This window comes from Microcebus murinus, chromosome 19, assembly GCF_040939455.1.
Source record: "Microcebus murinus isolate Inina chromosome 19, M.murinus_Inina_mat1.0, whole genome shotgun sequence".
Lineage (NCBI taxonomy): Eukaryota > Metazoa > Chordata > Mammalia > Primates > Cheirogaleidae > Microcebus > Microcebus murinus.
Window position 1 is genome coordinate 9079989 of NC_134122.1, and position 70787 is coordinate 9150775.

The following is a 70787-nucleotide window of genomic DNA, read 5'->3' on the forward strand; positions in this document are numbered from 1 at the left end:
GGTTGGACGGCCTCAGTCTACCAGAGTCTGCCAAGGAGGGGGCCACACCTCCTGCCTCACTTCTTATCTGCACAGTTCCTGGCTCAAAACCCGTTAAGCAGCTTTGATGGGACTGGGACTCAAGGACATGCGAAAGTCAGACCCTCCCAGACCAGCCACCTGCCACAGACCCAGCGTCCCACCTCCTCTCCCGCCACCAGGACTAAGGAAGTCCCGAGTCCCCTTGGAGAGGGCCTGTGGGACCTGGTTTCCCAGCGACTGGGGACGAGGCTTCCGGTCCACGCGAACTAAGCCGGAGGATGAGTTAAGGCCCGTCACACTCGGGTCTCGGAGTTACCAGAGTTAAGAAGGCTTTTTGGCCGGGCGAGGTGGCTCACGCCTGTAATCCTAGCACTCTGGGAGGCCCAGGCAGGCGGATTGCTCAAGGTCAGGAGTTCAAAACCAGCCTGAGCAAGAGCAAGACCCTGTCTCTACTATAAATAGAAAGAAATTAATTGGCCAACTGATATATATATAAAAAATTAGCCGGGCATGGTGGTGCATGCCTGTAGTCCCAGCTACTCGGGAGGCTGAGGTGGGAGGATTGCTTGAGCCCAGGAGTTGGAGGTTGCTGTGAGCTAGGCTGACGCCACGGCACTCACTCTAGCCTGGGCGACAGAGTGAGACTCTGTCTCAAAAAAAAGAAGGCTTTTTATTTTTTAAGACTGTTTTTTTAGAGCAACTTCAGGTTCACAACAAAAATAAGAGGAAGGTACAGAGATCCCCCATCTACCTCCTGCCCCCCCCCACATAGGCACAAACAACCTCCTCGTCAACACCCCTGCCAGAGTGGTGCCGGGTTACCGTGGATGAACCTACACTGACGCATCACGGCCACCCCAGGTCTACATTAGGGTTCACCCTTGGTGTCACACATTCTACAGGTTCCGACAAATGTGTGGTGACGCATCTCCACCGTGACTGTCACTCACAGCAGCTTCACAGCCTTACAAATCCCCTGTGCCCTGCCTGGTCCTCCCTCCCTCCCTCCCTCCCTCCCTCCCACAGCCCCTGGCAACCACGGCCCTTCTTCCTCTCTCCATGGTTTTGCCTTTTCCAGAATGCCATAGAGGTGGGACCACACAGCATGTAGCCTCTTCAGACTGGAGGAGCTTTCTTTTTAAACCACCAAAAGACAGTGCTATTTTGCAGAGCTAAGACAAAGCGTGAAGGTCAGACAGACCCGGGTAGAGAGAAGATGCAACCGGCAGGGGGCGCAGTGTGTTTTCCTGCCTGAGTAGAAGATTTCACTTAAGGTTTTGGCCTTGATGAATGCCAACTGCAGCATCTCTTATCTTTGAGATAAAGATCATAAGAGAAACCTGCTCCCTGGTGATTATTAGTAAGGTTGGAAAAGCCAGGAGCATGGGGGAAAGGGGTGGAGGGGGGTGATGGCTCAACCCTTTGCTTATCTGTTAAATTACTGTGTGACCTTAGAAAAGTTACTTAACTTCTCTGGTCTTGTTTACTCATTGACAAAATGAAGGGATCAGAAATGACTGAAGTGTCTCCCAGCTCCACATTGTGTTCAAGTGGAGAATGGAGGGGCCAACAAGGAAACAATTACATAGGAGTTTTCGCATAAAGATAGCATTGCGTGGAGTTGGGGAGAAAGATTATTTCTGGGTGCAGTGGCTCACTCCTGTGACCCCAGCACTCTAGGAGGTCAAGATGGGAGGATCACTTGAGGCCAGGAGATTGAGACCAGTCTGGGCAACATAGGGAGACTTCATCTCTACAGAAAAATATTTAAAAATTAGCCAGGCATGGTGGTACGTGCCTGTAGTCCCAGCTACTCAGGAAGCTAAGGTGGGAGGATCACTTGGGCCTAGGAATTTGGGGTCACACTGAGCTCCAATCAGGCCATGGCGCTCCAGTCTGGGTGACAGAGCAAAACCTTATCTCAAAAAAAAAAAAAAAAATTTATGGACAAAGTATTTGAGAACACCCTGTCCACAGGGAAGGACACATAAACACATTTTCATCATACTCTGAGGCTCAACCTCAGGCATAAAAGAAAGGTAAATTAAAAGTAGCAACTGTAGCTTTAAAGTTAAACAACACACACCTACCCTTTGACCTGGCTACTCTGCTCTGAGACACTCAGCCAAGAACAGAAAGCGTATGACCACACAGGCTTGCCATGAATATTCACTGCAGCTTTGTTTGTAATAGCTCAAAACTGGGGAAAAAAAACAAAAAAAACAAAAAACAAATGTCCACTGATAGGTGAATGGACAAATTGTGCTACATCCACACGGCGGAATACTACTCGGCAATAAAGAACAAACCATTGCTGCTCACAACACGATGAGCCTCAGAATAGTTCTGAGTGAAAGACATCAGGAAAAAAAGAATACCTTCTGCATGACCCCATTTATATGAAATCCTGGAAAATGCAAGCTAATCTACAGTGACAGCAGATCGGGGGTTGCGTGGGGAGGTAGGAAAGGCAGGATCCCAAGGAGGAAGGCTTTTGAAATAATACATGCTCACTCTCCTAATTGTGGTGACAGTTTCATGGGTATAAACACACGTCAAACTTTATCAGATTCTATACTTCAAATATGTACAGTTCATTGTATATCAATTGTACTCCGATAAGATTATTTTCACAAACTACCAGGAGACATTCTGTTCATCTACCCACTGATAAAGATAAAACACTGTGACAAAACAGGATTTGGGCTGACGTAGGGAAATACGCATGTACATCTGCTATTATGGGGGCAGAAACAGGCACAACTGTTTGAGGAAGAAATCCAGCAACTGCTGAAACATAACGTGCACTTACGTTTGACCCGCTCCTAGAAGACATACCACTTTTAGAAATTTACCTGTATTAATTTTTTTTATTGCTGCCATAATACATTACCAGAATGCATAGGTGCTGCTTTAAGCTGATAAATTTAGCCATTTAAAGCAACATTTATGATGTTACAGTTCCATAGGTCAGAAGTCAAGGTACTGCCGGCTGAGTGCCTTCCTTGCTTACAGTCTCACAAAGCCAAGATCAACCCACGGCAGATGCTCTTCCAAGCTCGTCGAGGCTGCTGGCTGGATTCAGTTCCTTCCCGGCTTCCAGCCGAGCTTTGGTCTGTACTGCCTGCATTCCTTCTCATTATTTCCACCTGCCCACTCCAGCAACCAGGTGTCGGGTCCCTGGGGTCCCTCTCACGTCTTGAATATCCCCTTCTATCACTTCTTTCTGCCCCCAAGCAGACCAGAGAAAGTTCTCTGCTTTTGAGACAAATTGGGTGTATTCGTTTCCTGGAGCTGCCGTACTGAGTTAGCACAAGCTCGGTGACTTACGACACCCCAAACCTGTTCTCGTGGCGTTCTGGACGTCAGAAGTCCAGCCCAGGTATCACTGGGCCAACGCCAACGTGTTTGGCAGGGCCGGTTCCTTCTGCAGGGTCCGAGGAGAGAATGTGTTTCCCTGCTGTTTCCAGATTCTAGAAGCTTCCCGCACTCATGGGCTCATGGCTCCTTCCCCCATCTTAAAGTGACCACTCCACGGTCTGATCATCATGTCATCTTCTCCTCTGACCCTCCTGTGTCCCTCTTTTAGGGACCTTTGTGCTCACAGGGGACCCATCCGGACAACCCAGGATCATCTCCCCCTTCTCAAAGTCCTTGAGATAATCCCGTCTGCAAAGTCCAGTCCCTTTTGCCACATACGGTGACACTCGCAGGTTCTGGGACCAGATTGTAAACGTACTCGGGGAACTATTCCTCAGTCTGCCATACGCAGGCAGTCCAGGGTAATCTCACTGTTCTGAGATCCGTAACTGCAATCACACCTGCAACGTCCCTTTTGGCCGTGGACCTCTCTGGGGGCCCTTTTGCAGATGGCATCAGCCTATGTCTGTACATGGACAAGCCACTCAGCCAACAAGATCATCCAGGACAGCACTGCCCGTGACGGCCACCTCTGCGCCCTTCAGCACAAGGACGACCTCTCGGCAGAGCGGTGCGCGGCTGAACGAAAAAAAAGTGTCAGCTCCACCATCCGTTGTCAAATGGAAAAACCACGATGCAGGGCATGTTTTATATGCCACCGTTTTATGTTAAAAGACAGAAGAGAAAATCCACGTATTTTTTCTTGTGAATGTGTGGAACTTTCTGGAAGGATCCCCCGGAACTGGGAGCAGGGGTTTTGTCTGGGGGCGGGGGGAACTGGGTGAAGGGCCAGAGGTGTGAGGGAGAGCCCGCTGTCACGGCACCCTTTGCATTTTATTCTAGAGTATAGGATGCTTATTCAAAAATAAATTGTTTTTAAGTAAAGAAAAGCCAAGAAGCCTGGATGAAATACTGGCAACTAGTGGAGAGCGAGGACTCGGGCTATCAGGGGAAAGGGGGAAACTGTGTGTTTTGCAGGTGAGGGGGAAGACGGAGAGCTCCACCTTCGGAGTGTGTGAGACTCTTGCAAACAGCGTAACATTTTCCAGGGCGAAGACCACCTTCCCGCTTGCATCCCTCCCTCGAGCCACCTTCATGCTGTGGCCACGAGGAAGAGGCACGTTCTCACGTTTTTGTCCCAGAAATTCTGCTTCAAGAAATCAACCCTGCAGGTAGTCACACGCAGGGAGGTGCTCAAAAACACTCGGTGCTTGTTAAACGAAGGAGACCTATTAGGAGCCAACACGCAGGGGAGCGGGAGAGCGCAAAGCAGAGAGATACAAACTCGGCGCACAAAGATCGCGTACTCATCCTCGCATTGCTTTTTAGCAGAATATTCTGGGGACAAAGTTAAAATTCTCGTCACTCTGGTGTAAGGTCCTGGGAGGTCTCTGGTGAGCGATGCTGTCCTGGAATCGCTCATTTCCCTTCAGGCAAAAGAAGAGCCTGGATGAGCCTGCAGGCCCTCTGCATCACCCATCAGGCTACCTGGGGCCCCTGCCCCCGGGGTTAAGGCTCCAGCCACGCGGACCACAGGCCATGAAGCCCAGAGACGCCTCACATAGGCCGGGCTCCACGGAGCTCCGAGAGCCTGAGGTACCGACAGAGCAGCCAGGATTTCGGGGCAAGGGGGGCGGACCCCAGATCTGCCTACCTGTTCCCCCACCCCATGGCTGCCACCGCCTGAGACTCTAACAGTGGAAGGGACACACCCAGCATGGGGCCTCCCAGGCCCGTGTCCCAGCCCCACAGCCACTAGTGAGACACCTGTTAGCAGCAGGTGATCCACCTGGGCCTGCCTTCTGAGTCCCAGCCTCACCCGGTGGGCAGCTGGGAGGGGAGTTATTTGCTGACCCGTCCCCATTTCTCTTAATGCAGTACCGCCACGCCCTTGGGACGTCCTGTCTGACAAGCAGGTCAGTGTCTGTTTACCCAGGGCGTGGGCCGAGCCAGCTGGCCTTGCTCACAGTGTGATTTCTGGTGGCTGCTTGGCCCAGGCGGCGGCGTGATGTGTGGAGGGGCCGGAGGCCAAGGCCAGCCATGCAGGCAACTGGCCACCACCAGTCGCCAAGAGAAGCCCCGGGCACCTGGACACCAAGGCTCCGGCAGGCTTCCGTGGCCGGCAGTGCCCTGTACGTGTTGCCACACGCCGTTGCGGGTGAAGCAAGTGCCGTCCACACGGGCCACCGGGACAGGGTAACTGCAGGCTCGTGCCTGGTTTCGCTCGGACTCTGCCCTGTGTGTCTTTTTTTATTATTTTTATATTTTTGGAGACAGAGTCTCACTCTTGTTGCCCAGGCTAGAGTGAGTGCCGTGGCGTCAGCCTAGCTCACAGCAACCTCAATCTCCTGGGCTCAAGCGATCCTCCTGCCTCAGCCTCCCGAGTAGCTGGGACTACAGGCATGCGCCACCACACCCGGCTAATTTTTTCTATGTATTTTTAGTTGGCCAATTAATTTCTTTCTATTTTTAGTAGAGATGGGGTCTCACTCTTGCTCAGGCTGGTCTCGAACCCCTGAGCTCAAACGATCCACCCACCTCGGCCTCGCAGAGTGCTGGGATTACAGGCGTGAGCCCCCGCGCCCGGCCTGCCCTACACGTCTTTGCCTTCTGCAGATTTTACTTTGTCTTTCCCTGGAATAAACCATACCCATGAGGAGAGGGGCTCTTCCCGGTTCTGTGAGTCCTTCCAGACGGTGGTCTTAGGGACCCCCGGAAACAGCAAGCGCCTACTGTGTGCCAGGCACTGCTCTAGGCATGAGAGACACAGCACTGACAGGCAAGACAGACGAAAGCCAACTTTCTGGTGCAGGAAGACGAAGGAGACACGAGTCAGACGAGCTTATCTTTCAGCGGGGGATTATGGGCAGCCTGGGGCTCGGGCTGGCAGCTCCGAGCAAGTGTCAGGACGCGGCAGCCTTCGGCTTCCACAGCTGGAGCAGAACGAGCCAGGCAGGTGAGACGCGGTTTCGCAAGAGCCGGCTACCTGTGTCCCCTCCCACCGTCTGCTGCCAGGCGCGGGCGTCCGCAGCGGCACACCTGGGTCGGCGTGAGGATGGCGCTCGTGGCCACCTCCGCAGGTCACTCGAAAGCCCCCCTGCCCCTTCCTTTCACCAGTGGGCCGCGGGGGCTGCCTCCCTCCCAGAAGACAAGGAGAACGCACCGTCCCTGAGTGCCAAGAGAAGAGAGCTCACGCGCAAAAGGGACAGGAAAGGTTGGGTCTGGGCGGGCTGACCCTGTAGCTGAGTCCCAGCTTAGAACTTGGCACCAGTGACTCAACCTCTGAGAATTTCGGTTTCTTCCTCTATTAAAGAGAGAGGGGACACTCACCTTACAGAGTCATTGCGAAACGAAACGACAGAGCACGCCCTGCCCACGGCAGGCATCGACATGTTGCTCACAGTCGCCCTGTGACAGGGCGCTGGGGTGACCTATTGGTGATTCTGCTCCCGGCGTCTGCAAACCCGCTCACTACCCACTAATTGCCCTTCACTCCTTACGGGTCCGCTTCATCTCGCAATCAGAGATGGAATACCCGGGAGCCCATCCAGGCACCACGCCAGGCCCGGGAAGAGTTAAGACCCCAGTCACTCACCGCAGCGGAGCAGCAAGACGCCCCCACTGGAGAAAGCGCGGCCACCTCCCCCAGCTTCCCCGGGGAGCTGGGCGGCCCCCGGGGGTCAGGAGCACCACCCGGATGTGGGGTCCTGCTGAGCAAGAGGCTCCTGGCAGTCTCACGGACTGGGGGTGGCGGAGGAGGGGGCTGGAAGTGGAAAAGTACCGGGTCCTGAGTCGGAGTGGGGGAAATGACTTCCAGGTTCTCCTCCTTCCCCGCATGGAAAAGGCCTCACCTGAGGCACCTGAAGAGGACCCTGCCGGAGGCTTCCCATGCAGAGATTCAGGGATGACGGCCCAGAAATGCAGGCGTCAGAGCTGCAGCGGTGACCGGCCGCGGTGCACCGCCATGCCCCCGTCGTGCGGTGCGGGGACGGCAGCCCCGAGCCTGCCGGGTAAATCCTCCGCCATCGCCTGCAATCAGGCCTGAAAGCAACCACACGCAGGCTTTCCACCAGGGCAGACCCTCAGCGGGACGAGGCGGGGCATCGCTCTCACCTGGCCCCAGGAGCGGCGCCCACACCTCGCACGTGCCGGACAGCCCAGTTCTGTCCCGGCACCGGCACTGATGGCCACCTTTTCACAGCCCACGCTTCCTGCCCAGGCTCACCACCATGATCACTTTTAAAAGAATATGGAAGAAAACTGTTTAAGTCTGGCCGGGCGCGGTGGCTCATGCCTGTAATCCCAGCACTCTGGGAGGCCGAGGCAGATGGATTGCTCCAGGTCAGGAGTTCAAAACCAGCCTGAGCAAGAGCGAGACCCCGTCTCTACCATAAATAGAAAGAAATTAATTGGCCAACCAATATATATAGAAAAAGTTACCCGGGCATGGTGGCGCATGCCTGTAGTCCCAGCTACTCGGGAGGCTGAGGCAGGAGGATCGCTCGAGCCCAGGAGTTGGAGGTTGCTGTGAGCTAGGCTGACGCCACGGCACTCACTCTAGCCTGGGCAACAGAGTGAGACTCTGTCTCAAAAAAAAGAAAACTGTTTAAGTAATTTTACTGGCAAATCGCATCGGGTGTGTGTGTGTGTGTGTGTGTGTTTTTCAACAGCCAATACAATGAGTAGCAGCCATAGAATCATCAACTGTTTAACCATCGACAGATGAACAGAAAAACAAAATGCAGGGTGTCCACGCAACAGCACTCTACCGGGTCATGGCATGGGTTTCATGCCACAACACGGATGCACCTTGAAAACGTTCTTCGACATGAAAGAAGCCCCCGTATGTTCTACGACTCCATTTACGCGGACAGTCCGGAAAGCATGTCAGTGGCTGGCAGGGCGGGGCTGGGGGGGGCAGCGACGGGGCATGGGGCTTCTCTTTGAGAGGTGGGAATGCTCCAAAGCCGACTGTGGTGGCGGGCGCACAGCTCTGTGAGTATATCAATGCTAAAAAACTGAGAATTAATTGCACGCTTCACGCGGGCGAATTGTGTGGCGCGTGAATGGCACGGCGATGAGGCCGCCACCTAAACACCCAGAACGCGCCTCCCTAGAGGCGGGCGTGAGGGGCCGCGGACGGAGGAGCGCCCACGGTGGAGCCCAGATGCTTCTCCCTGCGTTAGGAGGCCCGCCCTGCCAGCACCTGCCCCCATTTCTCGGCTAATCAGAGACCCACGAGCCGCCCCACCTGGGCTCAGCTCTGTGATTGGCCCCCACTTCCACCTGCCGGCATCCCGCTCCCCCCGCTGCTGTCCCCCGGCAACGACCCTCATGAGAGGATGTGACACCCTGGTTCCTGCTCCCGGGAATATTTACACACAAGACTTCCTTATCGTGCCGGGCGCGGTGGCTCACGCCTGTGATCCCAGCACTCTGGGAGGCCGAGGCGGGCGGATTGCTCCAGGTCAGGAGTTAGAAACCAGCCTGAGTGAGACACCATCTCTACTAAAAATAGAAAGAAATTAATTGGCCAACTAAAAATATATATAGAAAAAATTAGCCAGGCATGGTGGCGCATGCCTGAAGTCCCAGCTACTCGGGAGGCTGAGGCAGGAGGATCGCTTGAGCCCAGGAGTCTGAGGTTGCTGTGAGCTAGGCTGACGCCATGGCACTCACTCTAGCCTGGGCAACAGAGTGAGACTCTGTCTCAAAAAAAAAAAGACTGCCTCACCGTAACGTGCAGAGCCATCCCGAAATGATGTTCTTGTTTAGCTTTCCCGAGAGCACGCAGCCTGGCTCTCCCCCTGCCACCATGTCGGGGGACACGTCACACACCCAGCAGCACCCACCGAATGAACCTCGGCGCTGCGGACGCCCAGGCCCATGACGGAGCCCTGCACACTGACACCAGACTGGGCCGGCGACCTGGGGCCACGCTGGAGCCACCGCCGGTCAGGGCCGTCTTGTCACTTCCGTGGGCCTCTTCCTCCATAAAAACATATTACAAAGTACATTTTATGACTGTGTCGGTATTAATATAATATAAAGGGGACATACAATCCAGGCTGGATTTATTATTATTATAGTCAGGCTTTTTCCCTTCTGATTAAAAAAATAATAACATTAAAGCCCTTCTGTGAGCCCCAGGCACGGCAGTTCCCGGGGGACAGGCCGACTGACCTGGGGTGTGGCCTGAGCAGGAAGGTCTTAAATGCTCCCCAGGGGGTGGCCCTGGCCCCGTGGCAGAGGTGTCCCTGAGAGCCTGTCCCAACCGGATTCACCCACCTGTAGCCTAACCAGTAAGTGACAGGGTCAGAGAGGCCAGGTGTGGTCCACTCCGCCCTGTAGGACAATGCAAGGAATAATCCTTCATGCCCTCTCGTCCCTGAGATCAGTGAGGTGACAGTCATTCATCTTCCCACAGGTGGGGCCCAAAGTCCTTAGAGGGCTCCCAAGCTGGGGACACACACAGGGACACACACACAAACACAAAGGGCCAGACACAGCTACAGAGACACCCGAGCGCACCCTGAACGCACCCCACACGCACCCCACGGACACCCAGACCCTCTCCAGCGAGCACCCACCGACGCCCCCACGCCACACTCACGCGCACCACCTGGTCACTGGGAAAGGCCTGAACTGCCTGAAGACTCGAAGACAGGGGGCAGGCTGGACGCAAAACAAGGAGGAAGACACACAGTTATAACAGAAGAACAACCACGCCGGGAAGGATAAACCAACACAACTACGAAGAAAAGCGCTCCGCGGAAATGTGGGCGAAGTGTCCCCACATAGTAGTTACTCTGGTGTCGCTGCGGCAGATCAGATGCAGGCTGCCACGCCCGGGGATGTCGCTGTGATCAGAAGTCCCGCCGGACCCGGTTCTCGGGGGCTTGTTCTTCGCTGCTGCTGGGGCTCGGGTTGGAGCCGTGCACAGGGCTGAGACCCCAGCCCCCCGGGCGGCCTCTCCACGAGGCATATGATGGGTTTTTTTCCTACCGCTTTACTTTCAGACAAAAGCAAGAAATGCAAATTATACTTAGAAAACTACCCTAGGAGCTGTTTGCATTCATGCCATACACCCTCTTCCCTACTCCCTCTAGAATCTGCAAACAGATCAACCCTGCAAACAGATCCTGCAAACAGATCAACAGAAGCGTCCGCCCTTCACATTGAAAAAGATGGTCCACTGTTAACCACTTTCTCTTTTTCCAAAATGTCCCTACCGGGAATGGTGAAGGCTGCTCTGCTCGGAGGAGCCCGGGTGGAGAGGGGGGCTCCACCCTGCGGGCAAACACCCGGGACACCCTGTGGGCAGATCTGCTATTTTCTCCTGGCCGGGCAGGTACACGGAGCCGGAGCCGGGATCCACCGGCTGGGATCCACTGGGATCCACCACTGCCTGGAGCAGAGTCTCTCTCCCTGCTTCTCAGCAGGACGTGGGGACGCAGCCAGCAGGAGTGTCTCCAGGGGCTGCCACTCTCCAGAAGGATATGGGAGAAACCCAGCGATTCCACCCGGAGAGGGACAGGCGGCAAGTTACACGACACGACACGGGTTTTCCTGATGAGGCGTCAGACCTGTCTGGCCGAGACCTGATGCCGTCTCCTCACGGGAGAACGACGCAAGTGTCGAGGGGGACGTGACACCCCGTTCTCCTTCACTCCCCCCACCCCAGTTCGCAGTGTTGGGTTTCACTCATGCGATGTCTCCCTCTCCCCCTTGTCACCAGTTCCACAAAGGAGGGGACAGTGGCTGCCCTGTCACCGCCGTTTCCTAAGCGGGGCCTACGGGGCCTACCTGAGCTCACCTGAGGACTCCCGAGAATGTACCGGAGTCCACCGCACCGTCTCAGAGGGCGGACGCTGAGGTGCGCACGCGGCCCTCCGCAGCTTCAGGCTCCCAGCCCGCCCGGAAGGAGCACGGGGAGCTCGCCGGCCCGGGAGTCGGGAGTCGGGGTGCAGGTCTTCCCGCTCCCAGTACCCCCGCCCTGCTGCCCCCAGTAGCTCCCGCTTCAGAAGATGGGAGAGCTCTCCACGCCAGGGTGGTGGCACGGGGGGCGGGGCCTTGCTAGATGTGGTCTTGCAGTCAGCACACACTTCATTAAGAGGCCACCAGGTTAAACAGAATCACGATCTAACCCAGCGATTCTATCGAAAACACGTGACCACACAGCCACCTGCGAACCAACAACCAACGTTCACAGGAGCGTTACTCCCAACAGCCAGAGGGAGAAATAACCCAACGTCCACCGAAGGATGAACGGAGAAACAAACTGTGCCCTGTCCATAAAATGGAATGTTATTCAGCCACAAAAAGGAACGAAGCGCTGATACACATTACAACCCGGATGAACCTCACTTATGCTGAGGGCAAGGGCCCAGACACAAGGACTACGCACTGTGGGACTCCATTTACATGAAATGCCTGGTAGAGGCTAAGTCTGGCCAGATTGGGGATTGCCAGGGGCAGGGGAGAGGAGGAGGGAAGGGGCAGGGACTGCTAATGGGTGTGGGGTTTTATTTGGTGCCCATGAAAATGTTTTGGAACTAAGTAGGTGATGGTTAAAAAACATTGCAAATGCACTAAAAGCCACTGAATTGTATACTTTAATATCTGGTGGATTTTTGATAGGAAGAGAGGAAAGAAAAAGAAGGAATTAAAGAAAGGGAGGGAGGAAAGAGAAAAGAAAAGAGAAAGAAAGAAAGAGGAAGAGAAAGAGGAAGGGAGGGAGGGAAAGGGGAAGAGAGAAGGCAGAAAGAAGCCACCGGAAGTGCTGGCAGGGCAGTGCTAAGCCCACTGTTCCCTCTCCCGGGCAGGGTCGTGTTTTCTACCCTGATTGTACAATGCCTCAAATCCAGCAGGAGTCAAGCAAAGAGAAACAACGTGAAGCCCACAGATGTATCAACCAGAGGCTTCCAAATCTCACCCCGACACACTTGGCACTGTGACCCACAACACATACACATCTCCACGTCCAAGTTTCATAAGCAATGCTCAGCTCCACTGCCGGTGATACGTTGTGATTTTGGACACATCCGTTGAGTTGATTTTGCTCATCTGGGCAACTGTGGACAAAATCGTTCAGCATACACTGCAGGACTCGGAGCTTTGAGAGTGCGTCCCTGCGTGCTCACACACATCCAGACACCGGAACACGACCTAGCACTGAAAACACACTGTCCAGCCACGAACAGACATGGAGGAACCGCAAATGCACGTCACTAAGTCAAAGAAGCCAATCTGAAAAGGCTACGTACTGTGGGATTCCGACTATACAATATTCTGGAAAAGGCAAAACCGTGGAGAGTAAAGAGTAAGTGGTTGCCAGGGGTTGGGGGTGGGACAGGAGGGATGGACAGGCAGAGATCGGGGTTTTGGGGGGGGTGTGAAACCATTGTGTGTGATACCGTAATAGTGGCTATATGTCATATACCCTTGTCCAAACCCATAGAATGTGCAACCCATAGAGCGAACCCTAATGAAAACAATGAATGAAAACCATAATGAAACCCTAATGGAACCATGGATTTTGGGTAGTAATGATGTGTCAATGTAGGCGCATGAATTGTAATCAATGTGCAACTCTGGTGGGGGGGTGATGATAGTGCATGCATGAGGCAGGGGGTACGTAGGAAATAATCTTATGTAAAAGGAAAAAAAAGTATTTAAATGGGAGAACATATTCCTAATGCTGCAGAGAGCAGCGCGAGGTGGTTAAATGCACTAAACCGTACACTTGCCTGTGAACTGTTGTCTTGTTTTTCATTTTAACCTCTCTGAGCCTCAGAATCTTGTTTCTTTGACATTCTTAAATTAAAAAGAGAAAAACAACCCCAAACTACTCCTGGTCTCTCTTTCCTGCCCTTGCTACTTCCGATTCACTCCTGTGCCTGTTAAAACCAGACAAATTGTAAACATTTGAGGCACAAAGCCAAGAGATAACTTTAATAAGGATCCAAAATGCAAATCTGGCCGGGCGCGGTGGCTCACGCCCGTAATCCTAGCACTCTGGGAGGCCGAGGCGGGGGATTGCTCGAGGTCGGGAGTTAAAAACCAGCCTGAGCAAGAGCGAGACCCCGTCTCTACTATAAATAGAAAGAAATTAATTGGCCAACTAATATATATAGAAAAAATTAGCCGGGCATGGTGGCGCATGCCTGTAGTCCCAGCTACTTGGGAGGCTGAGGCAGGAGGATTGCTTGAGCCCAGGAGTGTGAGGTTGCTGTGAGCTAGGCTGATGCCACAGCACTCACTGTAGCTTGGGCAACAAAGAGAGACTGTCTCAAAAAAAAAAAAAAAATGCAAATCAGAATTCAGGAAAACTCCAATGTCTAGATTCGCTCCTTACAGAAATCTTGAGCCCAGCAGTCAGAGAGGCATTTTAACACCCCAAACAGGACAGGCTCTCACTGGGGAAACAACCAAGGCCAAGTTGTGTGAGTAGATGAAGCTACGTTTACAAACAGTTCGGTACCCAGCACAAGTGGTCTCCGTGGCGATTGGGAAGCCGGTTGTCCCAGAGCGAACAATTTCACGGGTAATGCTTTAAATAGATGCGATGGCTGAACACTTTTTGTTAATGACACACAAACCAACACTTATTACAAGTCCTAGACGGATGTAACAGTATATAAGATATACAGCCACTGCTGGTTTGAAACTGGTAAAACTCTTCTTTGAGGTCCAAGGAGGCAGGTACAAAGCCCTTGCATTCACCGAATGGGATCCCGTGTTTACAACAGACTAGACTCCAAAGTCCCCAACAAACAGTGGCAGAACAAAACAGCCTTTTAATTTGCAAAAATATATGAAATTAAGTCCAATACTTTGAACAAAAAGGAATGTCCAATGAATGAATGCTTCATACTCCACACGTGACATTAGAATTCTGCATAATGTGTGTTTTTTGGTCCTTGAAATGGGGCTCTTGTTTCGAAGACGCCGCACATGTAATTAATAACAGCTTGAGACTGTTTCTATACCACCGTCTGAGCAACACTGCTAAATATGCATGGTCTTGAGTTTTGTCAAGTGAAAGAAAAACCGTACCATCAGGAATCTGGGGAGCAGCAATTTTTTTAAGACCATAATTTGGGGGTTAAATGACAACGTAAGCCACACCAAGATGACATTATTTCCCTGCACCTTCCAAAATGAAGCTGCATCACCAGGTAGGAAGGGGGGGAGGGGCTGAGGGGGTGGCAGCCGAATTCCTAGCATGTTACAATACCCGCCTTTTAGCATCCCACAAAGCATGTTTTGTTCAGAGAATGAATGAGGACAGCTTTCCTCTGTGCATTTTATTAAAACTTGAAAGCTGTGGCTTGCTGCCACCGATGACGCCTGTTGGGTTCCAATAGCCTCATGCTCAAATCCAACTTGTTAGCAATCCGCCCGACTCGACATCGGTCATCTTGACATTGCAGGACACTCGGCCAGTCTGAAGTTTTTGCCGGGAAGGATTTTTCTGCTGTTATGGAGCAGATAAAGGTTCTTTGTAGCAACGGCTGGAAACACAACATGACACCTTTCTTCACACCGTTAAGGATTTGATAAATAGTTCATCAAGTGAACCAAAGACTTTATTTCTTAAAAACAGATAACACCAAAGTACTATGTGGTATCCATATTCATTACAAAAAAATAATTACTGGAATTTTCAAAACATCAAACAGATAAGGCAAATCAATGGTTAATCATTTTCAACCAATATACAGATTTTTCGTTCGAGGTCTAAGTTTTCTTTCTACATAATATTATTCACAGGAGATCCCTGTGCCAATTTATCATCAAAACGGGGGCTCCCGAAAGTCAAGCCCGGCTTTGTCCTGATTTCCAAGACGAGGCAGCCGCCAGCCTAGGCCTCTGGCTTGCTGCTTGTCCTGGAAGTCATGGCTTCCAAGGTCAGGCGACAAACTACGTCTCTGGAACACAAGGTCAGACTTTAGATTCCTTTGAAACAGTTCCGGTTTCCAAGCGTTCCAGCACCACGGCTGTAGGACGTGCTCAACCACACCTTCCCTCCTCTTTCTAAAGCCGCCACTGGCAACCCAAACACGACTCGGCTTTGACGGTTCCTTTTCGCAGAGGTTTTTAAGAACCACATGGACCCCAAGTAAAGGGAGTGAATGAAATTATCCACTTCTTTTTTTTTTTTTTGAGACAGAGTCTCATTCTGTTGCCCAGGCTAGAGTGAGTGCTATGGCATCAGCCTAGCTCACAGCAACCTCACACTCCTGGGCTCAAGCAATCCTCCTGCCTCAGCCTCCCGAGTAGCTGGGACTACAGGCATGTGCCACCATGCCCGGCTCATTTTTTATATATATATTAGTTGGCCAATTAATTTCTTTTCTATTGATAGTAGAGACGGGGTCTCGCTCTTGCTCAGGCTGGTTTCGAACTCCTGACCTGGAGCAATCCGCCCGCCTCGGCCTCCCAGAGTGCTAGGATTACAGGCGTGAGCCACCGCGCCCGGCCCAACTTCTTTTACTGTTAACAACAAAAAAGTGAGAGTGCATTGGCAAGTGGGAAAACAATACCGATCGTATGGTCACAGAAGATGGTTTTATAAAGCCCTCCTTTCAAAATTATGTTTGAAGGCGTTTAATACTCAAAGGAGGGCATAAAAACTGTTACTACAATAAATCTACAGGGGAAAAAAGTCCCTTCATGTAAAGTGGTGCTAAGGGTCTGGCACAAGAACAGGGGAGGCAGACCGGTGATAAAACCCAGCCGGATTTTTCTAGCATGTGCTGATGACCTCACAGATATGTGTCTAGTGGGTGTGTTAATAGCCTCCCCTTGTACTCAAAAAAAAAAAAAAAATTAAAAAAGTGAGTATGTGTGCTAATGAAGTCTGCAATTACAGAATCTAAGAGCCAAGCCCATGAAGTCTATAAGGCAAGAGTCTGTCATCAGGGGTGGGGACAGGTGGATGGGTGGTAGGCACTACAGGCTGGTTTGGCCGCGTTCGGGGCGGAACGGCCTTACACATAAGGCAACCTGTGGCTTCCCCAGCGTGAGCCCACCAGAAAGGCCCACTGAGGCCGGAGAAGGAGCCAACCGACGGCAAACCGCAGGAAGGTATTCAGGTGGGGCAACGACCACAGTTAGATGGGGTGACTCGGGGTCACGGGTAGGCAGGAGACCCCCGAACCAGCACTCGGGGAACGTCTTTCTTTGCATGTCCTGTACACGCCTCCAAGCAGCAATTTCTGGGGTTTGGAGGTTTGTTAGTTTTGTGACATTTTTCCCCCCAAAAAAAGACACGAGGGTGGGTGGCCCCCCTGGAGAGGCGAGAATGGCCTAGCAGAACCGCTAGCAGGGGCGGGGCTGGACGAGAGCCGGAAGGGACTTCCTGCGGCACCAGCTCCCCGCACGTCCGGCTGAGTCCTACAAGCGCTTGTAGGTGCCCAGGAGAGCTTTGCAGTTGGGACAGTAGTGGTCCACGTCCTGCAGGGCGTCCACGCAGAAGGGGATGAAGCAACAGCCCGCCACGCACCTGGGAAGACAGAGTCACATGTAGAGCGTGTTACTGACTGCGGCAGGATGCACGGTGGCCACCAAAAACATACGGCCACGTCCTGACCCCAGGAACCTACGAATGTGAGCTTTTTTTTTTTTTTAGACAGAGTCTCGCTCTGTTGCCCAGGCTAGAGTGAGTGCCGTGGCGTCAGCCTAGCTCACAGCAACCTCAGACTCCTGGGCTCAAGCGATCCTCCTGCCTCAGCCTCCCAAGTAGCTGGGACAACAGGCATGCGCCACCATGCCCGGCTAATTTTTTTGTATATATATTTTTAGTTGGTCAATTAATTTCTTTCTATTTTTCGTAGAGACGGGGTCTCGCTCTTGCTCAGGCTGGTTTTGAACTCCTGACTTGGAGCAATACGCCTGCCTCGGCCTCCCAGAGTGCTAGGATTACAGGCGTGAGCCACCACGCCCGGCGCGAATGTGACCTTATTTGCAAAAATAAAGACACACTTAAGGATCTCAATATGGAATCACTCTGGATTGCCCGGGGGACCCCCTACACCCCGAGACTGGTACCCTAGGAGCAGCGGAAGGGACATGCAGAGGCACAGCGGGGAAGAAGGCCACGTGGAAACGGAGGCGGAGACCGCAGTGACGCCTCAAGACGCCAAGGAGGGCTCTCCCTAGAGCCTTTGGAGGGAGCGTGGCCCCGCCCACGTTCCCATTTTGGACGTCTGGCCTCCAGAACGGTGACAGAATAGATTTCCGCTGTCCTCAGCCACCAGGTTCGTGGTCATCTCTTACGGCAGCCCCAGGAAGGGAACACACCGACCCGATGCCACGGTCACCCCACAGACGCACTGTCCGGGGCGTGTTTTCAAATCCTGGGTCATCGGGAGTTTTTCAAAGTCTTAGACTGGGGTGGGTGAAGGGTCAGACAATACCCACGTTAGCGGGGACAGGCATGGGGTCTCTGTCGCAACTGCGCCCACTCCGCCTGCGTGGTGAGAAAACGATCGCAGAGAGTCCGTAAACACATGGACGTGACCCTGTCCCATAACACCCCAAACCGGGGTGTGTTTAGATCTGGCCCCAGCGCCCCCCCCGTCTTGCTGATCTCTCTGCCATGCGGAAAGGCTGAGGCTGCTTCTCACGGCAACCAGAGTCCCCAGCTGCCACCAACGCCCCAGCCTACACACTCGGGCCCGCACACACACAGGCGGGAATGCGCACGGCCTCACAGCTCGCGCCCGCCAAAAGCCTACTTAAGATTCAGCGTCTTACGGGAAGGCGCTGATTTGCATCGAGTGGCATCTGGAGATATTCTGATGGGGAAACTATCTCTCGAAAGAAAAATTTCCTCTTAGTGCCTAAGCTGCCCGGGGTTCACACGGGGGCAGCCCGTCCATCGAGTGACGGTCCCCAACCGCAGCTCACAGCTGGTGTGGGCACAGCTCCAGGTGGCACCGCACACAGACCGATCTTATCCTCGGCAACCCTCTAAAGTGGGTGTTACCGCCCCCAGTGTATGCCTGGGGAGACCGAAGCACAGAGACGTGAGGTCACGTGCACAGGGTCACACAGCAAGTGAGAGAGGCAGGGTTTGAGCCGGCTCTACTACGTTTAAGGAAGGGACGAAAGAGGAACAGGAACAGAGAGTTTGCCAGAGAAGCAAACAGGCAACGTGGGTTTCTACTCTGCCTTTCCCTTGATTTCAAAGATAAAAATTAGTTTTAACACAAACGTCCAGAGACAACGAACTGTCATTTTCTGCCTGGACAGTGAGAACGGCCGAGAGCGGCAGCCCTGCGGACAAGACAGGAGTTGGGGGCCAAGAAAAGGGGTCCATCCCCGCCCCCACTTAACGGGCAACCTTAAGAAGTTAACTGAGGTCTCTGGGGCTTTGAGCCTCTCTCTGAAGTTAGGAAGAGAAATACTGCTCCTTCCCGACCTCAGCTCGCTGGCAAAGGAAACTCACAAATATCGTTTCCTTCAAAGAAAAAAAAAAAATGGGATGTTTCAGGGTTTTCTGAGTCACTCGCCTGGCCAGGAATAAGGACGCTACTTTTACCTGCCTGGGGAAAAAAAAAATTCAATTGCTTTTTTCTCCTAAAACAGAAACTATTCTCTCTTTAAATGCAACACCCATGGTGCAGACACAAATATTTACATCACTGCCCCACGTCGGTGAGGGCAAGGATCCTTGGGGTCGTAAAAGGGCACGCTGTCTGGGAGAGACAACCGTGAAGACTTTTAATGTACAGATTGTTTTAAAGCTTCTCCCAGAGTCAGGCACACCTTGTTATTTCGGCCATGAAATTCTAGAAGGAAAAGGCATCCCTGGGGGTACCGCCCTGCACGGATGTACGCGGCTGGCACACCTGTCCCTGCAAGTTCTCCACTGGGGACGGGGTTTGCCCTACAGAGGCCGTTTTTGGTGACAAAACTGGGGAGAGGGGTGTTCCCGGATCATGTGGGCGGGGGCCAGGGACGCTGCTCAACGCCCTGCCATGCACAGGACCGTCCCCCACGACAGAGCGGCACCTGACCCCAACGTCCGTCACGGTGCAGTTGAGGAACCCCGCCCCCCACTTAACCCCCCACCCCGCACCCCCCTTCCCATCCCATCCCCGGAGAGAGGGGCAGGCGGGCGCGGAGCCAGGCGGGCGGCAGACTCACCCCAGCAGGCACAGGCTCCCGCAGGACAGCCAGGTCAGGGCGCCGGCGTTGTAGGACAGCTGGGTGACGATCATCTTGTTGCAGGAAGGACAGCACATCTGGACAGGGTGGTCGAAAAACGAGACGGGCTGCTGCACGTAGACCGTCTGCACGGCGACTGTCGGAAGGAAAGGGTTGGGCAGACGGCATTCATGAAACGGCAAAGAAGACGGGAATGCGACACCTGCCACAGCAGGGGGGAAATCTGAGGACGTGGTGTGGACTAAGCCAGTGCCAGAAGGGCACACACTGCAGGCCTCCTTTGCTGTGAGGTCCCCAGAGCAGTCAAATTCGGAGGCGGGAAGTAGAACCACGGGTGCCAGGGACTGGGGCAGGGGGAGGGGAGCTAGTGTTGAACGGGTCCAGACTTTCAGTTTGGGAGGATGGAAAAGGTTCTGGAGATGGATGGTGGTGCTGATGGCGGCACACAGTGTGAATGTACTTAATGCCACCAAACTGCACTTAAAGATAGCTGAAAGGGTGGAGTTTATGCCAGGCACGGTGGCTCACGCCTGTAATCCCAGCATTTTGGGAGGCCAGGGCGGGAGGGTCACTTGAAGCCGGGAGTTTGAGACCAGTCTGGGCAACATTGCGAGACCCCTGTCTCCACAAAAAATTAAAAAAATAGCCAGGCGTGGTGGCACATGCCTATAGTCCCAGCTACTTGAGAAACTGAGGCAGGAGGATCGCCTGGGCCCAGGAATTTGAGGTTGCAGTGAGCTATGATTGTGCTACTGTACTCTAGGTGACAGAGCAAGACCCTGTCTCTTTAAAAAAAAAAAAAAGGAGACTTTATTAGTATGTGTATTCTGCCACAGTAAAAAACAAAAAGAAAAATGACAAAAAGAGAGGAGGAAACAGCGGCAGACTTCCAGAATCATCACTTGAGAGGCTCTCGGCTACACCAGGCGTTCACACTCCACCACCCATAGAATCATGTGGAGAGCTTATTGAGAATGCAGATTCCTGGGCCTAAGCCCCAAGAGTCCAATTCAGCAGGCCTGGGGCAGGGTCCCCAAGTGGCTCTGCTAAGGAGGTCCCCAGATGGCAATTAGAGAGCCAGCGGTGTAACCGGGCTAGCCTCCACATTCCTCACCCACAGACTGGTGGAGGCCAGGCCTAGGGGGAGGGGGAGCGGCGTGACCGCTAATGGACACAGGGATGCTGTCAGGGGCGATGGAATGTTCTGGAATTAGATAGTGTGGACGGTTACACAACTCTATCAATATGCTAAACACCTCTGAATTATAGAGTTTAAAACAGTGAACTTTAAGAATGTGAATTGTATCTCAATCGAGCTGTTATTTACAAAATGGAAGTAACGGAGTACTTAAAAGGATTAAATGAGACAAGGATTATAATGAGTCTCTATGCCTGGAAACTCTTTTTTTTTTTTTTGGAGACAGAGTCTCCCTCTGTCAACCAGGCCGGAGTGCAGTGGCATCATCAGAGCTCACTCCAACCTCAAACTCCTGGGCTCAAGCAATCCTCCTGCCTCAGCCTCCTGAGTAGCTGGGACTACAGGCATGCGCCACCGTGCGCAGCTAATTTCTTTCTATTTTAGTAGAGACGGTCTCGCTCTTGCTCAGGCTGGTCTCAAACTCCTGAGATGGAAGCGATCCTCCCACCTCGCCTCCCAGAGTGCTGGGATGACAGGCGCTTGCCACCCCGTCCGGCCCTAGAAATCTTGATAAACAATCCACTCTTCACCAGGGTTGCTGGACTCCCACACCCAATGATAAGGGGAGAGTTTACCCAACCAGGAAATGCGGACCCAGTTTTTTAAGATGACAAGTTGGTGAACTGTGTTGACACAAGAAATGAGTATAAGAACTAATGCTACGAAGAGAAAACTGTGAAAACATGTATAGACATTCACCATCATCAGAAGAGAACCCAGAGTGATGGGAATCATTAAGTACTTCAGTCCTCAGGCTCATATTTCTGTCAAAGCCACTTCTTTCTGTTCCTTTTTACACTGTTAGAATGCCGTTTACAGGCCGGGCACGGTGGCTCACGCCTGTAATCCTAGCACTCTGGGAGGCCGAGGCGGGAGGATCGCTCAAGGCCAGGAGTTCGAGACCAGCCTGAGCAAGAGTGAGACCCTGTCTCTACTATAAATAGATAGAAATTAATTGGCCAACTAATATATACAGAAAAAATTAGCCGGGCATGGTGGCACATGCCTGTAGTACCAGCTACTCAGGAGGCTGAGGCAGAAGGATTGCTTGAGCCCAGGAGTTTGAGGTTGCTGTGAGGTAGGCTGATGCCAGGGCACTAACTCTAGCCTGGGCAACAGAGTGAGACTCTGTCTCAAAAAAAAAAAAAAAAAGAATTCCATTTACATAAACCTAGGTATCAGGGGTAAATTAACAGACTGCCCAGAGTTAACCGAACTTAATAACACTCACAGAAAGATCTTCCTTCCAGAAAAGCAGTAATGATGCATACATTAGCACTTACATGTGAATTTTGTTAAGTACTGTTTTTGGTTCAAGAATAAGTTATTCCTGAAGTCATTATCTCATCCTCTTCCAACTCAAGGGGTCAAAAATCCTTGAGCACAGTAAGTATTCACTTTCATCAAGCGATTACTCTGTGCTTGGCACGTAGAACTTTATTTCATCTTAACAACCCATCGATATAGATAGGTACTTGGGTCCTATTTTACAGATGAGGAAACTGAGGCACGAGGTTAAATGAACGCAGGCAGTCTGATCTGCGGGCCCACTCTTGGAGCTAAAGATTTCTTCCTGAACCGCTTGTGACGCTGAATCAGCTACGTGCCCGGGTGCGCCGAACCAAAGGGACCATGAAGGCGCTGAAAGGCAGAGGAACGGCCTGCACCAATGGGGAGCTGGTGTGACAACACAGCCACCCGCTTGTCACTCGGGGCTGCCTCTTCTCCCCGTTCCTGCCCAGCCCTGGCCTCAGGGCGGAGGTTCCCCCTGGAACCTCACCAGGAAGAGTGGGAACCGCTAAAACACAAACCCCCCTTCCCAGGCTTCTCTGGGACAGTGGGATGTGCCAAAGGATGAATGTGTGGTGACCCTGGGAAAGACCCCAAACTGTATCTTATCATGGTAGAGCCTCGAGCCTCCCCAACACGGACCCTAAGGGCCCGAACGTGGCACGGTCTCAGGGCAGGTGGCACGGTCTCAGGGCAGGTGGCACGGTCTCAGGGCAGGCGGGGGAAGCCGGCCGGGCCGGAACTCCGCGCGGCCGCTCTCCCGATCCTCAGGGGGCCGAGGCCGGGGTGGCGGGCCGAGGGGCGTCACAGGGGGACCCGGGAAGCCGCACGTACTTGCGTTGGCGTTGGGGACGGGCACCGGCTGGGTGTAATAGGAAGGAGGATTCATGCCCTTCCCATCCGGGCCCGTCATGAGCCCCGTGGCTGGCCCGGGCATGGGCGCGGGGGGCGCGGGGTAGTAGCCGTTGACGGCCACCGTCTCTTCATAGGACGGGGGTGCGGTCGGCACCGAGGAAGGCCCGGCGGCTGCCTGGTAAGGTCCTGGAACTGACATGTTACCTGGAGCAAAGACAGAGCACACTGGATAAGAGATTCAGTTCATCTCTCCCCCCTCTCTCTTTTCCTCCCAACCTTTAAATTTTCTACACTGGCAAACAGAAAAATCTCAGGAAATGACTTGTGTCCAGCCTTGTCCAAAAGCCAGAAAGGAAGTTAACATTCCTTCAAGGCCCCAGAATTATTACCCTAACAAAGGATTCCCTGCGTCAATATAAAAAGTAAATCATTACCACCAAAAAAAAAAAAAAATCACCAAAACCTAGAAAATCCCAAGAGAGCAACATTTACCCAATTTGAGCAGTTTCTTTTTAATGACTCAAACCATTACCTGACAATGACCTATCTTCTATATCTGGTGTTTCTTTCTTTCTTTCTTTCTTTTTTTAACCACTGTGGTTTTCACCGACTGTTCCACGTCATGGAAAAGACAGCGGCATTTGCAAACCGACCACAAAGTATTGCAAATAGAGCCCTGAGCACAAGAAGGCAGACACCAGAAACAAAGCGCACGCTGTGGGACGCCACTCACACGGAGTTCAGAAACAGGCAGGGGGAACCCACAGGGCTAGGCGTCAGGAAGGCGGTTATGCGTGGGAGGAGGAGGAGCATCTGGAGGGGGCTCGGGGTCATGTTCTCTGTCCTTCACCTGGGAGCCGGTTACGCGAGCACACAAGTTCTCTAAGTGACAATTCGAGCTGTATAATTAAGATACGCGCACATTTTTTGCATGTCACAGTTTCTTTAAAAAAGGAAACACACATACACACCAGCTCGCACTTTGGAAAACGAGGCCCAGGGCAAGCAGACACACACGTCCTTTTGTGAAGGCAAAGAAAGGACCACTCCCTGCCCCCCAGCAGAGCTGTCTCCCTCCTAGAATTACACCCCGTGCCCAGGGCGTGTTCCGGCCTGCCGGGCCAGCTGGAGGCAGACACAGCGCTGTCCTTTGTCCACCCGGGCAGGGCTCAGGCTGCGTAACCAGGGGGCAGCGACCGCAGGCCTGCGCCTCTCCCCACGCGCCCTGCCCGCCTTCCAGGGCTCGTGGGAAGCAGCGGCAGGGACCAGGGGAGAATCGTCTCGGAGCTGTGCCTGGAGACCCGGCCCGAAGGAGATTTCTCTGGAGCAATCCAAGGACAGCTCCCAGGGAAGCAGCGGGTGGCAGGGGCACGTGAGCGCGGTTACACAAAATCAATAAAGATGGACGGGTTCCAGAAAACTCTGAAAGTCGCTCGGAGGTGTTCACACTCTATTCCATCGGACAGTGCTGTCCAACAGAATCTTCTGTGACAACGGAAATGTGACGTATCTACAAACTCCCTACAGCAGCCACCTGCCGCACGGAGCCGCCGGGCACTTGAAATGTGGCTAGTGCGAGTGAGGAACTGAAATTTTTTTTTTTGAGACAGAGTCTCACTCTGTTGCCTGGGCTAGAGTGAGTGTTGTGGCGTCGGCCTAGCTCACGGCAACCTCAATCTCCTGGGCTCAAGCGATCCTCCTGCCTCAGCCTCCCGAGTAGCTGGCATGCGCCATCATGCCCGGCTAATTTTTTCTATTGTTAGTGGAGACAGGGTCTCACTCTTGCTCAGGCTGGTTTTGAACTCCTGACCTTGAGTGATTCTCCCTCCTCAGACTCCCAGAGTGCTAGCATGACAGGTGTGAGTCATGGTGCCCAGCCTGTGTAAGGGCCTGGTTGCGGCCCAAAGCTGCTGAGCCCGGATAACAGAAAATTGGCCCAAGGGAGGAGTAATCGGCTTCTGGAAATTGCTAGCTTGGGGCCCAAAGGTGGAGCTATCGGCTAAACGCATATTTCTGCTTCTGAGAATCGCTTGCTTGCAGCTAGACCGGTGCCAGATAAGGGAGAAAGGCCCCCTTGCCTCCGGCGGGCTACCAGTCCACCAATCATTTTAAAGACTAACCCACGCAATCAGCTTGTGCAGCGCGGGTGTTCGAGAGGGAGGGGGGATAAAAGGGCAGCCCCAGCTTTGGTCACGGTCCTTGCCTGTAAGAGCGACCACTGCGCTGGCACTCTAGGGCCTGGACCCTGGCTAGCCAGAAAATAAAGCTCCTCTTGAGTGATTGCATCCTTGGTGTCTTTGTTCGTCTGCCTGGCGGGGTGCAGGAAGCCGGTCCCTAACACCTGGAACTGAATTTTTAATTGTATTTATGTATTTAATTGTATTAAATTTAAAAATCAGTACCTAATTCAATTCTTGGAAAGACTGTATATAAGCCTGGGACAACTTGGGTGTGTGAATCTACTTTTTCAACAGTAAATTTTACCAACTCTGAATACAGATCAGAATGTTTTTGATAAAAATGTAGCATCCAATTTGGACAGGATGTCACTGTAAAATACACCCTGGATTTCAAAAAAAATTTAGTAGGAAAAACTGAATGTAAAATATCTCATCAAAATGATTTTTATAATGATTATAGGTTGAAAGGATCACAGGTTGGATATATGGAGTTAGGTAAAATGTATTGTTACAGTTAATTTCACCTTGTTCTTTGTGCTTTTTACATGTGGCTTGCTAAAATAATCTAAAATTCCCCATGAAGCTCACTCTCTGGTTCTAACGCACAGCGAAGCTGTGAGCCACAGAAGGTTATAGAGAAGAGGAAGGGTCCAACTCCAGAGAAGGCAGACGAAACAGAAAGGTCTGCAAGAGGAAAAAAAGAGGAAAACTGCAGAAGGACCCCGTGTGGCGGAGGGGAGGCGGGGAGGGTTAAGCGGGTGGGCAGACAGGCGTTTGTGAAACAGCGTCAGGTTTAAAAGCGAAACCAACAGTCAACACTGGTTTGAGGCACGTTGCCAGCTTCCTCCGACATACGGGAACAGAAATGCAGAAGAGGGCCCCGAGTGACAGCCCCAGAGTCAGCTGATGCCCCCTCCCCATGGCCCCCCAGGACACCCACGCATCTCGACTGGGCCTGTGGAAACTTCCAGCAAAAGGAACAACACGACCGCCCCGGTGCTCTGGAGAAACTCACATCCGCGTCGAACATCTAGAACTCACTGTCCCTTCCTGTTTCGGGGGAAGAGACAGACCCGGACCTGCCTACGCGACTTATAACGAAGAGTGACTCGTATAAATAATTACGAGTCCAGAAAACGCCGGAGTGTACAGAAACCCTGAAACAGCACTGCCGGCCCACATGGCGGACGGGACGTGCTTGGGGAGGGGGGGGGTCCCGGGCACCCTGAGCTGTGCAAGCAACTCGGCGCAAAGCTCCGAGAGGCGACCACTCACCCCGGTAGTGGCATTCCTCTACTTCAGACACCGCTGCGTCTCCTCCAAAACTGAGAAAGTTTCACTTTTTAAAGAGATGGGGGAGGGGAGCCTTCTCCCTGTGACCTTAAAAGAGCCAAAGGGCCCGAGTTTCTCCTGGAAACTGAGGCCTTGCCCGCAGCCAGCCCCCGTTTATGGACTGAGGATCATCCTTCTAGACCCTCCGAGAGCTGTCTCTGTAGAGCCCCACTCGCTTTCGGAACAAACAGCCACATAAACACATTTATAATTCTGAAAAGAACAAGAGCCACTGGCCAGAACAGTAACAAACTCATAACCTGCTGGCTTGAACGGATTTCTAAATAAATTCCCCGGCCTTCCTTCCCTCAGAGCCCAAGGCCAGGAAATGCCACTCCATTGAGTCCCATTTCTTTTAACCCCACGCCCATTTCTCTTTAAACTGGCTTTCCCCAGCATGGGAGGCCCACCCCCCACCCACCCACTCCCCCGCCATTCCAGGCAGGGTCTACGCAGCCCTCCTCATCACCCCCCTGAACTAAAATAAAACCTTAGTGCTCCCCCCACTGGCTGACCTGACCGAATGGACCCCTCTTGGCCAAGGGATACCCTGACACTGAGTTGCCAGCCCCGAGGAGGGAGGTCAGACGTGCCTGGTCACGCCCCCTCCCTTCCTGGAGACACCCTCTGTAGCCATTGACAGGCCTGAGGCTGCAAGACACACCTGCAGGTCCTCAGTTTACACAACAAACATGTGGCCCGTAGCTTGTCTCAGATTAGCAGACTTCCTTATCTTGACTTAAAGCATTCCAAACCTTTAGCATAGTTTCCTGTCTTTAGCCAGTTGCAAGTCATAGAGTCTTCAAACCCCCTATAACCTGCAAGCTCCCTCCCCCCTTTTGAGATGGCCCACTTTTTCGGGCCGAACCGATGCAGACCTTCCAAGTAAGGATTTATGACTTTGCCTGCAATTCCTGTCTCCCTGAAATGTATGAAACCAAACTGTGACCCAGCCACAGGGAGTCCACTTGCTCAAGGCTACTTGGGCGTGGCTCCGGGCTATGGTCCTCAAGCATGGCTCAGAATAAACCTCTTTATTTTACAGAGTTGGGTTTCTTGACCATTGAACTCCCCTACTAATAAACTCTTAAGTGTAGCAATGAGTCCCTCTCACCCCAACACGCACACGCACATACACACACTCTCTCCATGCTGTCTCTATAGATGCTTCATCACCCAGGTTCAGGCCACCTGGCCGCTGACCCCCTAACAATTAGGTCTGATACTTGCCCCTTTTCTGGAACAAACTGGAAACCATAGGAAAGCATTTCAGAGTTTATCAGCCAAGCTACAGTTTTGCCACATTAAAGTACAGCCTCAGAAAATCCCTTTGGTAGCCCTGGGTGGTTGGGCAGGCCTCCTTCCTCCCTCCCCAGCTGTTTAACTTTGTCATTAGGCCCCTGAGGGTGGCATTCGACTGTCCATTTAAAAGAATGGGTTGAAGGAGGTGACACCCCCAATGTCCACACTTCCCAAAGTCCATCAAGAAAATGCAAAGGGTTGGAAATTTCTGTTTCCAGCATCTCAGAATATCTCTCATTAGCTATTTCCAAATCCAGAGACAGGCATTCCAAATCCATCTTCCGAATAGGGAAAACGTGACCAGGGCTGGCTTCATGGGTCAGTGACCCAAGTTAGCTTCATGGGCTCCCTTGGTTTCATGCTCTGCTGTTGCCATCTTGAAATTCTCCATACTTGTTGTGCAAGGGGCCCTGCATTTCCAGGCTGCACTGGAGGGCCCAGAAATTAACCAGTCCAATGTGACCGCTGGGAACAGGAAAGGACCAGGAGGCACGTCTGACCTGATGGACAATGTGGGCCTGGACTCAGAAAGCCGTCCAGCATGCAGCGTGATCCCGGCCTGCACCCTCTCATCTGCAAACACGCCGTTTGGGATTCCGGGGTCTCTTCTAGCTGAAAATCTCCCTCGCTCCCAGTGTCAACGGGCTCTCTAAAATGGGGGTGCACTGATATTGATCACAGCCCCCCTACAGGAACGCGGCTGGGAGCAGCTCACCCGTGGAGCTCCGGCACAGAGCAGCATTCCTCAGTCTTGTTTTCATTACGGCCGCCCGTTCCAAGGGCAAAAATTCAATTATATTTAAATTTGATTAATTAATTTAAATATAATCGAATTTCTGCATAACAAGAGAAATCAAATACTAAGAAATAAGATTTTGTTGGGCAGGGTTTGAGCTTCGGAGGGCCGCGAACAAGCACTGTAATATCTAAGTTGGTTTTTTTTGTTTTGTTTAGTTTTGCTCTAATCGTCACCAATCCTCACGCCCTTGGGTGCTGCTCTGTGGAGAACACCTGGTGTGCAGAACGGAGTGTGGGGGGCAAATGAGTTTCCCAAGTCACCAACATTTATTCACTTCACATTTCTAACAGGCGCCTCCTCTTTGCTTGCTGTCATGAATTTGCCCAAGTCCTGGCGTCCCTTATAGCTGTGTTTTCTGCCCAGGGCAGGCACTGCTCCTGGGCATGAGTCAACCTCCTGAGCCTGTCACAGCGGCCCAGGCCTGAAAAAGAGCAAAAATGTTTTCCGACCTGTCTCTTTAAAACCCCCTCACCCTACCTGAGAACGAAAAACCTGCATCCCTGCCCGAGGCCAGTAATCAGAAGGGCAGAGGAGTATTCTTTGGGTTTTTCTGTACCCCAGGAGATGGTTCAACAGAATTGTCCGGGCAGAAGAGGTCACAGATTGTGCAGAGGTCATGACAATCTGGAGATGGAGATGGGGCTGATCGGAGCCATCGGCTACAGGTAAACAGCCCGAGGCTGAAACCCCGCTTTAAAGGCTCTGTAATCCTGTTTATAGTGAGGACAATGGTGAGGACAACAACAATAGTGAGGACAACTTTAAGAGGAGAGTCTGCCATCCTCTTCATTCGCTGGCAAAAATAATACATTTCTCTTTCCTTTTCCTCAAACCCCTTGTCCTCGTTCTGCTAAAGTAACCTCAGGACCCAGTGCTGAACTTTCGGGAACACGCCCACCACCCAGGGCAGGGTGAGGCCGGCAGCCTGGTGGACCCTGCCCCCTGGTGTTCGGGGGGCCAAGCAGGCTGGGCTGGCTGCTGTCCACTTCTTCCTTACCACGGGTCACTCCTTGGTGTCCCCCTCGAGGAGCCCATTCTCCAAACCGGTGTCCAGGGCTTCCGGCATTGAAGATGTCCCCAGCCCGGGAAGAAGTGAAGAGTGCTGCAAGGCACCAGGTCACCAGGCTTCCTTAAACCTTAATTGTGCATCTGTTTGGAGTCCGGAGGTTTCGGCCTGAGCAAAGTCTGCTACCCGTCTCCTTCTCGATGACCCCGCCCGACCCCGAGCCCCAGCTGCATCAAGATGAACCTTACTGGGCTCTGTCGGTCACCCCCGTACACACATCACCACCCCCACGTAACTCGCACGGGTGAGACAGAAATTATCATTATCGTCCCAATGTACAGACGAAAACATGGGGCCCCGACAGGTTAAGCTGCCTGTCCAAATTCACACAGCTAGAAAGTGGCGGGGCTGGGGTTGGAGCCCACGCTGCCCAGCAGACTCCGGAGCTCTTTAGGCCTCCCCAAAACACCTCTGGGCTCGGGGTCCAGCCGCAATCGGCGGCCTCGTTTCGCACGGCTCACCCCTCCAGCAACACGTGAACAAAGCCAGACCCTCGGTGGCAGCAGCACATGGGAACTGGCGAGGGGACACCTATCTCTCTGCCTCTCCGCCACCCACACGCGCGCCGCACGCTTTAATCCGCACGCTCGAGACACGATGAAAAAAAACACCTGCCAACTATGGGTGCCCACTCATTTTGTCACTGAGCGCTTTGCAGGTCACACTGACCTGCTTCTTAGTAAACGGGGCCAAGCGTGGCTGTTCACAGGCGCTCCCCTTTCACCGTGGGGAGACCAGCGAGGGAAGGAGGAGAGCTCAGAATCCCTGAGATGCTAGGAGCATCCAAAGCTGCATTTTTAAAGCAACCTGCCCGGTGCTGGGATATCGCAGCCGCCTGCTCTAACCCTGGCAACAGGAAAGGCCCGGGGCAGTGGGGGCCCTTGCCAACTGAGAGCAACTCCGTTTCAGTTTTTTACTGTCCCTGCAGAGGAGCTGCCAGACCCAGCCACCTCCAGCAGCCTGAAGTGACATGATCCTGAGACTCCAGGGGCTAGGAACAAACGCCAGGAGGGACTTTGCTTTCCGCGACAGACTTGCTCCCAAACAGCCCCAGACTGCTCTGGACTGGACTGGACCGGCGCAAGCTGCAGGCGCTCACCACGCGCTCCTTATAGACGCCTCCCGTGCCCGCAGCAGGGCATGATTCGGTGTTTGCCAAACCCGGCCGGTCGGAGGTTTGCTCTTCTGCCTCCAATCCCCAATCCAAAGGAAAGGATCCCAGTCCAGGATGCCTGGAGACGGCCGGACCGCCAGCTTTCTCGCGGACCATTCGGGCTCCAGGCATGGCTGGGATGAACCTCTGAAACCCAGAAGGCTACTTATGGAACGGCTCCATCCGTGTGAAACTCACAGAATGAGAAAGCAAGTCAGTGGTGGCCAGGGACGCAGGAGGACACGGAGTGACAGCGAATGCTGGGGGTCTCTGGGGGGTGATGAAGATGTGCTAGAACTAGATAAGGGGGTGGCCGCACAACACTGCGAATGTGCTAAATGCTACTGAATCGTTTAAAATGGTTAATTTTATGTTACGTGAATTCCACTTCAATAAACAGAAAAAGACGTGACTGGAAATCTCTGACCTCCCTAGCCCACGCCAGGGCCTTGAATTCGAGCCTCCGAGTTGGCCGCTGACCTTAGCTCAGACCGTCGAGTCGAGCGGCCCCTGTTTGCTTAAAATCCAGTCCGCACAGGTCTTTCTGACGCTCCTTATCATGCTCTGGACAAGCGTGACCAACGGTCCCCGTTCTGGGGGACAGAGGGGACTCCCAAGACAGACTGGTGCCCTACTGCCCACACAGTCTCTCACGTCATCTCCCGCCAGATGTCCCCAAACATGTCCGGGGGTGCTCTTTCCTCTGTGCCCCCCATCTGCCTCCTTCCTAATGGGTCTGGCAAACTCTTCATCACCTATCACATCCCAGCTTGCCCGTCACCTCCTCCAGGAAGCCCTCTCTGGCCTTCCCCGGGGAGAATTCATTCCTCCTCCAGCCTCTCTACAGGGTACAGAGGTTGAGAGTGTAGGGACTAAGGCCAGACCTCCTGGGTTCACATCCGGGCGCCCCTAAGCCATGAGGCATGACTTTAGTGCCTCAGTTTTCCCATCTGTAAAATGGGCACACCAACAGTTTCTTCCTCCTAAGGTTCTTGGGAGGATTAAATGAATCCACCCGCAGGAAGTATTCAGAGTGATGTGGGACACACGCTTGTTAGCTGTTACATGCCACAGGGCACTTTTGTCTGTCTTCCTGGCGGGTCTGTGGGCCCCATGAAGGCAGGAATTAAAATTGAAATCTGCATCCCCAGCACCTCGAATCAGGCCCGAAACATCATGGTTGCTTCACAGAGTGACCCACCACCCCAGTTTCCCTGGGACAGAGGGGCTTCCCTGGATGTGGGACTTTTGGTGCCAAATCCGGGAAAAGTCCCACACAAACCAGGACAAGCTGGGCGCTTCAACAAGTGTTTGTAGACGACGACACCTAGGTGTGAAAAGGACACCAAGACCCGCCTTGCACGGCATCAAGATTTGGGAGCAGAAATGAATGACAGCAGCTCACCCCCACGGCCCCGACCTGCAGTCCGAGAAAAGCAGGCTTTTCCAGGAAGACGTTTATGGAACGAGAAGTCCAGCACAGACGCCCTCGCAGCGCAGCTCAAGGTACCGTGAGCACCTGCAGCCCACGCGCCCCAAATATGCTGCAGGACTGGAACCCCGACCTGAGTCCGGAACCCTCCGCCTCCTCCCGGAGCCCTGCCTGTTTCTCAGCCGGCACCCCGGATGCCCCGGCGGGAGAGCCAGCCGAGACGTGGGCAGAGGGGCAGGCGCGGAGGCGTGCGCACACGAGCGAGACAAAACCAGACAGAAGAAAGGCCGCGATCTGGGAACCCGGCCCAGTTCTTTGTTTTCCTCCTTGACCCGAGTATGCGGCGCCCCGGCACCCCCGCCTGCGGGAGGCGCCACCCTGGGCCGGCACCCGTTCCGGGTCTGCGTCCAGCGACAGACGGTGGCAAAGGGGGGCGGTCGCTTCAACCCTGTCATCATTCACACCCCAAGTCACCAGCGGGCTCCCTGCGGGCACCCAGCAACTCAAAACCACCTGTCACTCCGCGCTCTGTACCTGCTCCTCGGTGCGGGGTCTAAAGTCACCTGTGCGGGTCTAAAGCCACCTGCCCATCCGTCCCCAGAAGCAGCACCGTCCCTTCCCATGGGCGCCACGCACATTCTGAGGCTCTAACTTGCGTGTACCCCAAGATGCCACAAACGCCAACAACACCTGCCGGCAGGTGTGGAGGGGAGGGGCACAGTCCACACGCAGCGAGCGGTCCCACCCTCGTGCTGGCCACACCCTCGGCAGAGGAGGAGGGACTTAAGGGTCAGGGGCCTTTTTCCTCCCGGACCCCCTCTCTTTCTGCTGAAACGGCCGACAGGCAGGCAGGGCCCAAAGGGAAGGAGGAGGAGGACAGACAAACGGACAGTGCCCAAGGCTGGGAACCCCCTCGCATGACCAACAGGACACGGAGAGCGTCACAGCAGAACGCCATCAGGAACCGGCCTGGTGGGGAAACCGAGGCCACTGGGCCCAGAGACAACACAGGCTGAACGTCCCTGCCTGGTGCCCAAGATAACGTAGCTCTTGGGATTTCCAGAAACGCCTGCCTGCGTCTCCCTGCTACTCGAGTCACCCGGGACTCGGGGACGGCAGGAATGGCGTGGAAGAATGGGGGCAGGGTGGCACCAGGAGGAGAATGCAAAGGGTCAAAAGAAAAGTCAAGACGATGGAATTTAAGCAGGTCCAATCTTTAAGAGCAGACACTCCAGGATCAAGGCTCCTCGGTTCAAATCCCAACTGTGCCACTTCCAGGCTAGTGAACTGGGGTGTGTCGCCAAATCTCTCTGAGCCTCAGGCTTCCTCATCTGGGAAATGGGTGAACAACAGTGCTTACATCGCCGAGGCTGCTGTGATAACAGTGTGAGGGGACATGCCCAGGACGCGGGCAATGCAGGTTACTATAAAAGCAAAGCTGTAAAATAGCTGTGATTACTCCCAGAGAAGCAGAGGAAACCCCAGGGAGGGGGTGACTCCAGGGACAGGGGGTGACTCGCCAGGCACGGGCTCCTGTCCCACGGCTGCCACCCCCCAGCTTCACAGGTAGACGGCCCCACGTTTGGCTAAATCCCCTGCGGTCTGAGTCTCCCAGCCCCACCCCGGGTGCAGGCAGAGTAACACCCCCCTAAAGTGGTCCCCAGCCTAACCCCTGGGACCTGTGAGCACGTGACCTTAAATGGTAAAAGGGACTTTGCACCTGTGGCCAAGTTACGGCTCTGGAGATGGGGGTTAGCCTGGATGAGCCGGGCGGTGTGACCACAGGGTCTCTGTGGGGGCGGGGGCCTAGAGGAGGCCGGGCGCCTGGCTCTGAAGGGGAGGGAGGGGCCCTGAGCCGAGGGGCACAGGCGGCCTCGGAGGCCGGAAAAGGCCAGGACGGGGGTTCCCCGCTGAAGCCCCAGAAGCAGCGCGGCACTGTGGCCGTCTGGCCTGTGGGATCATGAATTTGTGTCATTTAAGCCACTGAGGTGGTGATAACGTGTGATGGTGGCCGCAGGAAATACACCTAGGCTGCCGGGATGCCCGCCGGCCCTGCGGAGCCTCGGGGGGACTCTCCCCTCCACACTGGGGGTCCCTGGTGTCCCCAGCAGAGATCGGACCCCCTCAACCTCCCACCCCAACCGTCTGTCCCCTCCCCAGAAGCAGCCCTCCCCCGGCTCAGGCACGCTTCAAGCCCCGGAGTGTGGCAGTCCCCACGTGTGAGCAGGCCCTACAGTCTCCAGAGGACAACGTCCCCCTCTTGCCAATCCCGCACTGTCACCTGGCTCCTCTCCTGAGACCCCCACCCCAAACAGTTCAGATCTTTGCCCGTGAAAACGTAAAAGCGCAACTCCCCTCTACCGCAGCCCGGTCCCGCCAGTGCCCTGCCTCTCCTCCGGGTCCACCTGACACACCTGCACCACGGCCACCCCTCCCTCAGCCACCCCCTCCCAGGTACTCCCTGTCCAGCCCTCCCCCCAGGAACCCCCCCCAAGCCCACCAAGCCAACAGGGCGCTCCCCCAGATACCACCCTGCGTCCTCCCGGCTGAGGGGGCTCGCCCCTCCCAAGAGCAGGGACACACAGCCAACCCCCACGGGACAGTCGGGCCCACTAGTGTGGGTGGGAAGCCGCACGGACACCACGCACCTGCCCACGTGCCACCTCTGTGGTCCTCCGCCCCCAGGCCCCCGGCAAATCCTGACAGAACTTGCCACAGGGGACCGGGCCGGCACTCCTCAAAACCGTCGAGGTCACGGAACACAAGGAGAGCCTGAGAGACTGCCACAGACCAGAGGAGCACCAGAGAGGAGCCCTGGCGGAGGACAGCGTGGGGTCCCGGCACAGAGAGGACACTGAGGGAAAACTGGTGACATCCAAATAGTCACGCGCCAATGTCACGTTCTTAGTTGTAGTAAACGTCCCCTTGTGAGATGAGATGCTGGGTGAGGGCACATGGGAGCTCTCTGAACTGACTATGCAACTTTTCTGTGCATTTTTAAAATTCAATTTTTGTTTTTTAAGAGACAGTGTCTTACCCTGTCACCCAGGCTGGAGTGCAGTGGCATGATCATAGCTCTGAACTCCTAGGCTCAAGGGATCTTCTGGCCTCGGCCTCCAGAATAGCTGGGACTGCAGGTGTGTGCCACCACACCTGGCTAAGTTTTTAAAAAAATTTTTTTGTTGTTGAGATGGGGTCTTGCTAAGTTGTCCAGGCTGGTCTCTAACTCCCAGGCCTCAAGCAATCCTCCCGCCTCAAGTCCCCAAACTGCTGGGATTACAGGCGTGAGCCACCATGCCTAGCAACTTTTCTGTACATTTAAAATCATCCTCAATGGCCAGGCACGGTGGCTCACGCCTGTAATCCTAGCACTCTGGGAGGCCAAGGAGGGCGGATTGCTCGAGGTCAGGAGTTCGAAACCAGCCTGAGCAAAAGCAAGACCCCCGTCTCTACTATAAATAGAAAGAAACTAATATATATAGAAAAAAATCAGCCGGGCATGGTGGTACATGCCATATTCCCAGCTACTCGGGAGGCTGAGGCAGGAGGATCGCTTGAGCCCAGGAGTCTGAGGTTGCTGTGAGCTAGGCTGATGCCACGGCACTCACTCTAGCCTGGGCAACAAAGTGAGACTCTGTCTCAAAAAAAAAAAATCCACAAGAAACCAACCATTCTCAAATAGATTAAGAAAAAAAGAACCACAACTGATGCCACGATATCACTCTTCGCCCATCCACCTTGCAAACAGCAAAACGTTTGGTAGCACAGAGAGCTGGCCCTGGGTATCGATAAACCAAGCCTCACGCAATGGAAACATCGCCAAAATGAAACGTGCACAAGTCCTTTGGCCAGCAATTCTTCCTCTAGCGATGCGTGTTGGCGGTCACCCCGCACACGGATGAAATGACAGAACGGCGAGCACACGGGGTGCCCACCGCAGCTCTGCTGGTAACGGCAAAAGCCTGCCCGTCTGCAGGACACTGGGTAGATCCGCGAGCGCCCAGCCCCACAAGGGAATGGCAAGCGGCCACCAAAGCAGAACAGGAAGAGTTTTGTGTTGGAAACGCGATCATCTCCAAGACACAGCGTCAGGAGAGAAAGGGCAGAACAGCGCGGATCGCACGCCGCCACGTGTGCGTGAGGGAGGGGGGTGCACGCACGTCTGTATGTAGCATGCACAAACGTCTCCAGGAGGACATGCAAGACACAGGACGCCGGGGCCTACGGGGAGGGAAGGAAGTGGCTGGGGGTGCAGTGGGACAGACACTTCTCACTTTTACATTCTTGCTGGTCTTCCGTATGTTGAGCTACAGCAATAGTTCATATTCACCAAATAAATTCTTTTTTTTGAGACAGAGTCTCACTCTGTTGTCCAGGCTAGAGTGAGTGCCGTGGCGTCAGCCTAGCTCACAGCAACCTCAAATTCCTGGGCTCAAGCCATCCTCCTGCCTCAGCCTCCCAAGTAGCTGGGACTTCAGGCATGCGCCACCATGCCCAGCTAATTTTTTCTATATATTTTTAGTTAGCCAATTAATTTCTATTTTTGGTAGAGACAGGGTCTCACTCTTGCTCAGGCTGGTCTCTAACTCCTGGCCTTAAGCGATCCTCCCGCCTCGGCCTTCCAGAGTGCTAGGATTATAGGCGTGAGCCACCACACCCGGCCTTTTTTTTAATTAAAAAAAGTCTCCTCTGCTAGCCTGTCTGGGCCGTCCCCCGGCCTCCCTCCCATGTCCTTCCCACTTCTGGGTGAAAGTGACATCATCATCACAGCCCTTTGTCCCATGACTGTATCTCTGCCCCTGCCCTGCACCTGGCCCTGGGTCCCTCCCTCTTTGCGGAGTGATTAAAGCTGCTAACTACTTCCATTTGCTGAGAAGATTCTCACTCCACCCCTCCTGCTACATCATCCCACAAATTTGTACTAACAACATCCCATTTGTCAACATAAAGTTCTTTTTTTCCACATTCTGTGCTGTGATCTCTCTCTCATCTGGGAGGTTCTGAAGGCCAGGGGTGGGCGAGGGACTGGGGAGACAGGGCCCCCCCTTGCTGGCCTCCAGGAACCAGGTCGGGAGGCAAAGTTAGCCCACAGGCGGAGACACAGCAGAAGATACAAAGGGGAAACTGAGCACAGTCCCTGAGGGCAAGAGGACAATCTGGGGCCAGGGCAGAGCAGCAGGTGGGCAGCAGCACACCTGTGTCCCATGGGGCAGGTGAGCAGTGGTTGGCCCGGAGGGTGGGGGCGTGTCACAGGAGCCTGCACACCACCACGTGGGGGGCACCAGCCTGGGTTTTGGGGGGACCCCACACAAGGATTGTTTCAACAACCAGCAGCCCAAGACTGACTTGAAAACCCCCCAGAAGTATTCAACTCCTGCCAAGAAGGAGAGTCCAGATTCTAAAAATAAGCTTCAAAACCTAGAATACCAGGGGAAACCACCCACGGCAGCAGCCACCCAACCACCCCGGTCTGCGTAAACACACATCAAAGGGCTAACGGCCCACGGCCAAGGGTGTCTTCTCTGGAGATCACAGAAACCCATGCCTAAACACAACAAAAGCCCAGGCTCCACCACTTCTGTGTTGGCTCACTCTTGACCCACAGCCCTCTTACACATCCCACATCCCAAAAAGGATCTTAACCTTTTTCTGAAATTGATCCCATATTCCCCTCTGCTTTCTTAAAGTCTGGAGAGAGGGAAAAAAAAAAAAAGAGCAAACCATAAGAAAATGCTTGTGTCTGCATTCTGTGGTTTGGTACCACCCCAGGCTGCCGACAGCCCCAACCCAGCACTCCAATTAGCAGGTCCTAAGCCTCCGAGGGAGCACCTAAGAACTCTACAGGGAGCACCTAAGAACTCTCCGTAAAGTAAGAGTTAATACTTTCCTCGGGTGCCTCTTATGAGTAAGGAAAACAAGCTTGGGCATCTGCTTTGATGATAAATATCTGTGTTCCTTGGGAGTCGTGGGTTTGCTTACTTCCTGGGGTCTGGCGACAGTCCAGATGACTGCAGGTAGTCTAACTGTCCCATCTTTGAAATTTACAGAAAACAACACGCTTGCCCCCAGCAAGACTTAGGGATAACGTGAGAGCAGGGTGGTGGCAAAGGTTACTAGTCACGTTCTTTTAAGTCCTGTTCCGCCTCCCCTGGCCTACCCCACACAGCCCAGCGCTTCACCTCTGTGATTTCCCCCAAAACCCACAATCCCAGGGTAATCGTGAGAAAAAGATCAGACAAAACTGATTTCCAGGGAAATTCTTCAGAATCACTGATGGGTACGCTTCGAAAGTGTCAGGGTCATGAAACACAAGGAGAGACTGAGAAACTGTCACAGCCAAGCAGGTGGGGAGATGAGATGACTAAATGCAATCTGCTACCCTGGGTAGGACCCTGGCCCAGAAAATAGGACATCAGTAGAAAAACTGGTGAGCTTCTAGTCAAGTCTGGAGTTTGGTGAATAATACTACATCCACATCAGTTTCTCAGTTTGGCAAACAGACCATGGTGATGTAAGATGTTATAAATGGGAAGAAAAGGTGCCAAGCACAGTGGCTCATGCCTGTAATTCCACCACTCTGGGAGGCTGAGGCAAGAAGATTCCTTGAGGTCGGGAGTTTGAGACCAGCCTGAGCAAGAGCAAGATCCCATCTCCACTAAAAATAGAAAAAATTAGCAGGCCATGGTGGTGCATGTCTGTAGTCCTAGCTACTGGGGAGGCTGAGGCAGAAGGATCACTCCAGCCCAGGAGTTTGAGGCTGTAGTGAGCTATGGTGACGCTGCTACACTCTAGCCCAGGGGACAGAGCAAGACTCTGTCTCAAAAAAAAAAAAAAAAAAATCAGCCGGGCGCGGTGGCTCACGCCTGTAATCCTAGCACTCTGGGAGGCCGAGGCGGGCGGATTGCTCGAGGTCAGGAGTTCGAAACCAGCCTGAGCCTGAGCGAGACCCCGTCTCTACTATAAATAGAAAGAAATTAATTGGCCAACTAATATATATATAGAAAAAATTAGCCGGGCATGGTGGCGTATGCCTGTAGTCCCAGCTACTCGGGAGGCTGAGGCAGGAGGATTGCTTGAGCCCAGGAGTTTGAGGTTGCTGTGAGCTAGGCTGATGCCACGGCACTCACTCTAGCCTGGGCAACAAAAGCGAGACTCTGTCTCAAAAAAAAAAAAAATCAACAAAAGGAAGAAAGGGGAACTGAGTGACAAACTCCCTATCCTAACTGCACAACTTTTTTGCAAAGAGAAAAGTATTCTAAAATTACAAGTTTACTTAAATGCCTCCAGGGAATCATATTCATAAATGAATCAAATAGGTGTCGGGGTGCAGGACACACCACCCCAAAATAATGACTGCAGGAGAACAGATATGCCAACCTAAGGACATATTTCTTTGGGATATTTCGAGCCAGTTATTCTGAGAAACTGCGGGCGCAGAAGTAGCTCTGAAAAGCTGTCCCTTTGTAAAACAAATTTAAATCTACAGGTTGAGCATCTCACATCCGAAAATCCAAAATCTGAAATTTTTTGAACACAGACATGTATACTCAAAGGAAATGCTCACGGGAGGATTTGTGCGGTTTTGGATGTGGGATGCTCCACCAGTAAGTATAATGCAGATATTCCCGAATCCGAAAAAATCCAAAATCTGGAACACCTCTGGTCCCAGGCATTTCTGATCAAGGATGCTCAGTCTGTATAAAAGAAAATAATTGTCACAGGAATCTCAGGAGCCAGGGAAGAGACTGTCACAGGAGGCCGTCACCTGTTTAGAAGGCTACTGTACCAGACGACTTCTTCTTATCAGAGGGACTTTATCTGCATAACAAGACAACCTTTGTTCACCAGACATTTCCTCCCCCACCGTACCTTAACCTACTGCCACTCCCTCTGGAGTCCCCAAGCCCTACTCCTTTCGGAAGCTCAGCCGCGTCATATAAACTCCAATCACCTGGCCTTTCTTTGAGTCTCGCATTTTGTGCGACTCCCGTGAGTATAAAAGGAATAAATTTGTATGGCTTTTCTCCTGTGAATCCGGCCACTGTCGGTTTTTTCATAGTCTCCATTACTGAACCTCAAAAGGGTAGACAGTCTTCCCGCGCCCCTACACGGGCCAAGTGTAAGGAAGGGGGACTGTGAGGTGAAGGGGGACCGGCAGAAGAGCTCACTCCAAAGCACTCAAGTTCATTTTTTTAAAAAATTATTATTTTTTTTATTTTTTGAGACAGAGTCTCACTTTGTTGCCCAGGCTAGAGTGAGTGCCGTGTGGCATCAGCCCAGCTCACAGCAACCTCAAACTCCTGGGCTCAAGCCATCCTCCTGCCTCAGCCTCCCGAGTAGCTGGGACTACAGGCATGCACCACCATGCCCGGCTAATTTTTTCTATATATTTTTAGTTGGCCAATTAATTTCTTTCTATTTATAGTAGAGACGGAGTCTTCGGGCTGGTTTCGAACTCCTGACCTCGAGCGATCCTCCTTGCCTCGGCCTCCCAGAGTGCTAGGATTACAGGCCCAGCCAAAAAAAAAATTTTTTTTGAAATTTATTTTTTAAAAATACATTTTGGTTAAATACTGAAGATAAAGTGGGAGGGCAAGAGGAAGAGTTTCTAGTACTTCTGACTGGGGAGGTTAAAAGAAGAAAGAAAAAGATACCCCAGAATTTCAGCAAAAGAACAGGTTTTGGGGGAATTTCCAAAACTCCCAGGTGAATATTTTCATATTTATGACTGTGCACAAATCCACACTCCCCGCTCTTTAAGATGTAGATTTCAAAAACTTCCACTAAGGAACAAAACAAAACAAAAAGAAAGATATGAGCTCATAGAAGCAGAGGGCAGAACTGTGGACAGTAGAGGCTGGGGGAGGGGAGGAGAGAGAGGTTGGTTCATGGGGACAAAATTGCAGCTGGGTGGGAGGAATCCGTCCTAGCGTCTGTAGAACTTGCAGGGTGAGTGTGGTTAACAGTAAGATAGTGTAAATTTTCAAAAAGCTAGAGGAAAGGATTTTGAATGTTCACAGCACAAAGAAAGGGCTGGAGTGGATGGATACAACTGATTTGATCACGACATATTGTATACATGCATAAAAACATTACTGTATCCCACAAATACATACAATGATTACATGTCAACTAAAAATAAAAAGTGGCCAATGACTTTTTTAAGAGTTTGAAAATAAGAGCAAAATATGTTTATTGCTACCAAAAAAAAAAAAAAAACAAACAACAAAAAAACAAAAAAAACCAAAACCCTCCCACAAAGTAGTTCAAACCACATGTGGGTGGTAAACTCTCCTAAAAATATACCCTCATGGCGTGTGTAGTTCTAGATTTAGGTATCAGATCAACACATAAAAGGGCAAGGCCTTCAGAAAAATAAAGCAGCCTTTTAACCACCAACTTAATCCTCTAAGATCAATTCTTCCAGGAAGAAAAAGGAGAATTATTCAATTCTGCTGGTGCCCCCACCCCCAGCCCTAGAAAAGGAACTCTAAGGCAGGCACCATGAATATGTATGTCGCAGAAATGACCCCAGGGAAAAAGAGATTCCTTAGGCAAAAGAAGGGCACTCACATGCAAATTTTCAGGTTCCCCCAAGAAAATAGCCTAGTTTGTAAACAAGCTAGAGAACCAACCGCGAGGGTCAAAAAGGGCTGTCTTTTAGGATTTAACACTTTTCTGGAGGAAAATGTTCTTTACAAAGATGGGAGCCTAGTGACTCCCGGCAACAACATACCCTAAGATCTATTCAAACTCTACATTTATTAAATCGATACTGCTTAAAATTCCTAAATGAAGGCCCGTTGGCTGGCAATTCTTAAAATATAAAGATTGTGCAGCACGTTTTTGTTGTAAATGGGATTTAAACGTGCATGTGGTTCCTGAAAACGTCCCAGGGGAATGACGCTTCTTAAACCCTAAATGAGGAGGAAGGATTTAGACAAAAGGGGGAGCTGGGGCCTCTAGCTGTCTTTGGGAAAGGAACGGAGAAATTGTTATTTAATCCCAAACAAATTCAAATTTGGGATTCTTCAGTAAAAACACAGAAACTCGTGGGGAACTATTTCAGAGAAATGTTTTCAAATTCCATCTTCTGAATTTCGTCTGTTTCTGCGGGGTGCATAATGTCACCACCATCTTAAAGCAGGGTTCCAATATGGCATAGCTACAAATCACAGCGATCTGTGGAACGCAAAACGCTGCCACGGGGGAGCTGGGCCGTCCCCCACCGTCAGAGCGGGCAATTCCCTCTGGATTCTTCCCGAAACCACATCCCCACTTCCCACAAGAACGATGGTTTTTGATGAAACGGCGTGATGAGATCATTAATAAGTCTGCATTAGGATGCAAAATTGCATGAACCCTGATTACAATGTCGTAGAAAACAAGCACAATAACAAAAAGACAGAAGCCGCCCAGGAAGGAAAAACTGGTGCTAGCTGTTTTCATTCCCATGGTGAGATTATGCCGGATTTTCTTCTTTATCTTCCACACTTTCTGTGATACTGTTATTTTTTTTAAATATCCATTTTAGAAATATCAGTGCATCATCTATGAATAACCTCACAGGATTCAAGGTTAAGACGAGTCAACGTTAAGCTCTTAACCTTATCCAAGGCGCACTGTCAATTCTAAAGCTCCCCCCAGCTAACTAGCTTCAATTCTCCATCACCGTTTTCTCTGAAGCCTCTGGTGATCGTAAATTAGCTGTGCACCTACTACCTACTAAGATGCGAGCAGAGAATTGCCACCATACAAACACCTTCCATAATACTTCCTTTCTTCTGCCCATGCCTTAAGCCCTATGAAATCAGACACAAATTCTTCTACCCAAATAACCTGAGGCTAAGGGACAACTTCATTAGCTACAACGGTGTGGTGGCCTCTGTCCAGACTGTCAACACAGGCTGAAACAACAAGACAAAATTATGAGGACCCAGGAAAGTACGACTTGACCTCAAATAACAATTCAAAGGCAAGTAAACGCCAATCCGGGTCAGAACGGGCCAAGGGTGGCACCAGAGTCACCAAAGCACGTGTGCGCTACAGAAACACAGAATTAAGGCCCCCTGTTTACCTGACAGACCCCTCGCCCACTGAGCTGTTGTCATAACAGTGAAGGCAAAAACCAGTCGCAGTGCCAAGAGTCCAGGATTTCCTCCTGGGGTTCTTCTTCCACCCTCACTGGAGCTTTGGGGAGATTCTTCTTCAGTGGGAGAAGTTTAAGTCCCTGGGGGGCACCAGCCCATTCTCAAAGTAACATTAGACGCCCCTCTGATTATCGGGGGTGGCGAATGGCAACAAAACAGGCACTGTTTCTCCTCCTTAAAATTAACCCAGGCTGCCAGTGCCTTCCAGCTCCTGCCTCTCGGTGGGGTTTCCGTTGGCTGCCCTCAACCCTGGGGGTGTCTGTACCTTCCCCGCAGCCTTGCTGAGACCCTTTTGCTCACCGGAGCCCTGCCCAACGTCCCTTCTGCCACATGTGCTCAGGCCTCGGCTTTTCCACGAGCTCTCCTTGACTAACCTAGCTCGCTCTTCCCCACCCGGCTCAAGAGCTATTAATACAAGGGAATTAGCAAGCACTGGCTTTTTCACCTGCGAGTGTTTCTACCTTCCACCCTCTGCGTAAATCCCTCAGGACCCGGAGCCATTTCTTGTGTCCTTCGCAGGACAAGGGTAGCTAGCGCTTTATTTCTCCACAGCCAGCCCATAAAAGGGAACGCAGGAACAAGGGGAACTGCAGCCAGCCACCGAAGGCAGCGGATCACATCAATCTAGTATTTCAGAGACTTAAGAGATTCATCCTACAGCTCAGATCAATCACCAAGTCACTTAATCCATGAAAACATTACAACAAGGATGCTTTCTTGTGTGTGAATAAAGGCATCTATTATTAACGCCCTAAATTAGCAGGAAGAGGGAAGATGGGCCTCTGGCATAGCAGATCTACAATAAGTGTTTCTTAGAAGCCTGGCCCCGTGGCCCGCGCCTGTACTCCTAGCACGCTGGGAGGCTGAGGTAGGAGGATGGCTTGAGGTCAGGAGTTTGAAACCAGCCTGAGCAAGAACGAGACCCAGTCTCTACTAAAAATAGAAAAAATTAGCAGGGCGTGATGGCCAGCACCTGTAGTCCCAGCTACTCGGGAGGCTGAGCCAGGAGGATCCCTTGAGCCAGGGGTTTGAGGTTGCTGTGAGCTAGGCTGACGCCACCGCACTTGCCCAGGCAACAGTGTGAGACTCTTGTCTTAAAAAAAAAAAGTTTCTTAGAGAGTTTGGTGCAGAGTCAGATCCCAGAGCGAGGGCGTGCTGAGCGGAAAGCCCAGTGCACCCTGGGTGCCATTCCGGGCCAGGCCCTCTGGGTCCTGATGCAACCGATACAGCCCGACGCGGTGGAATTCCAGATACCAGCTTGCGCCTCTCCCCGCGGGCATCCGGGTCAGTCCTGTTTACAAAGCCTCTGAGAAGGCTGGCGGTGGGGGTAGGGGCAGGCGACGCGGTCACACTGCCACCGACACAAATCACGGCTTTCCAGAGAAGGACCCCAGCCCGGGTTCCAGGCAGCGCCCGAACCAGCACGGGGCCACGGGGAGGGACGGGTGTCCCCCCCTGGCTTCCGGAATCCGCTCACGTCGCACTGACCACAGCTCAGCCCAGCAGCCAGCGACAACAGCTCCACTATCTGGGAGCACGAAAGCGACCAGCGGGCCGGCGAGGGTCCTCGGGCCCGACCCCTTGCGCGCGGCCCGCCGGAACACACCCGTCCGCGCCGCCTCCTCCACCTGAGCCTGACGGGGCGCGGGCACAACAGCCGCCGCCCGCGCCCCCCCATGCCCGCCGACCTGGGACCCGAGGGGCAGCTGGGCCGGCCGGGCGGGGAGGCGACGTCCCCTCGGCCTGTCCCCGGCCTGTCCCACCGCACCTGCCCCGCCGGCCAGCGCTGCGGACAATGGGGGAGCTCGGGTGCCCGCCCACCTCGCGCGCGCGGGGCAGGGTCTGGCCGGCCCGAGAGCCGAGCTCCGGCCCCGGCCCCGGGGGTGCGTCCCGGGTGTCGCGCGGCACCCGCAGGCACAGGGGCGGCGGCGCGGCCACCCCGCGCCGGGAGGCCGAGCTGGGGCCCGCGGCCTTGGGAAACTCGCTGGGGTTGTGCTTGCCTGTTTCGCTTTGGTTTCAGGGTCCCCGGGTGAGAGTCCGGGAAAGCTCGGCTTTCGGGGCCCGCGGCCGGGAGAGCGAGTCGCGCCTGCTCCGGACAAGCCCCGGGGTGCCGGCCGGGGGCCGCAGGCGGGGCGCGTTCGGCCCGGCCCGCCCCGGCTCGTGCCCCCCGCCAGGTCCCCGGTCCCCGCCGCCGCGCGCCGTCCCGCCTGGGGAGCCCGCGCTCCCGGCAGGTGCTGGCGCCACGCGGCCGCCCCCGCCCTGCCCCGCCGCCCCGCACTCACCGCGCCCGTCGAGCCCGAGGTCTGAGCGGCCGCGCGGCGGGCGGCCGGAGGAGGCGGCGGCGGGGCGGGGGCTGGGCGCGGGGCGGAGCGCGGCCGGCCCGGGCTTCCGGCTCGTCCCGCCTCCGCGCGCCGCGGGACCGGCGCCCGCACCCCCGGTCGTCCGCTGCCCTCGGGACGCCCCAGGTCACCCCGGGCCCCGCTCCAGCCCGGAGGCCCCCGATTGCACCCAGGCCCCCGCGCGGACCGGGGATGCCCCCTCTCCCATCCTGCTCCTGCCCGTGCGTGTGGGCCCCGCGCCCGGACACCCGGACCCTCCGCTCGCGATTTCCCGCCCTGCTCTCCCCGCGCGGCGGGTCCCACCTGCAGGCCCCGCGACCGCCAGCCTCGACCCCAGACCCCGCGCGGAGGCGCTCCGGGCCCTCTGGAGGGACCTTCTCGCAACACTGCAGCGCCCAGACAGCCCTAGACACCCCCGTGCCTCCGGGCTAGTTCCCACCCTCTCTGGGCTCGGTTCCCGGTCCGTGCAATGGGCGTGATGGCCATGCCCTCTCGTAGGGTCTCCTGAGAATTAGCCGGGATCCTGGGGCTTCGCACAGAGTTGGGTGTTAAAACTTAACGACTGCCACTTTGTGTGCACCCGGGGTGGCCGGTGGCCCCAGGCAGGCCTTTCCCACTGCAAGGCCGGGAAATCAGTAACTCCTGCAGCCACAGCTGCCCCTAAACGGGCGCCACCCAATGGGTTCCCTGTCTGCTGGGAACTTGTCTGCCTGCCACGGTGACAATGTCACAACCCGGAGCCAGCAGGGCTCTCTGGGACGTCATTACAGGAAATTAAGGTGCATGCCCTACTTGGAGTGTACACAGAGCCCTGGAGATGGGCCGGACCCTGACGTGGCCATGGGAGACAAATGCCATTTGGGCAGGGTGCCTCCGCGCCGTGGTGGATTCAGAAATCTGCATCTTAGAACCCCTATGTCGGTCAAATCCTGTGCCTTTACACCCAGGCCCTAAAGACGTGAGACCCCGACAGGGTGAGTGGCTCAGCTCGTCCACAGGTCTCCTAGCAAACAGTCCCCTCTGTCCCAGCCCAAAGCTCTCTCCACCTTTCACCATGTCGCCGACATAGTTACCATCAACAGTGGACATATTATTAATACTAAGTTGGAGGAGAGGGATTTCAAAATCCTCCCAAGCATGGGAACTTGCCAAGTAGATGTTACTAGTGAAGGCAGCCTTTTATTGTTTTTAAAATAAAAAAAAGGAAATTGGATCATGCCCAACCTCTACCATTTTCCACTCTCAGGGTGCCGCCAAGGCTTGCAAAATAAGCGATTCTCCTGACATTAAAAACACTATCACATCCTTTCTTCCCTCCCTCCCTTCCTTCCTCTCTCCCTTCCTCCCTTCCTCAAAAAAAAAAAAAAAAAAAAAAGACTATCACAGACCCTTGCTAGGGGAGGGATGAGGGGGAGCTTGCCCGGACAGTTCCCTGAAAGATCAACTCACAATTAAGGCAGATTAATAAGAGAGGGTCATTTCCCATGTGCACGGGGAGAATCTCAGAGTGATCACCCGATATCTCAATGAAGTTCAGATATTTGTATACCTGTCTTTTTGGAGGGGAGGAGGAAGGTGGAATCCATCTAATTCTGTTTAGGGGTGACACGTGGAGCCAGAGAGGACGAAAGGATGGGGAGACAGCTTGACTTGTAAATGAATCTCTTTGCAAATTAAGTTAACCTGAGAGACAGCTATTATGTTTTTAAAAATGTGGGCCAGGGCCCCTTGCATTCTGGATCTTCTTTCCTGCAATACCTAGAAACGACTGGGAGTGGAAGGGAAGTCATTTGCCCCCACTGACCTTTTGATCTGCTCAGTCCGGTTTATGCAGATGGAGGGAAAGCCCCTTCCACTGCTTTTTGATCAGGAATGGCCTTTAATTCAAAATATTCTTTTTGTACCATGGAGTCATATTTTGGGGTGAAATTTCCTGAGCTCCTTCACTAGACAGCTACGAGCCGTACAGAAAATGTCTCAAAGCAAAATGTCCAAGAAACGTCCCTGAGTGAATGCTTTTCTTCCCATCTCTCTGTCTCCTTTCTGCCCTCCCTCCCTCCCTCCTTCCTTCCTTCAAAGGGGAAACGCTGCAGTAAACCTGAATTTTCTTCTGCCTTTTACTGAATACTACCATATCTTCATTTGTTTTTCTCCCCCCAACTGCCCAGCCACACAGGAGCTGGTTTTATTTTTTCCTCTGTCCTAAACACTTCACAGGGCTGCGAGCTTGCAGTTACTTTCGGGGAGAACGATAAAGCTATAACTCTTTTTTTAATCCCCTCCAAAACCACAGAGATTGAATTTCCCACCCAAGGCTTGGAAGCAGGGAATAAAAGTAAACTGATCCACATGGTCATCTCAATCGACACACAAAAAGGTTTTGACCAACTCCAACGTGAAAAAAATCCAATATGCTTCCATGATAAAAATACTCAGCAAACTGGAAATAGAATGGACTTCCTCAACCTAATAAAGAACCTCTATGAAAACCCCACAGCCAACATCACACTTGATGGTAAAAGATTTGTTTCCCCCTAAGGTCAGGAATGAGCCAGGGTGCCTGCTCTCATTATTTCTGAAAGTTCTATTGGTTCTGGAGGTCCTAGCCATGGCAATGGGCAGGTTTTAACCACGGCAATTAGGCAAGAAAAAGAAATAAAAAGCATTCAGGTTGGAAAGGATAAAGTAAAGCTATCTCCATTCACAGACGATACAATCCTGTATGTAAAAAACCCTAAACAACGCACAAAACACCTATTAGAGATAATGAACCAATTGAGAAGGTTGTACAAGATTCAAGATCAATATATAAAACTCAGTTGCATTTCTATACGTTAGCAATGAGCAACCCCAAAATGAAATTAAGAAAACAATTCCATTTACAATAGCATCCAAAAGAATAGAATACTTACAACAATGAAGTTAGCTAAGGAAGTTCTAGACCTATACACTGACAACTACAAGACATTGCTGAAAGAAAACCTAAATAAATGGAAAAACATTCACAAATTGGAAGGCTTACTGTTAAGGTGGCGGATCCCTCACAGTCCTGTGAGAGGCAGGGCGCGGTGGCTCACACCTGTAATCCTAGCACTCTGGGAAGCTGAGGTGGGCAGATCGTTTGAGCTCAGGAGTTCCAGACCAGCCTAAGCAAGAGCAAGACTTTGTGTCTACCCGAAAAAACAGAAAAATATTAGCCGGGCATGGTGGTGCATGCCTGTAGTCCCAGCTACTTGGGAGGCTGAGGCAGGAGGACTGCTTGAGTCCAGGAGTTTGAGGTTGCTGTGAGCTAGGCTGACATCATGGAACTCTAGCCCAGGGCTACAGACTGAGGCTCTGTCTCAAAAAAAAAAAAAAAAAATCCTATCAGAGAAACAGAAACAGAGGAGATATATATAGATATAGATATAGATATAGATATAGATATAGATATAGATATAGATATAGATATAGATATTTCTGCTTCTCTGATAGGACTCTCTATACACATAATCAGACAGTTCCTGACTTTAAGATGGTTTGATTATGAGTTTTTGACTTTATGAAAGGGATCCACATTCAGTAGAAACCGCACTTTGAGAACTCATACAACCATTCTGTCTTTCACTTCAGTACACAGTATTCAATATGTGGCATGAGATATTCAATACTTTATTATAAAATGGGCTTTGTGTTAGATGATTTCGCCCAACTGGAGGCTAATATAAGTGTTCCGAGCATGTTTAACATAGGCTGGCTAAGTGATAATGTTCAGTAGGTTAGGTGTATTAAACATATTGTCCACGTGTGATATTTTCAACTTATGATGGGTTCATTGGGATATAACCCCATTGTAAATTGAGGGACATCTAGAGAGAGAAAGACAGAGACAGAGAAACAGAGAGAGATTTTAAGGGATTGGTTTACATAACTGTGGGGGCTGGCAAGACCAGACCCTACAGGGCAGGCAGCAGACTGGAAACTCTTGGCAGGAGATAAAACCACAGGTGGAATTCTTTCTCTGGGACACCTCAGTTTTGCTCTTAAGGATTCTCAACCAATTGATAAGGACCCCCCCCCAGATTACCAAGAATCATTTATTTTACTTAAAATCAACTAAAATGAACTGCATCTACGTATAGATAAGACCACACCTACATATACTTAAAAATACCTCTACAGCAACACCTGGATTAGAGTTTAATTGAATAACTGGGTACTATAATCCAGCCAAGTTGACACATAAAACTAATCATCACAAATGGCAATACTTCCCACACTGATACACACATCTAATATAATCTCTATCAAAATTCTAACTGCCTCTTTGGCAGAAATAGACAAGCCGATCCTAAAATTCATATGGAATTGCAAAGGACTCTGAATAGCCAAAACAATCTTGAAAAAGCATCAAGTCTGGGGGGAAAGGGCATTTATTGAAACCTTAAAATTTATACACCCATAATATGCCGAAATAAAAAAAAAAAAGCATCAAGTTGGAGGACCCACACCTTCTGATTTCAAAACTTACTATAAAGCTACAGTAATCAAAGCATGTGGTTCTGGCATAAGGATAGTCATATAAGTCAATGAAATGAAACTGAAAGTCTAGATATAAACCCATACATCTATGGTCAATGGATCAGTCAATGAGAAAAGAGTCTTTTCAACAAGTGACACTGGAACAACTGGATATCCATATGTGAAAGAATGAAGTTGGATCCCTACCTCACACCATATACAAGAATTAACTCAAAAATCGAATTAAATTAAATTAAAATGGGCAAAGGATTTGAATAGTTGTTTCCCCGAAGAAGATATACACATGACATAAAAGCACATGAAAAGATGTTCAACATCACTAGTTGAACTAGTCATCAGGGAAATGCAAATCAAAACCACAATGAGATACCACTTCCTACCCAGTATGATGGCTAAAAAAAATTTTTTTTAATGGAAAATAAATGGGGGGGGGCAGGCGTGTGAAGAAACTGCTGGTGAGAATGTAAAATAAAACAGCTGCTATTCCACTCCTAGGTATAAACCCAAAAGAATTGAAAACAAGTGTTCAAATAAAAACTTGTGCATGAATGTTCATAGCAGCATTATTCACAATAGTCAAAGGGTAGAAATAACTCAAATGTTCATCAGTGGAGGACAGGATAGGCAAAATGTGGCATATCCATTCCACGGGGTGTTATCGGGCCATTAAAATGAATGAAGAGGCCGGGCGCGGTGGCTCACGCCTGTAATCCTAGCACTGGGAGGCCGAGGTGGGCGGATTGCTCCAGGTCAGGAGTTTGAAACCAGCCTGAGCAAGAGCAAGACTCCGTTTCTACTATAAATAGAAAGAAATTAATTGGCCAACTAATATATACAGAAAAAATTAGCCGGGCATGGTGGCGCATGCCTGTAGTCCCAGCTACTCGGGAGGCTGAGGCAGCAGGATTGCTTGAGCCCAGGAGTCTGAGGTTGCTGTGAGCTAGGCTGACGCCACAGCACTCACTCTAGCCTGGGCAACAAAATAAGACTCTGTCTCAAAAAAAAAAAAAAATTAATGAAGAGGCCGGGCTGGTGGTTCACGCCTGTAATCCCAGCACTCTGGGAGGCCGAAGCAGGCGGATTGCTCGAAGTCAGGAGTTCGAAACCAGTCTGAGCAAGAGCGAGACCCCGTCTCTACTATAAATAGAAAGAAATTAAATGGCCAACTAATATATATAGAAAAAATTAGCCAGGCATGGTTGCACATGTCTGTAGTCCCAGCTACTCGGGAGGCTGAGGCAGGAGGATCACTTGAGCCCAGGAGTCTGAGGTTGCTGTGAGCTAGGCTGACGCCACAGCACTCACTGAAGCCTGGGCAACAAAGCGAGACTCTGTCTCAAAAAATAAATAAAATAAAATAAAATAAAATAAAATAAAATAAAATAAAATGAATGAAGAACTGATCAACATGGCAGAACCTCAAATGCTTTATGTGAAGCGGAAGAAACCAGACACAAAAGGCCACATATGACATGATTCCGCCTGCATGAAATGTCCAGAATTGGCAAATCCAAAGAGAGAGAAAGTGGATTGGTGGCTGCCTGGAACCGAAAGGATGGTGGGGGAGGGGAGGATGACTGCTGGAGGGTATAAGGTTTCTTTTTAGGGTGACAAAAATGTTCTGGAACTACATAATGGTGATAGTTGTACAACACTACGTGCCACAGAATCATGCGGTTTAAAATAGTTCAGCTTTATGTGATGAGAATTTTATCTCCATTTAAAAAATAAAAAAAGTACACCAGGCATCTGACGCATGCTCTGGTAGGGCAGAGCAGGAGGGGCCGGGCAGGCCACAGTTTCACACGACATCCGCCGATAGCCCCGGGAAAACACGGGCCAGAAAAGGAGATCACTTTTCCCCTGGGTGTACTCTGAAACTTCAGAAATGACAGAGGAGAAAAACTGGTTCCCTAAAAGAATGCAGAATATGATCTCATTTTTTTTTCTAAAAAGAAAAAAAAATGCACATACACCTGGAAAAAAAGTTTTTAAACTTTCTCAAGGATAAAGAATGCTATAAATAGTTGTGTCTGAGTGATGGAATTAGAGAATTTTTTTTCACCTCTGCTACTCTCCACGTTCTGATGTTTCAAGAACAAACACAAGTTGCTTGTTTAAAAAAACCTAGTTTTCCAAAAAAGGAACCCGGTCACCAGAAATAGCCCCCACTGACTGGTCTGTGTTACCCATTAACGGCAAATTCTGGTCACTAATGTTTCCATAGCACCTTTCCATTTCCAAAACATGCTTCCTACACACATCACGTGCTTCATCCTCGAGAAAACCCCTTGCGGCAGGGATTCCCACAGCTGCGTTATGCAGATGGGGAAACTGAGGCCAGGAGCTCGCACCCCCACCCTGTGCCCCGGCCCTGGCATTGGCCGTACCTTTTATTTCTGCTGCTGCCAAGATGGAGCTGAAATGGAGTGAGTTCAGGGGCAGAGGGAGGCCCAGGGCAGGGCTGCCGGATAAAAATACAGGCTGCCTAGGAAAATGTGAACTGCAGACACACAGTGAGAGACTGTGTAGTACGAGTATGCCCCAAATGCTGCAGACTTGTAATATGTCCCTAATATTGCACGAGACACACCTAAACTAAAAAAAAAACACAACACTGACTATCCAAAGTTCACAGCTAAGAGGGCATCCCGTAATCTACCTGGCAATGCTACCTTCGAGGTCCGCTCCTGGACAGGGCAGGAAGTCCGAGTCAGCAGGCAGTCCCTGGTCACCGTCTGTGAGCAATGGCACCTGTAGCTGAGTGGCCCAGGTAGAGGCCCGGGTGAGCTTCCCAGGCCCTGTAATTACACGGGTCAGCCCTGGAGGTGTGGGAGACTGTCCCAGAACGGGCTGGGTCTCCACTGTCACCAGGCCCAGGAGAAGTGGCCCAGCCGGATGGCAGGTGGGGCCTTTCCTGGCCTGCCCAGAGTGAGGCCCCAGGTGCCTGCTCAGGGGAAGGGGCCCCGTAAACCACAGAGAAAACGTGTTCTCAGGGTGCGAGGCCTGGCCCACTTGAAAATGACACACAGGTGTCCCCCTCCGGGCTGAAGAGGTCACGCTGCATGCTGTTTCTGTTTCACAAATATACCCGGGTCACGGCAACTGGCAAAGAATGCAGGGTGAGTCCCCAGTAGAGGAGGAGGAGGAAGAGGAAGATGGGGGAGGGGAGGAGGAGGAAGAGGAGGATAGCGAGGGGAAACACATGCTGAGTCCCACTGAGTGCTGGGCCCTGGAATGTAAAAGCACTTTCACATCCATTTTCTTGTTTTCTCCTTACAACAATCCGTCTGTTTTACAGATGAGGAAACTGAGGCCCAGAGAGGTGAAGTAACATGCCCCAAGTCACACAGCAAGAAGGTAACTTGGAGGTGAGATGTGGACCGAGTCCAGCTGATTCCTGAGGTTGACGTACAGCTTTTACACGCCTTCAGCCCAGGTGTCCTGGGCACTAGGCACTGTGTTGGGGCTAAGACTGGAGCAACAAGATATGGGCCCCGGCCGGGCGCGGTGGCTCACACGTGTAATCCTAGCATTCTGGGAGGCTGAGGAGGGTGGATTGCTCAAGGTCAGGAGTTTGAAACCAGCCTGAGCAAGAGCGAGACCCCGTCTCTACTATAAATAGAAAGAAATTAATTGGCCAACTAATATATATAGAAAATATTAGCCAGGCATGGTGGCGCATGCCTGTAGTCCCAGCTACTCGGGAGGCTGAGGCAGGAGGATCACTTGAGCCCAGGAGTTTGAGGTTGCTGTGAGCTAGGCTGACGCCACGGCACTCACTCTAGCCTGGGCAACAGAGCAAGACTCTGTCCCAAAAAAAAAAAAAAAAAAAAAAGATATGGGTCCCAACTCCCCTGGAGTTTATAGATTCTAGTGAGGAGCCGGGAGACAGACGACAAATCAGTAGTAAATAGCCCCCTGTGACTTTGGGATCATGCGCTGGCTCTTTCTCAGCCTTGTAGCCTCCAGGAAACACATGTCTTCGTGGCACAGAAGAGTCTCATTCCCTGAGATCCACTGCACTACCCAGTGGCGGCGGGTGGGGGTGGGGGCGGGAGGGAGTGGGTAGAGCGTGAGTCACGGGATCCTATTTATCTAACAACCACTCACAGCCACATGGCCAGCAGACACTGCTCTGCCAGCAAACCCATGAGGGAAATATTATCATCTCTACTTCAGAAATTTAGCAATCGAGGCCCAGAGAGGTTAAGCAAGTTGTCAAAGGTCACACAGCTAGTACGTGGCAGCGGTAGGATCTGAACCCAGGCCGTTTGGCTCCAAGTCCATTCTTAGCCCCCATGCCGCGGGGAGCTCCTTGGAGCTTAGAGCTTTCTGGATTGCCCAGACCTGGGGCTTTCGGGCCGGGGAACCTCAGAACATTTCCCTCCCACACAGTCTCGTGCAAATCCCTCACCCACACGACAGAGAGCAGCAGCTCTGCGTGAGCTGAAGTGAGGCCCCTGCCCTCCCCCGTCTGCAGGGGGACACTCTGCCAACTGCCCCCAATCCAGCCCCTCCTTTTACAGCTGAGGCCCAGGAAGGGGCCGGGCAGCAGAAAGGCAGGGACTGGGCCTTTTTTGTTGTTTGTTTTGCCTGAGACGCCACCAAGCCACAGAGCCACCTTGCACCCAGCTTGCGAAAAGAAAGGACTTCCTCCTCTGAGGCTTTCTGGTAGGCACGAGACTGGGCTGGTTCCGTTTCCTGGAATTTGAACCCAAACGCCAGGGTTGGTCCATCAGCTCTGGGCCACCTGCCACCAGCTGCCCAACGAGGCCGGTTTCTCCCCCCCCAGGCCAGAAGAGAGTGCGGGCGGATCTTGGGACGGATGCCTGACAGTCCGCCAGCGCTGGGGCCCCTTCCGTTTGAGGAAATGGTCCGAGAAGGGGTGACGAGGGACGTGCTGGTGAAAGTCCCCTCCTATCTCTTTCCCAGCAGCAGGACTCTGACCGGCACCTCCCTTCTAGAACCCTCCGTTTTCTCAGCTGTCCTGCCACCTCCCTGTGGTGGTGACGATGAGATGACACAGCGGGCACCATGCCGGCCCGTAGCTATTTCTCCTTTTCAAGCTCCCCTTCCACCCAAAACAACCCCCAGGGCCCATGCTGAGCTCTGGGCTAGAACCCGTTTGTTTCCAGAGTTGCAGTTTTGATCCGTTAGCAGCAGCCACAGCTGCACTCGTGACACAAACCACCAGCCACCCCCTACCTGAGCTCCTGACTCAGTTTCCCCATAGGCTAGAGGGGCGCCAGAGCCCTCCCTGAGGCTTCAGAGCCCTGTAGGATCTGAGCCCCGTCTGTCCTCTGCCCTCGTCTCCAAAACACCCTCGACCTTGCTCACTCTGCCCCGGCCACACGGGCCTCCCTGCTGTTTGAGCACCGCCCTGCCTCAGGGCCTTTGCACTGGCTGTTCCTCCTGCCTGGACTGCTGGTGCCCCCCCCCCATCCAATGGCTCAGCCCTTCCTTCAAGCCTTGGCTTAAACGTCACCCTCTCAACCTGCCTGCCTGGACCCCCATCTGAAATTCCGTCCCCCTGCCTCAGCCCTTGACACCCACTTGTTTTCCATCACACTTGCCACCTCCTGAATAACCACATGGCTGTCATTCCACTTTGCCTCCCGGCCAGAACGGCAGCTCTGAGAGGGCCGGGCTCGCTGTGTGTTGGTCACCAGGGTGTCCCAGATGCCTAGCATGGGCCTGGCACGTGAATAAGTGAACAGCGAGGAGGGTCTGGGCAGGAGCGTAATGGGGGGACCCTGACTCCCCCCACCCTCCACTGCCCGACCCCCCAGGCCCATCCCGGGAGCATCCCCAGGAGGCCTTGTTCTGGGGGGAGGGTCTCCACAAAGAGGGCAGATAAAACCATTTCCACCCACCCACCCTCCTGAGATAGAGGCCGTCCCCCAGCCCTGCCCCCCCCCCCCCGCCTGGCCCCCCGGCCCCGACAGCTACTAGGGGCCACCAGGACCGGACGCTGAAATGCAGAAGAAACACCTGCAGAATCCCCCAGGGAAGAGGCCCCTGCGATCTTTCTTCTCTCTCCTTGGCCAGACGCAGCCAGGGCTGCAGGTCAGTGGTTGGACCTAGCCTCTCTCTGAACCGAGAAGATCCTCTTTCTAAAGCCAGGACCTTCTTACCATCATGCCTGTTTCCTGCACGCACACGCGGCAGGAGCCGCCTTCAAATGCATCATCTCATTTCGTCTTCATGACAACCTATCGTTTTATTTTTTATTTTTTTCTTTTTATTTATTTTATTTTATTGAGACAAGAGTCTCGCTTTGTTGCCCAGGCTAGAGTGAGTGCCGTGGCGTCAGCCTAGCTCACAGCAGCCTCAGACTCCTGGCCCAGCCTATCATTCTTAGTAACAGCAGCGGCAAACACGCGGCCAGGCATCCATCTAGCACACGCGTTAACTCATTTAATCCTCACAAGAACCCCACGAGGAAGGTCCTGGTACTATCCCCATTTTACAGATGAAGAAACCAAGACACAGAGAGGTTAGGTAGCTTGCCCACCGTCACCCAGCTACTTAGCGTGAAGCCAAGATTAGAATCCAGGCAGGCCTTTCCAACGTCCTCTTCCCCACGCAGGACGTACAATCCCTGTTTTATACATGAAGAAGCAACCCAGACCCGGGGTTTTGCTGCTGGGGAGTGTCAGAGGCAGAATTTGAAACTAATTTGATTCTAATTCACTGCAGCTGCTCGGCCCCTTTCCGGCTCATGCGCATTTGTGTTCGGAGCCAGCTTTTACCACTTGAGAACTTACTGACCAAGCTGGACGATCAAAATGTCCCGGCCGGGCGCGGTGGCTCATGCCTGTAATCCTAGCACTCTGGGAGGCCGGGGCGGGAGGATCGCTCAAGGCCAGGAGTTCGAGACCAGCCTGAGCAAGAGTGAGACCCCTGTCTCTATTAAAAATAGAAATAAATTAATTGGCCAACTAATATATGTAGAAAAAATTAGCCGGGCATGGTGGCGCATGCCTGTAGTCCCATCTACTGGGGAGGCTGAGGCAGGAGGATCGCTTGAGCCCAGGAGTTTGAGGTTGCTGCAAACAACCTAGCCACAGCACTCTAGCCCGGACAACAGAGTGAGACTCTGTTTAAAAAAAAAAAAAAAAGTCCCAAGTCCCTCGTCCCCAAACCCCAGAAAGGCCTCTGTGAGGAAGAGCTTTAGAGTCCAGGCTAAGGAGAGTCCCCTCTTCCAAAGCCCTCGAGTGACAAAGGAGGAAGCCAAGGAGGAGAAAGTGGAAGCGAATTGGGGCCGGACTCATTTCCAAACCCGCACAGGGGTTTTCCAGCATCACAGGCAGGTTGTGAGACAGAACAGGCTCAGTCCCAGGGGTCACCGTGCGGTTCCTGCAGGGCTCCTGGGTCCCTCCAGGTGAGCTCCAGCAACATCCAGGGCGTCAGGGAGGTGCCTGCCTTTTGATGCGGGAGTTCCACGCTGGGAATCCACCACATGGCTGTCCTTGTCCCCATGCACCGATGGGATGTCCCACACGGCCACGCTGGTGAGAGCCCCAAAGTAGAGACGACGCAAATGCCTGTTAAGAAGGAACCAAATACCTTCCAGAAGACCACTCGGTAAGACACCGTGCGCTGTTGGGGAGGAAGAGGAGCCCTATACGGGCTACTACGGAAATGTGAAGGCAGGCAGGCTGCAAGGTCCTTAAATGCAACAGCCAAGGAGCGGCTCAGGTCATCTCGAACAACTGACATCCTCGTGCGTGGATACCTCCAGCAGTTGTCTCTCTGCGGTCAGACGTGCAGTGCGGCGTGACGTCATGTGGTCGTGTTATCACCAGCCACCTTTCTTTGTCAATGAAATGGGATCGCCGGGAGCAGAACAGAACAGAGAACCGGACGCGAGTGCATTCCACTGTTAAGCATCGTTGCACCAAACTTCTGTTTTAGGTACAGGCAAGTGCCCGGTGTGCACCGGGTCCCAGTGTAAACTCTATTGTTCACTGTGGCTTGTAGCTAAAAAAAAAAAAAGTTTGGGAACCCTTGATATGGAAAATATCTGAAAGGGTACGAACAGCAAAGAGTGGCTCTCTTTGAAGAGGAGGAGGAGGGTGGCAGGCAGAAGCTTTATTGTATACAATTTTGCACTATTTTTTTTAAAAAAAACCAATTAGCATATATTGCTTTTGCAATAAAATAAAGACCTTTTTAAATCTTTTAGAAAAAATAAACATCCCTACCTCAGTCTCCAGGATAGGGGCGGTGCTTGTTTGAGCTGTCAGCCAGCTTTTGACGAGAGAAAGACCAAATCCCTGCCCCGGGGCTCGGCCTCCCTGGTTGTTTTGTGCAGTCCTTCTCTTCCCCTCCTGAGATCCAGGGGATCATCTGAAAAGGAAACATGCCTTAGGATGTCACTCTTCATTTTGGAAAATGGAACAGGCGCTCTAGTGTTAGCCTGGGAACGGCTGGAAGAGCCCTAGGGGACACAGCTGGCCAGGGTTTCCTACCAGGCAGGGCCCAGAGGCTTCGTGGCATGTTGGAAGAATCGGCGCCCCGCCCCAGCCCATCTCTGCCCCCAGCCCGCCTCTGCCCCCAGCCCCTCTCTGCCCCCAGCCCGCCTCTGCCCCCAGCCCCTCTCTGCCCCCAGCCCCTCTCTGCCCCCAGCCCGCCTCTGCCCCCAGCCCGCCTCTGCCCCCAGCCCCTCTCTGCCCCCAGCCCCTCTCTGCCCCCAGCCCCTCTCTGCCCCCAGCCCGCCTCTGCCCCCAGCCCCTCTCTGCCCCCAGCCCCTCTCTGCCCCCAGCCCGCCTCTGCCCCCAGCCCGCCTCTGCCCCCAGCCCCTCTCTGCCCCCAGCCCCTCTGCCCCCAGCCCGTCTCTGCCCCCAGCCCGCCTCTGCCCCCAGCCCACCTCTGCCCCCAGCCGTCTCTGCCCCCAGCCCGCCTCTGCCCCCAGCCGCCTCTGCCCCCAGCCGTCTCTGCCCCCAGCCCGCCTCTGCCCCCAGCCCGCCTCTGCCCCCAGCCCCTCTCTGCCCCCAGCCCGCCTCTGCCCCCAGCCCGCCTCTGCCCCCAGCCCCTCCCTGCCCCCAGCCCCTCTCTGCCCCCAGCCCGCCTCTGCCCCCAGCCCGTCTCTGCCCCAGCCCGCCACCCCAGCGTGTGGCGATTGTGCTTTGAGCTTAGCGTCACACCGCGAGCATCTTCCCCACTGAAAATGAGCTCGGCACTTCTTTCATACGTGCTGACTTCGAAATCCACTAAGCCGCTGCAACAGATGCCTGCGTCCCACGGCTTCCCAGCATAAATGTCACCACCTCAATAGATACTACTGGGCACGTGGCTTTTCTTTTCTTTTCCTTTCCTTTCCTTTTTTTTTTTTTAGGATTATTTCCTTGAGGCAAATTCCCAGAAATGTGATCGCTGGTGAGAAGGGTGTATGCGTTTTCAGTCTTCTGAAACAATCTGCCACAGCACTTTGCGAAAGGGCCGGACCCCCCCACGGCTTTGCAAGGCTCTGCCTGCTGGGGTGATTAGGCCACGGCCACCTTGCCGTCCTCGGATGTGAAACACCTGTTCCCCCGTGTCCGGAAGTAGGAACAATGCGGGCAAGAGAGGGACTTCCTTTCATACTCCAGGAATCAGCCAGGGCCACCGACGGTCACAAGGGCACTTGAGTGGGGCCCTCACCCTGAGCTGGCCCCGAGGGCTCCCGGGAGGAGGCAGGCGTCCCTTCCTCTCCCTCCACTGTGGAAACCTGGATGCCAAACCCTTAGCCTCCTGCAAGCCGGGCCTGGGAGGACGGGCCTAATTAGGCACCACGGACTTCATCAGTAGGGCCATGAAGACAGGTGGCCGTGACGCTGGGCGCACGCAGACAGGTGGGTGGGGACACAGCTCAAGGCCAGCTATGTTTCCAGGGACCCCGAGGGACCCCCACAAGGCCGGGGATTCCTCCCAGGTGAAAGAAGCCGTCTCCAGAACATAAAAGTGCAAACTGAAGCAGCAAGCGCTGATGCAGAAGCTGCAGCAAGTTACCCAGAAGATCTCGCTAAGATCATTGGGGAAGGTGGTGGCTACACCAAACAACAGATTTTCTTTTTTTTTTTTGAGACAGAGTCTCACTTTGTTGCCCAGGCTAGAGTGAGTGCCGGGGCATCAGCCTAGCTCACAGCAACCTCAGACTCCGGGGCTCAAGCGATCCTGCTGCCTCAGCCTCCCGGGTAGCTGGGACTACAGGCATGCGCCACCATGCCCGGCTAATTTTTTCTATATATATCAGTTGGCCAATTAATTTCTTTCTATTTATAGTAGAGACGGGGTCTCGCTCTTGCTCAGGCTGGTTTCGAACTCCTGACCTTGAGCAATCCTCCCGCCTCAGCCTCCCAGAGTGCTAGGATTACAGGCGTGAGCCACCGCGCCCGGCCTGCTTTACTATTTCAAGCCCCCTGGTGAGACCTACTGCTCAGAAACAAAAAGGGATTCCTTTCAAAATATTGCTGCTGCCCGCCGGCAAGGCACCTGATTTCCCGAGCGCTCGGATGGCGACGTGCAAGGGGACCGATGGTGCTTTCGAGCTGCTGACACGGCGTCCGCCCCGCAGCCGCGGATCACGGAGTCGTTTCCACCCTCACGTCTCAGTATGAAGAGACGCATTTCACAAGGCTCCAGTGCCACGGATGTGAGTCCTCCGATGGGTCCGGGCGAAGTAGACTGACGACCTTCTGGAAAGGATTCGCCACCCCAGATGCCACTAAGAACATTCATAATTCATGGGAGGAGGCCGAAACATCAACATCTACAGGAGCTTGGAATAAGTTGACTCCAACCCTCACGGGTGACTTTGAGGGGCCGAGGACTTGGCGGAGGAAGGACAGGCGGAGGATGTGGTGGAAACAGCAGGAGAACTGGAACGAGAAGTGGAGCCCGAAGATGTGAATCTCATGATCAAGCTGCAATCTCGAGATCATGCTGCAATCTCGTGATCAAGCTGTGATCTCGTGATCAAACTGCGATCTCGTGATCAAACTGCGATCTCGTGATCAAGCTGCGATCTCGAGATCAAGCTGCAATCTCGTGACCAAGCTGCAATCTCGTGACCAAGCTGCAATCTCGTGACCAAGCTGCAATCTCGTGACCAAGCTGCAATCTCGTGACCAAGCTGCAATCTCGTGACCAAATGCAATCTCGTGACCAAGCTGTGATCTCGTGATCAAACTGCGATCTCGTGATCAAGCTGCGATCTCGTGATCAAGCTGCGATCTCCTGACCAAGCTGCAATCTCGTGATCAAGCTGTGATCTCGTGATCAAACTGCGATCTCGTGATCAAGCTGCGATCTCGTGACCAAGCTGCAATCTCGTGACCAAGCTGCAATCTCGTGACCAAGCTGCAATCATCTCGTGATCAAATGCAATCTCGTGACCAAGCTGCAATCTCGTGACCAAGCTGCAATCTCGAGATCAAGCTGCAATCTCGTGACCAAGCTGCAATCATCTCGTGATCAAGCTGCAATCTCGTGACCAAGCTGCAATCTCGTGACCAAGCTGCAATCTCGTGACCAAGCTGCAATCTCGTGACCAAGCTGCAATCATCTCGTGATCAAGCTGCAATCTCGTGACCAAGCTGCAATCTCGTGACCAAGCTGCAATCTTGTGACCAAGCTGCAATCTCATGACCAAACTTGAACGCATGAGGAGCTGCTTCTCCTGGATGAGCAGGGAGAGCGGTTTCTTGAGGCGGAACCTACTCCTGGTGTAGACGCTGTGAACACTGTGGAAGCGACCACAGAGGATTTAGAATGTTCCGTACACTCTGTCGATAAAGCAAGCAGCCGGCTTTGAGAAGACTGACTCCAATTCTGAAAGTTCTACTGTGGGGAAAACGCCACCAAACAGCATCGCGTGCTACAGAGAAAACGTCTGTCAAAGGAAGGGATGGACACAGCAAACTTCATGGCTGTCTTGTGTTAATTAATCGTCACGGCCACCCCAACCCTCAGCAGCCACCACCCTGACCGCATAGGGGCGGGGCCCTCTCCCAGCAAAAAGATTACGGCTCATTGGAGGCTCGGGTGACGGTTAGCATTTTTTAGCACTACAGCATTTTAAAATTGAGGTTTGTACATTTTTTTAGACATGATGCTATTGCACACGCGATAGACTGTAGCTTAAACGTAACCTTTATATGCACAGGGGGACCAAAAAATCTGTGCGGCTCGCTTTACTGCAACATGCACTTTATTGCAGGGGCCTGGAACAGCCCACAGTGTCTCCGGGGTATGCCTGTAAACCACTAAACTACTACATGCCAATAAAAATTAACAAGAATTTCCGAATTTCATCCAATGTCATCCAGTCTGTGTTTACATTTCCCCAACTGTATCATAAACATCGTTTTAAAAAATCTGGTCTGTTCAAAATAGGCTCCTGGCCGGGCACGGAGGCTCACGCCTGTAATCCTAGCACTCTGGGAGGCCAAGGAGGGCGGATTGCTCGAGGTCAGGAGTTCGAAACCAGCCTGAGCAAGAGCGAGACCCCCGTCTCTACTATAAATAGAAAGAAATTAATTGGCCAACTAATATATATAGAAAAAATTAGCTGGGCATGGTGGCACATGCCTGTAGTCCCAGCTACTCGGGAGGCTGAGGCAGGAGGATGCTTGAGCCCAGGAGTCTGAGGTTGCTGTGAGCTAGGCTGACATCATGGTACTCACTCTAGCCTGGGCAACAAAGCAAGACTCTGTCTCAAAAAAACACAAAAGACAAAATAGGCTCCTGTTCACACTCTCCAGCACCAGGTGCTCAGCTCGAGTGGCACATAGTAGGTGCTTCATAAATACTTTCTGAGCAAACAAATCAGAATAAACAAAAACAACAGGTAACATTTCCAGAGCACTTCTCAAGCCGGGCACTGGGACCTTCTCGTCCCATCCGGATGGCAGTGCAAAGAGGTAACTCCTTTTCTTGTCTCCAACTGAAGCACAGAGAGGTGCAGTGGCCTGCCCAAGGCCACACAGCGAGGAGGCGGCACCTGAGTGAACAGGTGAAGAGGGCGGGGGCAGCTAGCTCGCTGTGCTGGGGGTGCTCTTGACGCGAGAACAGCTCACAATCTGCAGTTGAGGACGCCGAGACACACACACCACACCTTGCACCGGCCAGCCCCGCCCGCTGCCACCTACACGCTGAGCGATGCGAAGACAGAGGGCAGAGTGCCCAGGCCGGGGCTGTGCGCGTCTCCGCACGCGCACACGGCCACCCTCCGCCCGCAGAAGATTCCCTCGCCTCCTCCAGAATTGCCCTCCCCCGAGCCCCAGAGGGAGGAGCAGAGGCGTCTCGGGCTGCCCCGTCCCTGTTCAGTCATGCAACAAATATTTGACGATCGCTGCTAGATGCCCGCCACCGTGCCAGGCCTTGGAGAACAAGCAGTGGCCAAGATCAAGTCCAGCGGGCAGACAGGCCTCAACCCAGACCGCCAAATGCACTCGCTTCTAACAGTCAGTAGGAAAAGGGCGCCGGGGAAGGGTGTAGAGGCTCTAGGGGCATCTGAGAGGGGTGGTCAGGGAGGGCTTCCTGGGGGAGGTGAGGCCAAGTCCTCTTATTATTATTTATTCTAAACAATTCTAACTAACAGGCCAGGCACGGCGGCTCACGCCTGTAATCCTAGCACTCTGGGAGGCCTAAGCAGGCAGATTGCTCGAGGTCAGGGGTTCGAAACCAGCCTGAGCAAGAGCGAGACCCCGTCTCTAATATAAATAGGAAGAAATTAATTGGCCAACTAATATATATAGAAAAAATTAGCCGGGCATGGTGGCGAATGCCTGTAGTCCCAGCTACTCGGGAGGCTGAGGCAGGAGGATCGCTTGAGCCCAGGAGTTTGAGGTTGCTGTGAGCTAGGCTGACGCCACAGCACTCACTCTAGCCTGGGCAACAAAGCGAGACTCTGTCTCAAAAGAAAAAACAAAAAAACCCAATTCCAACTAATAAAGTACTATTCATAGAAATAATTATGAACAACCATCACAACAGCTAACAATGATTAGATTATGCTGGTGTTTTCTTGTTTTGTTTTGTTTTGTTTTGTAACACATGGCATCTCCATCCATCTTTACAATAACGTCAGGGGTGGATACTACTATAAACCCCATGTTACAGATAAGGAAACTAAAGTCGGAAAGGTGAGGGAATCTGCCCGGTCACAGGAACAACAGAGGCTGCCACAGCTGGGTTTGAACAGGCCCTGCGGCCGCAGGGCACAGGCTCTGGGACGGCCTTTGTGGTCCAGGAAGGGGAGGGCTGGCTGCTCGCTGGGCCTGGGGCCTCCAGGCACCACTGAGACCCTCTTCCTCCTCCTGCAGCTCATTCCCACTGCAGAGCCTGGTCTGTCTTGAGGCGCTGCTGTGCAAGGGGCCAGGGATTTGACAAAGCTTCGGAGCCGCGGAGCTGCGGGCCGGCACAAGCAGCCCTGGGAACCCGGCCCCTGCCTGCCCAGGCCCTGCAGTCAGAAAGGTCCGAGTCTGGCCCTGGCTGAGCCGCACACTGCTGTGTGGCCTGGAGCAAGCTACACAACCTCTCTGAGCTGCCGCCCCCACCAGGCCTGGGGTCAGCCCTGGGCATGCACTATTTCAATTCATTCTCCCGACAACCTTATGAGGTATAAGGATTATTCCTGCGCCATTTTGTGGGTGAGGAAGCTGAGTTCAGAGAGGTTTCACGAAAGGTCCAAGGACACACAGCTCCTTGGGAGTAAATCCAGGTCTTGACTCAGAGTCCCTGTCCCCACGGCTGTTCCGAGCTGCTCACAGCACGGGCCCTGCTCTCTGTTGCCAAGCTGGGAAAATAAATCACAACCCTCAGGGCAGGTGCTCAACGTACAGCCCCTTGTAGAGCCGGGCTCAGTCTTACATCACAGGCTCCATCAGAGCACGCCATGTGACAGCCAGTGCTGTGTCCCCTTCGGGGCCATGGCTGGGAACAGTGCTGTCTGCTCTGGCATGTGGCCCGGCCCCTGTAACAGGGTCTGGGGAGAAAAGCCTCGAGCCCTTCAGGCCCAGGAAGGCAGGACTTCCCTTGACCTCTTAATTTATTTTCAACTTTGGGATGGTGAGAATCTTGAAATTGATTATTGCTCTTTTTGCTCTGGCTGCTAGGAAGCTCAGAGACAAATATACACCCCATTTCTGGAAGCCGTGTGCTTAACATAGGTATCATGTTTTCAAAATATTTCCTTCCCTTCTATTGTTTTCTACCTTAACTTCCTCATTTTTTTTTTTTTTTTTGGAGACAGAGTCTTGCTCTGTCACCTGGGCTAGAGTGCTGTGGTGTCAGCCTAGCTCACAGCAGCCTCAAACTCCTGGGCTCAAGTGATTCTGCTACCTCAGCCTCCTGAGTTGCTGGGACTACAGGCACGCACCACCATGCCCGGCTAATTTTCCTATTTTCAGTAGAGACGGGGTCTCGCTCTTACTCAGGCTGGTCTCAAACTCCTGACCTCAAGCGATCCTCCCACCTCGGCCTCCCAGAGTGCTAGGATTACAGGGATGAGTGTCCACCGGGCCCGGCCTTAATATCCTCATTTAAAAAGTCCCACTGTTTTGTTGGCATCTTTTCAAGTTACTCTGAATCCATCTTGGAAGGAAGTGAGAGTATAAATTAAACGCATGCACACGTGAAAAATAAGAGGATAACGGTAACGTCACTAGACCAGGGTTTCTTGAACCTGCACAGTACTGATGTTTGGGCCGGGTCACTCATTCTTTGGGTCGCTGTGCAGCATTTGGCAGCACCCCGGGCCTCTCTCTTCCACATGCCAGTAGCACACCCCTCCCCCCACCGTGACAACCAAAGACATCTCCAGATGTTGCCACATGTCCCCTGGGGACAAATCCCTGCACCCCACGGAAAACCCCCCGCCGTAGCCCCGGCTCCTGGAAAGCAGGACGAGCACGGTTTGTGACAGTGCTCGGGGCTGGCACGTGGCAGGGCCCACTGGCTGAAGACAGGAACTCATGGTGACCCCAATCCCACACTGCCCCTCTCCAGGCTTCCCGGACTCAGGGTTCTCCCCATCTCCATCCTTGTAGCTGCCCAGGGGGTCAGAATCAGACCCTCACGTCACAGACGAAGGCACTGGGGCTCAGAGAGGCCGAGCAGGTGGCTCAAGACCACACACGGGGCAAAGGTCGAAGGGCAGAGTGACTTCCTGCCTCCCACCGTGGCCGACAAGAGCAGGGAGCAGTAAGTAAAGGACGGGAGCTGGCCCCTGAAGAATACACTGGATTCTCCTGTTGGGCAGAGAGGGAGTCCAGGCGGGGAAATGCAGCGTGCGCGAGGGCCCGCGGGCAGGAAGTTACCTACTTAGGAGCGGGGGACTCCCGGGAGAACCGAAACGCACGTCCGCGTGAGAACGTGCGCACCAGCACGGTCAGGACAGCCTCGCTTCGCGGTAGCCGAATAGCGGGAACACCCTGAACGTCCAGCGCCACAACGTGTTCTCCCCACACGACGGGGAATCATGCAGCTATAGAAAGGAACGGCGCACGGACAACTGCCAAGGCACGGCTGAACCTTGCTCGGTGACAGAGCCGGCAAGGAAAGCCACATGGTGTACGACTCCATTGACACGGAATGTTCGGAACAGGTGACCCCACAGGGACAGAAAGTAGACTAGTGGCTGCTTAGGGGGAGGGAGCGAGGGGATTGGAGTGTGACAGGTAAGGGGCACTAAGCTGCTCTCAGGCTGACGGTGGCGATGGCTGACAACTGTCTACACACTAACGGCCACGGCAAGGTCCACCTGACATGGGTGAGTTCTGGCTCCATAAAGCTGCTGGGAAAACCCGGCTGTGGGCAGCCCAGGATTGAGGCTGCAGGGCTGGGCGTGCCACCTCCCGGCTGCGTGACCACGGGCAAGTCACTTCACCTCCCAGAGCTTCACCTCCCAGAGCCCCGCTGGTCCCCCCCTGCTGGGGTTGACATGAAGGGGAGCCCAGCAACAGTGCCCGCCACACGAGCGCCCCATAAACGTCACCCGCTGGACGTGTCTCCCACGCACCCCGGAAGCCTCCAGAATGCTAGTTCCAGGAATGGGGTGACTCCTTGAACTCTGAACCGAAACGACCAGGCTCCCCCTGGGCTGGGGAGGAACAAACGCCTTCCCTGATGTCCACATCCCGCCCTCTTCCTCCAAGCCCGGAGTCCCCGCCTGTCACTTTTAGTTTCCAGACACCCCAGGAGCCCAGGGATCTGCAGAGGGGTCCCTGTGGCCACCAACCCCTGAGGCCCTGGAATCCATATCCCGGCCGGTCCCTGCTCCTGGTGGCTGCGGGGGACCTCAGGAAAGGCACGGAGAGGCTGGTACCCGCCCTGCAAATGGATCCAGCCCTGCAGGACGGGTGGGGGGGACCCCACAAAGGAGGGAGTGTGTGGGCAGCTCTTCGGCACACAATGGCCCCTCAGAGCCCTGTCCCCGGGGAACACAGAGGATCTCCAGTGACAGGGCCTAAGAAAGAAACGTCTGGGCTCGCTCCAGACCCGCCCCCGCAGGCTCCGGGCCAAGAATGCGCAGGGCGGCCTCTATTAAGTTTCTAAAATTACGGGCTGGCGAGGGCGAGGGTCGGGGAAGGATGTGGCGCGTGGGCGGCAGGAAATCTTTCTCCCCGGGCCCCGGGAGCCCGGCCCCGTGCCGGGCAGTGGGGAGGGAGTGCCCATCCAGCAGATGTCGGGTTGGCCCTGGAACCCAAAACCCTTCTGTGCACGGCCTGGGAGCTCAACCGCCGCTAGACACCGACGCGGAGCCCTCCCGCATTGCTCTCGTTTTCCTTGTGGCGGGGGAGGAACGGGCTTCCGTCCCTGGGGAGCCCAGTTGGAGAAGCAAACTAGAGAAACCAAACTCCCGGTGGTCAGGATCGAGAAGTAGGAGCAGAAGTAGGAGCAGGGTTGCCGCGTCGGGTCGTGGGAGTTGGGCACTGCACAATTGCAAGGGGCCACTCCCCTCAAATCTGGAGTCACACCGTGTACTGCCTGTACAACCATTCAAGGTGGCCCATAATATCCTAGGAGGGGGACAAGCTGGTTTATGGCTGGGGAAGTGAACCCCTGGCCGGTTTGCATATGGACATATGGAGGGCAGACTGAGACTTCACCACAAATATCAATCCTAATGGAAATAGTTAAGGCCCGCCCCTGCAAGCTGCCTAAATCTAAGAGGGAGGGGGGAAATTAAGAAAATTCAAGAGGCAAGAGCCCCCAAATCTGAAGGCTATCCCACGTCCCTGAGATGGTTTCCATATAAAATACAGGACACACAGTTAAAGCTGAACCTCAAATAAACAAGGAAGAATTTTTTAGCATAAGTATGTCCTAAATATGGCATGAGATATACTTACACTAAAAAAAAAAAATCATATCCTGGTTGTTTATCTGCCATTCAAATTTTACTGGGCACCTTGCATTTTTATGTGCTAAATTTAACAACCTTCCCCCCAGAGGACAGGCCTGTGAAAATTCTTGCTCACCACCCACTGAGGCCTGGAAGTCGCTATTAAATCAGCAGCTAATTAGGAGCAAAGTCCCCCAAAGCCTTCTGAGTGCTGGGCAGTCACACAGGATGTGGAGTGTGACAGCCCCCTCCCAGACGCATCCTGACGGCTTCCTTCCTCGCCTGGGGGCTCTGTCATGGGCCACCCGGCCTGGCTAGGAGAGTTATGTGGGTGGCAGCGCAGGCTTGTGCCGGGGCGTGTGGAAACAGGGAGACCCCGTGGCACTGCCCACACTGCTGGCACCCAGGGCAGCCGATCTTGGCAAGGCTCCCTTGCCTCGGGTTTATAATCAGGGTCTCCCAGCCTAGTGACACAGTGACGCCTGGGAGCCCTGTGTCCTCATCATGCCTGTGGAACAGGGTCTCCTGGGGGCTTGGCTCCTGCCCAGGCGGGAGGCTCGCCCTGGGCCCCTGGACGGCAGGTGGGGAATGAGGAAGGACGGCCCTCGCCGGGCCCCTCCCTGGCCGGGGACGGCCGGCTGACCTCTCGCGGGGCACCTGTGGTCACAGCAAACCTCGTGCAGTCAGGGCCACCTCGGCCCGGGACGCTCACAGGCACAGAGAACCTGGGTGCAAAGTGACCCGAGGTCCAGGCGGGACGGGCCTGGCCCTGGAGCCTCTGCAGGGCTTCTCACCCTAGCCCAGAACTGGCCGCCAGCCTCCCACCCCATCTCCCAGCGACTCTGTTTGTCTGAGGCCCTGGGAAGGGCGGAGAGGCCGGGACAGACTGGAAGGAGATGGTTAGGGGATGAGTCATTTGTCCGGGGAATGAGTCCACTTGGGGACCAAGCTCTGCTGCGGCCGAGTGCATGGGCACCGTCGCGGGGCCTCCCCGTGGCTCCTGGAGACCTGTGTGTCCCCTCTCTGTCACTCCGGAATCCTGACCTCCAGAGACGGGCAGGGACACCTGGTCCCTGCAGAAGCTGCCCTTGTGGGGCGTGGCCAGCGGCCCAGGGTGTCCCCATCACCTAAGAGGACCGGCCGGCCGGGTTCTTGACTCTGGTTTTTGTGTCCACTTCTGGATGCCCAGGGGGTGGAGAGGGAAGGACACGCACACTGACAGGGACACCAGAGCTCCTGGGCCACCCGGGGAACAAGCAGCACAGCCAGGTGGCAGGTCCCCAGGGCTGCTGCCTCTCGGTTACCTGGGTAACCCAGTCACAGCCGGGGTTGAGGTAGGGGAGCATGCTGTTCTGCCAGTTTAGACCCGTGAAAGCCTCAGTGACTCACGATCTCCCCTGGGACCCCCAGCGCCCGGAGGGCGGGGACGCTGCTCTCGCCAGTTGGGCTCCTAGGACAGACAGCTCCCAGGGCGGGAGGGCAGTCAGGGAGGGCTTCCAGGGGGAAGCAGCTCTTGTCGAAGGCTAAACCAGAGTTAGGTGGGCAAGAAGCAGGAAGGGCAGGCGTTGTCACGGGGGAAGTGACAGATGGAGGGGGTGGCGCGTGCGCAGGCTCGGCCGGCGGGCAACCGCTCGACGGTTCAGGCTGGTGGGACCAGGGGCATAGTGGTGGCCAGAGAAAAGCCCAAGCAGAAAGGACATCCCAGGCTGGGTGAGGTGGCTCACGCCTGTAATCCTAACACTCTGGGAGGCTGAGGCGGGCGGATTGCTCAAGGTCAGGAGTTCGAAACCAGCCTGAGCAAGAGCGAGACCCCGTCTCTACTCTAAATAGAAAGAAATTAATTGGTCAACTAATATATATAGAAAAAATTAGCCGGGCATGGTGGCACATGCCTGTAGTCCCAGCTACTTGGGAGGCTGAGGCAGGAGGATTGCTTGAGCCCAGGAGTTTGAGGTTGCTGTGAGCTAGGCTGACGCCACGGCACTCACTCTAGCCTGGGCAACAAAGCGAGACTCTGTCTCAAAAAAAAAAAAAGAAAAAAGAAAAGAAAGAAAGGACATCCCAGAAACTGGGACCGGGACACTGAGAGCCAGCCTCGCCCTGCCACATGCTGTCAGATGGCGCTGGGTGAGTCACGTCCCTCCTGAACCTTGGTTTCCTCGTCGAGAACATGAAAGGACAGCAGAGATAAACGCCGCTGCTCCTGCGGGCCCTAC

At 53.2% G+C, this 70787-nt stretch overlaps 1 protein-coding gene across 5 annotated transcripts; it reads right to left on the reverse strand.

The window, feature by feature from the left end:
- Positions 1–16624: 16624 nt before the first annotated feature.
- LITAF (lipopolysaccharide induced TNF factor) lies at positions 16625–58561 on the reverse strand. Of its 5 annotated transcripts, XM_075995106.1 has the most exons (5): positions 58448–58561; positions 57529–58223; positions 22943–23167; positions 19600–19756; positions 16625–16951 (listed from the first exon to the last, which is right to left on the reverse strand). In XM_075995106.1, the coding sequence occupies exons 2-5, from the start codon at positions 57542–57544 to the stop codon at positions 16843–16845; spliced, it is 507 nt and encodes a 168-aa protein (XP_075851221.1). In that variant the 5' UTR covers positions 57545–58223; positions 58448–58561; the 3' UTR covers positions 16625–16842. The 5 variants fall into 5 exon arrangements, with proteins under 5 accessions (XP_075851221.1, XP_075851219.1, XP_075851223.1 ...); XM_075995104.1 differs by lacking the exons at positions 57529–58223; positions 58448–58561 and adding an exon at positions 52900–53333 and having other exon boundaries at positions 19600–19822; XM_075995108.1 differs by lacking the exons at positions 57529–58223; positions 58448–58561 and adding an exon at positions 52913–53307 and having other exon boundaries at positions 19600–19822.
- Positions 58562–70787: the final 12226 nt, after the last annotated feature.

Coding starts and splice junctions, on each gene's coding strand:
- LITAF (XM_075995104.1), bottom strand. CDS start 23,162: ATGTCAGTTCCAGGACCTTACCAGGCAGCCGCCGGGCCTTCCTCGGTG. Junction 19,823..22,942: donor CGTCCCCAACGCCAACGCAA/GTACGTGCGGCT, acceptor CTGCTGTGGCAG/GTGTCGCATTCCCGTCTTCT. Junction 16,952..19,599: donor GGGAGCCTGTGCCTGCTGGG/GTGAGTCTGCCG, acceptor CTGTCTTCCCAG/GTGCGTGGCGGGCTGTTGCT.